The sequence below is a fragment of the Salvia hispanica genome, chromosome 1 (assembly GCF_023119035.1).
Source record: "Salvia hispanica cultivar TCC Black 2014 chromosome 1, UniMelb_Shisp_WGS_1.0, whole genome shotgun sequence".
In the NCBI taxonomy this organism is placed as follows: domain Eukaryota; kingdom Viridiplantae; phylum Streptophyta; class Magnoliopsida; order Lamiales; family Lamiaceae; genus Salvia; species Salvia hispanica.
The window spans coordinates 43,402,529-43,465,332 of record NC_062965.1 but is presented as its reverse complement, the minus strand read 5'-3'; the positions used below and the strand labels follow the sequence as shown (position 1 = coordinate 43,465,332).

General features: G+C 36.9%; 5 protein-coding genes across 10 annotated transcripts; 3 read left to right on the top strand and 2 right to left on the bottom strand.

The window, feature by feature from the left end:
* The first annotated feature begins 14,494 nt into the window (after nt 1-14,494).
* LOC125197553 (transcriptional regulator SUPERMAN-like) lies at nt 14,495-15,132 on the top strand. The gene has a single exon (XM_048096323.1). The coding sequence runs from the start codon at nt 14,495-14,497 to the stop codon at nt 15,059-15,061; it is 567 nt and encodes a 188-aa protein (XP_047952280.1). The 3' UTR covers nt 15,062-15,132.
* A 9,055-nt stretch (nt 15,133-24,187) lies between these two features.
* LOC125221450 (zinc finger protein 5-like) lies at nt 24,188-24,810 on the top strand. Its single transcript, XM_048123600.1, has one exon. The coding sequence runs from the start codon at nt 24,341-24,343 to the stop codon at nt 24,743-24,745; it is 405 nt and encodes a 134-aa protein (XP_047979557.1). The 5' UTR covers nt 24,188-24,340; the 3' UTR covers nt 24,746-24,810.
* A 2,471-nt stretch (nt 24,811-27,281) lies between these two features.
* LOC125202793 lies at nt 27,282-31,894 on the bottom strand. 3 transcript variants are annotated; one of them, XM_048101264.1, is made up of 9 exons: nt 31,772-31,894; nt 31,535-31,680; nt 30,846-30,964; nt 30,531-30,598; nt 29,500-29,572; nt 28,718-28,830; nt 28,535-28,636; nt 27,949-28,048; nt 27,282-27,576 (listed from the first exon to the last, which is right to left on the bottom strand). In XM_048101264.1, the coding sequence occupies exons 3-9, from the start codon at nt 30,927-30,929 to the stop codon at nt 27,400-27,402; spliced, it is 717 nt and encodes a 238-aa protein (XP_047957221.1). In that variant the 5' UTR covers nt 30,930-30,964; nt 31,535-31,680; nt 31,772-31,894; the 3' UTR covers nt 27,282-27,399. The 3 variants fall into 3 exon arrangements, with proteins under 3 accessions (XP_047957221.1, XP_047957220.1, XP_047957222.1); XM_048101263.1 differs by lacking the exon at nt 31,535-31,680 and having other exon boundaries at nt 31,772-31,883; XM_048101265.1 differs by lacking the exon at nt 31,535-31,680 and having other exon boundaries at nt 31,776-31,874.
* A 3,682-nt stretch (nt 31,895-35,576) lies between these two features.
* LOC125216653 (11S globulin seed storage protein 2-like) lies at nt 35,577-37,480 on the bottom strand. Its single transcript, XM_048118442.1, has 3 exons — nt 37,137-37,480; nt 36,788-37,050; nt 35,577-36,484 (listed from the first exon to the last, which is right to left on the bottom strand). The coding sequence occupies exons 1-3, from the start codon at nt 37,453-37,455 to the stop codon at nt 35,681-35,683; spliced, it is 1,386 nt and encodes a 461-aa protein (XP_047974399.1). The 5' UTR covers nt 37,456-37,480; the 3' UTR covers nt 35,577-35,680.
* Nucleotides 37,481-40,579: 3,099 nt separating this feature from the next.
* LOC125200602 (ethylene receptor-like) lies at nt 40,580-45,391 on the top strand. Of its 4 annotated transcripts, XM_048098268.1 has the most exons (8): nt 40,580-40,724; nt 41,339-42,285; nt 42,827-43,195; nt 43,300-43,566; nt 43,660-43,787; nt 43,888-44,085; nt 44,729-44,984; nt 45,058-45,391. In XM_048098268.1, the coding sequence occupies exons 2-8, from the start codon at nt 41,383-41,385 to the stop codon at nt 45,130-45,132; spliced, it is 2,196 nt and encodes a 731-aa protein (XP_047954225.1). In that variant the 5' UTR covers nt 40,580-40,724; nt 41,339-41,382; the 3' UTR covers nt 45,133-45,391. The 4 variants fall into 4 exon arrangements, with proteins under 4 accessions (XP_047954225.1, XP_047954226.1, XP_047954224.1 ...); XM_048098269.1 differs by having other exon boundaries at nt 43,726-43,787; nt 44,729-45,391; XM_048098267.1 differs by having other exon boundaries at nt 44,729-45,391.
* Nucleotides 45,392-62,804: the final 17,413 nt, after the last annotated feature.

The window sequence follows — 62,804 nt, the reverse complement described above, 5'->3', positions numbered from 1 at the left end:
TACGAATTGTTGACATTCGATATTCTCGCTATTGATATGTGAATTGTAAGTGTTATTTGTTAGTTGTTGACATTTTAATACGAGTTGTTGACATTCGATATTCTCGTTATTGATATGTGAATTGTAAGTGTTATTTTTTAGTTGTTGACATTTTAATACGAGTTGTTGACATTCGATATTCTCGGTATTGATATGTGAATTTTAAGTGTTATTTGTTAGTTGTTGACATTTTAATACGAGTTGTTGACATTCGATATTCGCGCTATTGATATGTGAATTGTAAGTGTTATTTTTTAGTTATTGACATTTTAATACGAGTTGTTGACATTCAATATTCTCGGTATTGATATGTGAATAGTAAGTGTTATTTTTAGTTGTTGACATTTTAATACGAGTTGTTGACATTCGATATTCTCGGTATTGATATGTGAATTGTAAGTGTTATTTGTTAGTTGTTGACATTCGATATTCTCGGTATTGATATGTGAATTGTAAGTGTTATTTGTTAGTTGTTGACATTTTCATACGAGTTGTTGACATTCGATATTCTCGGTATTGATATGTGAATAGTAAGTGTTATTTGTTAGTTGTTGACATTTTCATACGAGTTGTTGACATTCGATATTCTCGGTATTGATATGTGAATTGTAAGTGTTATTTGTTAGTTGTTGACATTTTAATAAGTGTTATTTTATTGAATGTTGAAGATTTGAATATTTGAAGATTTGAATATATGAAGATTTGAAGAATGCTGAAGATTTGAAGATTTGAATGTTGAAGAGATTTGAAGATTCGAAGATTTGAAGATTTGAAGAATGTTGAAGATTTGAAGATTTGAAGATATGAATGTTGAAGATTTGAAGATTTAAATGTTGAAGAGATTTGAAGAATGTTGAAGATTTGAAGATTTGAATGTTGAAGATTTGAAGATTTGAAGATTTGAAGATATGAATGTTGAAGATTTGAAGATTTGAAGACTTTGTAGCTAGAGTTTTAGAGAGAATTTTAGAAAATGATTTCAAACACAATTTAATGAAAAGACAATTATACCCCCTTGTTGACATAATGTGGTATTTGTTGACATTTTGTTAATCTTGTGGATTAGTGGCTCATATTGCATCTCATTTCTCAATTTAGCTAAATAATCTCAACCTAACAAGACCCTATATATATATATATATATATATATGTAAATTGCATTTTATAGTGTTAAGTTTTGCATTTTCACATAAATTGCATTTTTTATTGTTAAGTTTTGCATTTTCACATATAAAAATGCAATCCGTCTATATATAAAATGCAATTTAAACAGTCAATATCTAAAATGCAAAACTTAACAATAAAAAATGCAATCTGCATATAACAAAAATGCAATCTGCCGAAATTCATTTATAGCTTCTACAAATGCGTATTGCATTTTTCTGTATACAATATTGCATTTTTCGTGCCATGTGGCAGCACGTGGTTGGATGTACGTTGTAACTTTAAAATTAGTTGTTATACTAGTACACCCCTATATATATATATATATCCCTATATATATATATATATATCTATATAAGAGTACCATTATTCACAAATCCACTCTTAAAGACCGAATCACCGAACCCTACCAAATTAGGGCTTTTAGATCTAGTTTTTTATGGATAAGATACATAAATTTATAAATTATTTTCGCCTTCATCACGAGCCTATTTTAATTCATCCGAAAGTAAATAAGTCATACTAACATGTTACGAAGATTTAACTTCGTTCCAGAATATATTACTTCATTCTAGTAGGTTTTTACTTCATTCTAGTAGGTTTTTACCTCATTCCAGTAGGTTTTTACTTCATTCCAGTACGTAAATGTGGTTTCGCCGTCGCGTGCCGTTCTTTCTCTCTACAATATCTATCACCACCGCCATGGCGCTAATATTGGTTTAATAAACACATGGAATAATGTAATAAATTATTGGAATGAAGTATGTGTAGAAGCATTTGAAGTCCTACTGGAATGAAGTAAAAATCTTATCCAATGAAGTAATAACGTTTCTGAATGAAGTAATAAACTCACTTGAATAAATTGCATTTTTAAATGTCAATCAAGCAAAAACCCACGTCAATAAATTTGAATGAAGCATATGTTGAATCATTTCAAAACCTATTGGAAGCAAGTAAAAACATGTTGTAGTTTCAAGGTATGACGTACATAATGAAGTAATAAACCTATATAATGAAGTAAAATGGGCTTGTAATGAAGCCGAAATTTTTTTCACAACAACACATCTCATCAAAAAAACTAGATCTAATGGCCCAGATTTGGTCTCTAGTTCGGTCTTTAAAATTGGTTCGACATTGATCACAACTCTATCTATATAATATATATATATATATAGGAGTGATCAATGTTTAACTAATTTTAAGTGTATAACTAGAGAACAAATCTCAACCACACATCTTAATACTCCAAATTAATCCTATGGCTTGACTATTTTTACATATTTTAATTAAAAAGTAATTAACAAGGGCATTTTTGGAAACCATATTCTATGAGAGATTCACGCTAAATCCAGATCTTGCTGCAACAAAATCATCCAGATTTTTGGCGACGCCGTCCTCCGCTCCGCCACCGATAAACCTCCATGCTCGCGCCTCACCTTCTTGTTCTCATCTTCCATCTCCTACAACTTCATCTCCATCTACGCCATCACTAGCGTCTTGCGCAACAACAAGAGAATCATCTTCTTCCTTGACGGAGTCCATCGCTTCAATATGATGCAACAAAACTTATGCAGATTTGCTACAATCTCCATCGCTCACGCTCATGTTCAACAATCACATCTTGCAAAATATTCATCTCAAGAGCTAATTTCCTCATCTTAATTGTTGATTTCACGAACTGCTATATCAATTTTCTCGCAAGAGCTGATTTCTCCATCGTCAATTGTTAATTTCACGATCTGCTATATCAATTTTCATCGCAAAGCTGATTTCTCCATCGCTAATAGTCGATTTCATGATATGCTAATTCAGGATTCCATCGCAAGAGTTGATTTTTCTATCTCATGAATTTGTGAGACGATCAAAGATGGTGCAATGTAAGACAAAATTGGTTCACTTTACCTTCATTACAGTTCGCTCGTATAAACGCATATGAAGCATATGTTGGTGTTAGTATTTAATGAAAAATGTTTTGAGTGCTTAAACATGTAATCACAATATACTATACTATAAAGACAATACACTTCACTCTAAAGGCAGTATACTTCACTATAAAACTCATACAAAATTGTACACACAATATAATTCACTATAAAGTGAAAACAGTTCACTATAAATACGGTATACTACTTCACTATAAACATGCATCACAAACACTTCACTCTAACCATGGAATGCCTCACTCTAAGCACATTTTACTTCACTAAAATGATAAAATAGTGCACTATAAGCATGGATCACAAACACTTCACTCTAGCCATTGAATACTTCATTGTAGTCATTTCAGCAGAGTATATTGAGCATATAGTGATATATATTGTGCATATAGTAAAGTATGTTCAACATGCCTTATAGTGTACTGATTTTCCACTTTAGTGAAGTATATTGAGCATATAGTGAAGTATATTCTGCATGTGTTTTAGTGTATTTTTTTTTCATTTTAGTGAAGTATACTGAGCATATAGTGATGTATATTGAGCATATAGTAAAATATGTTCCGCATGCCTTATAGTGTATTGTTTTTCCATTTTAGTGAAGTATTTTCTGCATTCCTTATACTATAAACAAAATATTAATGTAAAATATGAACAGACTATTTAATGTAAATGAACTGAATACATTTTACAGTGAACAAAATAGATATATATTATGAATTATATCACTTTGTACAATTGTTCATGAAATTTGTTGAAGTTCTCAATCATTTTTTCCACATCTATGTCCATATGTCTCTACAATCTTCAATCATAGATGTCAAAGTTTCATTCATGATCTGCTTCCGATGTTCTATGTCTTTCTCTCCGTCTTTCATTAAGTATACCTGCAATTTTCGAAAATGTTAATAACAACATTCATTATAAAGGCAAAACAATTCATTACAATATATACATCACTATTAGCATAAAACACTTCACTACAAACACAGTATACTTGACTCAAATGCCAAAATGGTAAACTCAATATACTTCACTCTAACACAAGAATACTTCATTCTAAGCATGTTTTAATTCACTGAAATAAAAAAAACAAAGCACTTTAAGCATGAATGACAAACACTTCACTCTAACACTAGAATACTTCACTCTATGCATGTTTTAATTCACTGAAATGGAAAAACAAAGAACTTTAAGCATGAATGACAAACACTTCACTGTAAGCAAGTTTTACTTCACTGAAATGGAAAAACAAAGCACTTTAAGCATGGATGACAAACACTTCACTCTAACCATGAAATACTTCACTCTAAGCAAGTTTTACTTCACTGAAATGGAAAAATAAATCACTTTGGTGGTGTTCGGTTGGAAAGATAAAATAGTATTAAGATTCAATATAGGATAAGGTAAGATGGCCTTGTCTTGGACTAAATTAGTAAGTACTACTATTTATATTGATGTTTGGTTGAAGAGACTACGTCCAAGACACAATATTAGTTAAAAGTTTGATTGATAAAATTAATACAAAGATTATCACTAACTAAGTTTATTTATTATAAAATATACAAAATAATATAAATCTATTCATTATCTGATACAATAAATAAATATTAATTAAATATATATTCCAACAAAATATTAATAAAAAAACTTATTTAATTATTATATGAAGTAGGGGTACTACATAGTCGGACAATACAACCCAGTAAATCTCATTCATGAAGAGTGATAATATCCATAAATCATTATAACCTCATTGAAAAAAAAAACAATTGTTGAAATTAAAAAAAATAACAATCATTTAACATAAAAAATTGCCAAAAAAAGCAACCGCGAGTGATAGAAGAGAGAGAAAGGGGGTGTATTACTGTAGAGACAAAATAGTCGGAGGGTGAAGGGTGAGATGGATAGTACGGGATTAAAGCCATACTTTTCTCTCTTGATATGGGCTTTGTCGGGCCGTGACTCTGAGTTGCGGGCCGAATTTTGATGGATATTGAGCAACCGAACAGCAGATTCTATGCAATCCTAGCCTTAGTTCGGTTAACCGAACGGCGCCTTTAAGTATTGATCACAAACACTTCACTCTAACCATGAAATACTTCACTCTAAGCAAGTTTTACTTCACTGAAATGGAAAAACGAAACACTTTAAGCATGGATCACAAACACTTCACTCTAACCATGAAATACTTCACTCTATGCATGTTTTACTTCACTGAAATGGAAAATCAAAACACTTTAAGCATGTATGACAAACACTTCACTCTAACACTGGAATACATCACGCTAATCATGTTTTACATCACTGAAATGGAAAAAAAAACACTATAAGCATGGATGACAAACACTTCACTCTAATAATGGAATACTTCACGCTAATCATGTTTTACTTCACTGAAATGGAAAAACAAAGCACCATAAGCCTGGATGACAAACACTTCACTCTAACCATGGAATACTTCACACTAAGGTCATTTTACTTCACTGGAATGAAAAAGCAGAGCAATATAAGCATTGATCACAAACACTTCACTCTAACTATGGAATACTTCACTCTAAGCACGTTTTACTTCACTGAAATGAAAAAATAATGCACTATAAGCATGGATCACAAACACTTCACTCTAATGGAATACTTCACTCTAAACAAAATATACTTCACTCTACGCAAAATTTACATCACTCAACTGCAAAAACAGTATACTAATGCGTGAATATACTAGTACACTATAAACATAATATACTTCACTCAAATCTCAAATCAGTACACTCACATGCTAGTATACTAGTTCACTATAAACACAATATACATAACTCAAATGCCAAAATACTACACTCACATTCCATATACAAGTTCACTATAAACAAAATATACTTCACTATAAACCTTATATACATCGCTCAAATGAAAAAAAACAGTAAACTCCCATAGCAATATACTAGTTCACCATACATACAATATATTTCACTATAATCACAATATACATTGCTCAAAGTTCAATGTAAATACAATATACAAACCAAAAATAAATTTCACTGTAAATCCGTATAAGTTTACAGATATCTCACACAAATTCCTTGAATTGCAACATTTGCACACCGTTTTCTTCTTCTCCAATATAAATCATGTTCCGGCAACAAAATTCCACATCTCCAGCTTCATTTTTCTCCTATGTCGCTCTCTGCATTACCAGTTTGAAGCCATTGGTCGGAAGAAACGAATGAAGAAACACGTCGAGGAATGGAGGACGCAGCGCCGGAAATTGATGGAGGAAAGCACGGTGATGAACTATGCGACGATGAGGAATGGAGGAAATGCCGGCTGGAATGGAGGAAACATGACGAAGAATAGAGGTCACGGTGGCGGAACCCTATGTATTCGACGGAGAGAGAATGGCATTTGGAGAAGAAACATACGGAAGTGAAATGTTCAAATGAGGGAAAGAGAAGACCCACCTCATTTTAATTCAGCAAAATGACCAATATACCCCCGAGTGAACTAAACTATTCATATAGTGAATTAAAACCTAAATATAATACTCCCTCCGTCCCAAGGTATTAGACCAACTTTCCTTTTTGGGATGTCCCAACATATTAGACTCATTTCCTTTTTTAGCAAAAAGCATCTATCTTATTTTATTCCCCACCTACTTTTTTCTCTCTTCTCTCTCCTACTTTTTCCCTCTCTCATACTTTACTCTCTCCACTTTAACTATTTAAATATCAATTCCTTAAATCATGTGCCCAAAAGAAGTGAGTCTAATACTGCGGGACGGAGGGAGTACTAGAATTCTAAAAGGAATCTTGGCCCTTGATTTCTTGATCTTGTGGCTACGATTTGTTCTCTAGTTATATGCTTAAGGGGTATTTGCCCTATATCACTACTATATATATGGATGTATTCAGGTCAGAACGCTAAGTATAAGGGGTGTGTTAGGGTCCTTACAGCATCTTAGTGTAAAACACAGCACTAATCACAGCCCTTGGATCATTAGATTGGATGGTTGTGATTAGTTACATTATCATACTAAAAATCTACATTATTAGCCGAGGTACATTATTAGACTAGAAATGTACATTGTAAGACTAAAACTGTACATTATTAAACTAAAATGCTACATTATTATCCGAGCTACATTATTAGTCTAAAATTCTACATCATTAGATGACACGTGACATTAATCTAACCGTTAGATCATAAGATCCAATGGACTGCAAGTGTTTTGAGTTTTACTTATACTTAGCGTTCTGACCTGAATACATCCCTATATATATATATATATAGGGGAGCATTAGGGTCCTATTGCCCCCTTAGAGTCTATTTCCTTCTTAATATCAACCATTAGATTAGTATGATGGACGGATTAGATGAAGCCTCACAAAATCATCCCGTGTTGCATTATTAGATTGTTTCTGTGCATTATATGGGTAAAATTGTAAAACAACCATGAATTAAAACGGAAGGAGCGAGATTTCAGTGGGATTTTCATAGACCTTCCATCTACTCACTCTCTCTCTTTCATTCCAACCGTCTCACTCCTCAAACCCACGACTCAATCTCGTCTCCCCCAATTCCCACCCATTTCCAAACCCTAGCCGCCACTTCCTCCCACCAAAATCAATCCATAAGACGATTTTCACCATTTATTCAACCCTCCGACGCCGTTTCACTGTCGAAAATGCACTCACCGTCGATTTTCGTTGTGAAGAGCACCGTGGATCGACGATTCACAACTACAAAGTTTCGGTTTTATTTTGAGCGTGCCGCCGGTCGTCGATTAAAGAGGAACTAACGAAAACGGTATGCTTCAAAAATCCCTTTCAACACTCCTAATCGTCGATTGTCTACTTTTAGGAGACAATGTAGTAGGCGATTCACAGTTTTTAGCGTCCATTGAACTTCGATTTCAAATAATGCACAAAAGTTGTGGTTGTTTTCTTTTGGAAAATATGAGATTGTGAGCATTTGATTTAGGGTTCTTCTCATTATTGAAGTGTGTAGTTGATTTCTGAGTTATTTTTTTGCTTCGTCGATTTTAGGGTTCAAACATTTACTGATTTGGTCGTTTTTGTTTTCGATTCTGTAAAATTGCATCGTTTTCGGTAGCTTTCTGGGTTTGTAGTGGATTTGGATTCAAGAATGAAACTGATGTCGATTTTGTGTCTTACAGAGAACAAATGACGAAGAGAGACAGAACATACACAAGCCAACCAACAGATGATGAAGGTTACATACTTGGTGCCCCTGTTTTGATGCATTATTTGTTGGTTTTGTGAATTACACATTGGACATTACTGCATTAGTAGTCTGATTTATTGCATTATAAAATGAGAAGCATGACTTACTGTTTATATGTCTGATTCATTGCATTATATTAGCATCGGCTGTGCATCGTGTGATCTGTAGAGTCTATGGGTTGGTTTGCATAACTGGAGAAGCTCAATGCTCCTGAGTTCATTCTTTGATTAATTTTGAGAATCAATAAGCAATCGGTATTTGGTTCAGTGAATGTTATATGATTGCATGAATTATTTGAAGGTTACATACTTGGTGCCCCTGTTTTGATGCATTATTTGTTGGTTTTGTGAATTATGTAGGCTAATCTGTGCATTATGATTGGTATTAATTTCAGTTAGGCATTATTAGTTTGGTATGTTGCATTACACATTGGACATTACTGCATTAGTAGTCTGATTTATTGCATTATAAAATGAAAAGCATGACTTACTGTTAGTTACATTATATGTCTGATTTATTGCATTATATTAGCATCGACTGTGCATCGTGTGATTTGTAGATTCTATGGGTTGGTTTGCATAACTGGTGTTTGTTGTAGTGAATGTCATTTAATTTCGTGCATTATGTGCTGGAATGTGAGCATTACTCTATTAGGTTTTTGGCATTATGTTTTCACTGACCATTGGTTTATGCATTACACAAAACACAAACTTATACATCTCTGTTTGCTATTCTGTACTACAACATCTAAGCAATGACGAACTGCTTTTGACCAAGCGATTGATGATTTGATTCCAATCGCCTTAGCCCAGAAGGTGCTAAGGCGACTTGGAAATGTTCAGAATTAAGGTTGCTACTGCGCTGCTGACTTCCGCACATAACTCCAAAGGTGCAAACAACCATAGATATGCCACCGAGTTTTGGAAGGAGAGGCCGCCTAAGTTCGTCTTCGAGAAGTGGATCGAAGAGTACGGGCTGAATTGATTGGAGTAGCAGTCATTGAAACACTATTTACATTATTTTGAACAATGTAGTTTTTTTTGGATAATGCATTTTAGAAGGTAGAAAAGACGACTTATTTGTTGGCCAGTTTTGAACAATACATAGCTCTTGATAACTAAAGCATATATAATGTATGTAATGATCCAAGTAATGCCAATGTACTGATTAATAATGTGAAAAAGGCTAACAAGTTAACTGGATTTTGATGAACACTTGCTAGGCTTGTTAAGGATTAATTGGAGAAATAAATCGAATAATGAACATAATGTGCTTATTGATGACCTGATCCAGAAATGGAATCTACAACAAGTTTATTCGTTGCTTGCAATAATGTATATATTCGTGAATGATAATGTACGGTAAAAGGTTAATAATGCAAGGCTAATACAATTTTTTGTAATATAAAGTTAAACGCTACAACTAAATAATGAAAACATCTGTAATTGTAATGCACATTAACGGTCTTAAAATGCAAATTTACTATGCATAAAACGTTTAAAGTGATAAGTTAACAGCTAGAAAAAAATAATGAACAATTTCTTCACTTATAATGAACATTAACGTCCAAAAAATGCAGATTTATTATGCATAAACTGTTGGTTTTAATAAGAATAGACCGAAAATGAAAACTAACAATGTTAGTAGGTACAAAAAACATCAAGATTTCCTCTTTCCCTTGCAAAGCTCTTTCTCCTTCGCCATCTCTTTAAGCATTGGACAGTTTCTAGAGTCGTGATGGCCCATCTCATAGCACGCCTTACACTGTCTAAGAGGTCTTTTCGCCTTCTTTATAGCCTTTTCTCTCTTTGAAATCAGGCGGCTCGCAGAGCTGCTAGCATGACCCTCGCTCGACATCTTGCTGTCCTCCCTATTGCATACGACAGAGTACCAAGTAGTAACACCGTCTGTCTTCCTCATGCCTTGTTTGCGCGTATCAAAACCAACAGCGCGGGCATATACATCGTAGAACGCGAAACCAAAATCAAGCGATTGGAACTTCTGACCAACCACATGCTTCAAATCTGGAGAACATTTAGGTACAACCAACACTGTATAAAACGAGAGAAAAAACGACTTAACAAACATATGCATTTCGTATCATAAATCGTTCATTACAGAGTCTAATATACGCATTACATAATGCTACATGTCCAGCATGTGTATATGTTAAAAGAACTCCCTAACCCAACCGAATTGAAAACCCTAGAGGATACACTGAAACTCATTCACTTTGAAGATAAGACGGGGTACTTACTACATACTACACCCTAGCCCCCAAGGATTGCTAAACCCTTGGGGAATAAATGAAACTTGCGCCAAACATACAACACTATATAAAACGAGAGGAAAAACGCCTCAGCAAACATATGCATTACATATCATAAATCGTTCATTACAGAGTCTATTATAGGCATTATATAATGCTACATGTCCATTACGTGTATAGGTAAAAAGAACTACCTAACCCAGCGGAGAAGAGAAGACGTGGTAATTACTACGTACTACACCATAGCCCCCAAGCATTGCTAAACCCTTGGGGAATAAATGAAACTTGCGCCAAATATACAAACACGTACAGACTACGAAAACGATCATAAAAACTTATTGTATCGATCACAAAAAATTATTTGCAATGAACCATTACTCCAACTAATCGGTATTCAAGTGAGCCAATCGGTTTTATAATCGTACAATGGAGAAATTTAATTACCTTCTTCCATTTTGTAGAAAACGAAATCAATCAACGATTGCTCCCAAAAACGGTTTTCGACGACAAACCAAAAATAATAGTTTACGGATAATGTTTCAACAACGCTTGTCTTCAACGTTGGAATGTCTTCAACAGAGAAAAAGGGAGAAAGATTCGAGAAAGAAAAAGAGTGTATCGTTTATTTCTGTAAAAAAAACCGCTGGGATCATGATATGGAGAAAATCAAGGACTTACCATAACCAACTCCATTATGTATTACTAATCAGCCCTTGTCGTGAATTTTAAGGATTAAAAGTAAATAAATCAGCCTTTATTTTGGGCCATTAGATCTCTAAAATGGAAGACCAAGATTAAAAAGAACAATAGAACATAATATTAGAAAAGGATTTGAATACATCCCTATATATATATATATATATATATATATATATATATATATATCGACGGAGAGTGATTAATTGCTAACTAATTAGCAATCTAAAATTAAGACTAAATCTTAGCCATTAGATTAGAGCATCTGCAGCGGCATGCTCGTTCGTCCGTGCCGACACGCGATTGGCCAACGGCAATTTCGGTTTTTTTTTGTAATTTTTTTAAAAAAATTCGAATTTAATTTAAAAAAAATATTTTCCCACTTCTCAATAAATTATATCCGTTTTCTACACACTTTTAATTTATTTTCATTTTTCCCCCAAAATTCACATTTTAATTATGTATTCTTATTTTTTAGGATTTTAATTATGTAATTTATATTTTTTAAGATTTAATTATGTAATTTTTATATTTTAATATATTATTATATTTTAGAAAAGTTTCTAATAATTGAAGTATTTAAATTAAATAATAGAATAGTGAGACCCTTGAGCTTGTCCTTGCGGAAGAGCACGGATGTGGGTGTTGTGCTCTTGCCTAAGGACAAGGAGTAAAAGTGGGTCTGGGCCCACCTCCGTGCTCTTATTTAAGAGCACGGATGAGGATGCTCTTAGAAGATCTAGTGGTTGAAATAATGCCACACGGATTATATTTTTAATTAAGAAAATTAATAAATAAAATTAGAGGGTATTAATGTCAATTCTCTCATTAAAATCATTTTAAAACTTTAAATTTACGTAACTCTCTCGATTTAAATTATTTTTACGCAAAAAATATATCAAATTAAAGATAATTTTATAAGAATTCCAACGAGATCTCAATTGCATATGTTCCGATGACGTTCGGATGATGAAATTTGATATTTTTTATTTTAGTTTTCGTAAATGTTGATAACCAGATTTTTATCAACGAATACATCAAAAAATCTCAATAAAACCATGTAAAAATCTCAATAAATATGTGTTGATATTTTCTTGTACTAGTGTTGATATTCTTATGTCATATTGTTGATATTTGTAATACACTATGTTGATATAAAAAAACATTCATGAAAATTATCATATGATAACATAATGACGATATTACCCTTTTGTTGATATTTTGTCTACTATTTATTGAGATTCGTAAGATTTAATCTCATCCACTTATTTTAAAATTTAAGAGTGGAAATTTGGTCTTGATTTTGGATTAGGGTGCTATAAGCATTAGAATATAATCCTATCGGTACAAGTAAGATTCATTTAATAACAAAAATATGGAGTAATTTGATGAATGGATTAGTATAACATTTTCTATTTATATTAACTAATAAAATATTCCACGCGGATTGTTTGATACCATTTAGGGGTGGCGAAACGGGTTACCCGCGGGTATCCGCACCCGACAAGTCGGGTACCCGTACCCGATTTTAGCTAAATTGGTTGTCCCAATACCCGCCCCGTGATATACCGGGATTATCCGATACCCGTGTCGGGTATCCCGTACCCGGCATTGCGGGTACCCGTACCCGACCCGAAATTCGAATAAAAAATTTGAAAACCATAATAATCGTCAATGTTCCCTAATTTACTTAATTAATATTGATGGTAAACTTTGAATAGATTAAGAATAAAAGTAAGGGGACTCTATAGCTAGTTACGATAAGTTTTCAATTGTATGTTCGTCGGAATATAAAAATGTTTCAAAAGAACTCTTAGAAACATTTCATTTTCTTCACTCATTTTGGAAAAATAATAATATAAATACTCTTCTCTACATTATTATCTCTCTTACTTTATTTTTTCTCCATTCTAACTATTTATTTTTAATTTTTCAAAATGAATGTGTATATGGCTATTATTATTTAACTATTTATTTTTTTCTCTAATTTAAGTTATTTAACTATTTGAAACGCCTCTATTAATATGGAATGGAGGGAGTATTAAAAATGATATATGGCTCTAATATTAATAATAACGGGTATTAACGGGACTAACGGGTATACCCGTACGGGTAGTGGGTATACCCGCTACCCGCAAAACTCTAAAACACACTACCCGATCCCGCCCAATTTCCCGTTATCGTCGGGTATCGAGTACCCGATAGCCGGCGGGTAGCGGGTCGAGATGGGAATTACCCATTACCCGCTACCCATTTTGCCACCCCTAATACCATTAGATTAATAAATCCAATAGAGATTATTAGTTTTTTGAATTATTTTGTATAAAATACTAAAAAAGTAATCGTACAACATGTTTTGGCATCATCTAAATGTTAGTAATTTTATGAGCTGTTATTTAGTACTGACAATTTACATTATTCAACTAGAACATGGATCGTCCACTTTTTACTATGTTTCAATTTTTTTTCATTAAAATATAGTGTTCATACACATGATATAATTGCATTTGCTAAAAATAACGAGCAAATTAAATTTATGTCATGCAAAAGGTACAATACGGAGCATCAACTTTTGAAGTGAATTAATTAGGTAAACACTATACCTAATTCATTTATAAAAAATAATTCTATGTCCATGCACCTCTCTCTACACACACACACACATCATCATCATCATCAATAACAATATCATTCTTTTGAATGTGTCATGTCCATGCACCTCTCTACACACACACACTCTATATATATATAAAGTATATAGTCAATTCCATTGAAAATCTTGATGACTTTCATTGTGTGAGTTTGTGCAGTGATCTGCCAGAAATGATAGGACTAAATATTATTATTCCTTGAGGTTCTAAGAATCTTCTAACAATCACATATATAATCAATGTGAAGGGTGGTAAAACACCCACTAGATTTCACCTCCATTTAGCAAAAAAATAACCCCACTGCCACCCCTAAAGCTCATTTCACTCAATTTTTAAGTAATCCCCATTTTTGGCAATAGACAGTTTCCAGATGAACTACAACTATAGACACTACTACAAAACTTAAACCCCAAATCATTCTTACTCCATCTTCTTTCTTTTTTCATTCCCCCCTCTCTCCTTTCAATTTCTCTCTTGTTCCTTTGCAATTTTCTTCATCTATGGAGAGATATTCCAAGTGGGCTTATGATCAAAGGCTGAGAGATGGAACCAATCTGAGCTTCGAGAGAGACCGGGCCCATGGCTTCTCGTGGCCTCAGAGGAACTATAGCTGCAGCTTTTGCAGCAAGGAGTTCAAATCTGCTCAAGCTCTTGGAGGCCACATGAATGTGCATAGGAGAGATAGGGCAAGAATGAGGCTTTCCCCAAACCCTAACCCTAACCCTAACCCTAATTTGTTTTCGTCGTCGTCTCCAATCCCCTCCACGGTTAAGTTCTTGCCTTGTGATGTGGAATTTGTCTCTGTGATCAACTCAGCATTTCCACCTCCTCTGCAAGAAGATGAGTTTGCAGCCATTGACCGTTCCTCGACGACGAAAACGACCCTTTGTAAAGAGGATCTTGGGAAATACAAGAATGGTGATGAGGCGATGCTTGATTTCACTAGCGTTGGAAGAAGAAATGATGTTATTAGATTGGATTTGAGCTTGGGTTTGATGCAAGATGCAAAGGAGGATCTAGATTCGGATTCTGAATTGGATTTAGAGCTTCGACTTGGTTATTCCTAGAGATGGAAACATCATCAAAAATGTAATGTGGTATGTCCAAATATGATTTTTCATTAATTTGGACTTTTAATTTTCTACCTCTTTTTTGCTTCCTCTTATAATTCCGATTATTTCCACGGATAAAAGGAAGTATATATGTATAATTTGGAACTATTTTCACTCTTTCAGTGAGGGAAAAGAAAACAAACAACATAAAAAAAATTGAATTGCATCACCTTAATTCTTTTCTTCTTGCTTATGTATGTATGTGTGTATGCATTTAATTTCATTTGTTTTATGTAAATGTAATGACATATATTTCTTTTATTTCTGTATAAATTTATTTTCTTTCCTAAATTTTATTTGTGCCAATTAATGTTTGACGATGATGCATCAAATATGGGAGAAAATAATCCCATTATAACTTAGGTATAAACTAATTAACTTCTACTTTCTATTAACCACACTGTCCCATTCATTTGAATTTTATTTAGCACATTCAGAAATTAAATAATTTCATCATTTTGTCTCCGTATATATGTAAGGCATGTCGTGTTACCAGATTTATCCAAAATGAGATGTATGGGCCTAACCCCTCCAAATTTCACAAATCAAAACACTCAATCCAGATTTAAAAAAATATGCATTTTTTACAGTAGCAACTCATGATTCCGATTCCAAACTAAATTCTTTATTCAACAAAAGTTACATTAAATTCCTTTCAATAGAAAAGGAAATTTAAAAAATAGAGAATGTAAATGCATGAATTGGATGATTAATTTGAAAATGAGTAGAGTGATGGTAATGGCACTGTAGTTTGTACCAGGAATGGTGGAGAGAGTACAAGCAGAGCAGGGCAAGGTACAAACATAATAAAAGATGGAAGAGGATATTGCATTTTCCAACATCTGGTCTTGTGCATGTTCCCAACAAATGCTTGGGTGTCAGCAAGCAGCATCATCACCTTTCTCTTTTAAGAAACCAAACATTTTCTCCCTTCTCTAACCAAATTAACATCAATTCCTACCTATCACTTTCCCATGCCTGCAACCATACATTCCTCCCTTATTCATCAATTTCTAATCAACATATATGTTTCATTATCAAAACCATACTCCAGACCTCTGAAACAAAAATTACAAAGTAATTCCTAGATAATTGTGTCATATTTTTTAAAATATTTCAGAGTATGTATTTCAGTCATTTCATTTTCTAGTAAAAAAAATTATTTTTCTTTTATTTTATTCTCACCCTTTCTCTAACTTACAACACCAAAAAACCGCAATTTTAGTTTTCTTGGGCTTTTTAAAAAAATTCTTAGGGTTTTCTAGTCACTTATAAATAGCGATTCTCTTTTTTAAACGCAGCTATGATTAGTCACATATTCCTTTTTAGTCTGTACCACAAAAGATGTCGTATTTCCTTTTTGAAAAAAAATTCTCTCCACGTTAATATACAAACATATAAATTTCTTTCTCCACTTAACACAGAAAACAACATCTCCTAATAGTTTATGCGTGTCATCACCCAAGTGTGACATCTATTATGGGACAGAGGTTGTATGAATAAGTTTTTTTATTATCTCTCATACTTTATTCTTTTTCCACTTTAATCTTTAAATTATGTGTTTAAAAGAAACGACTCAACTATCTTGAAACGGAGAAAATAATGAATAAAAGAAAGTTCAAGGAGACCAACTCTAAAACAAATAACAACATATAGGAAAATTTAAATAGACCCTGAAAAGTATATAGTACTACATGTTTTGACCCAGTGACCTATGTATCGTGACAGGCCCCTCTGAATTTGAATTAACAAAAAACTATTGACATATTTGGATATATAATGAGTGCAGGTGTTGAGAAATATCATCTGTCGTGTATGTAAGAATCCCAATAGATATAAAAAGAAACAATATTCACGGCTATAATAAAGATTAGAAAGATAAAAACACCATATTGTATATGTGAAAATGTATTACTAAAGAGTTAAAAAAGAGGGAGAGAGAATGAAGGGTTCCACCACAGGTGAAAAATGATAGACAAAAGTGGTAGTACTTGAGGGGAAGATGTAAAAGGGAGAGGGGGGTCTGTTTTTAGTGACAAGCTCATCAGGTATGGAATAAAGAAGAGAGGTAGAGTTAGTTCAGTGTTGAGCAGTGGGTAGATGTCACCACCATTTACTCATTCTATCTTTGTCCTTTTCCATTCACTCATTTTGTACAACACTATTTTCACTCTTACACAAATTCATCATCCACAAAATAGCATCCTATTCCTCTACCTCCTCTTTGTCATGCTAGGGTGAATTTTGAACACCAAACTTATTCATTGGTAAAAATTCTAGCTAGGAGTAACAATCACATGTTCAATAATGTTTTGCAACTAATTATAGTACTACAATTTGGATAATGTATTTATATAAAGTTATATACTCCATTTGTCCCAACTAAGTTGAGTTGTATTCAGTTTTGGGATGTTCCAATTAGATTGGGTCAATTTTTTACAGAAACAAAATATTCAATCACTCTTAATTTATTTCATCACCTATTTTACTCTCTCTTTATCTTTCATAGTTTATTCCTGTTTCTTACTTTCAACGCAATTTTTTAACACTGGCGATTTATTTCATCACCTATTTTTTAAATGTAGCAGACTCGTGGATCTACCATGTCACTTGTCGACCATTCCGGTGGACCGCTTGGTTCGCTCTTGCAAACTCAACGAATTGCTCACTTTTCAACACTGGCGCTTTCGACTTCAAACTCGATATTTTCTCTTCTTAACCTCTTTTAAGCGATTTTTACAATCAAAACTCAATAAATTCGTTTAACAACCAATTTATAAGAATGTACACAAAATCATAGTACATAAATCTGAAACAAGCCAAGTGTAATCACTACTTCCCTATATACGTATGAAAATTAGTTATTATCAGTTTTGTAGACGTAGATCGATCTTGATTGAACCATGTAAATGTCAGTGTTCTTACATTGCTCAATATAAAAATCAATTATTATCAGTTTTCTGGACGTGGATAGATCTCGATTGAAACATGTAAAGTCATATTCATACATTGTTCCATTCTTTCGTCTTGACTCTTTTAACAATTTTTTAGCATATGAAGTACAAATATTGACCACACATGCTGACGAGGAATAAAAAAATTAAGAATAGGTGCTCTAATTAATTATCCATCAAAAATTGAATTAATAGATGAATATTGGAAAAGTAGCCAATGGAAACATGGGAAATAAAAAATTATCGTGTATGTATCTTTGAGATCTAAAGATTCAAGTTTTAGTTATATAGTACTCCCTCCTCCGTCCCACAAAATATGTCCCACTTGTGGGACGGCACAGGATTTTAGGAGGTTTTGTTTTGTGTGTTAAATGCAGAGAGAATATATAATTTTTATATTCATGTGAGAGTGAACTTTTTCCGAAAAGGGAAATGTGACATCTTTTGTGGGACAGACTAAAAAGGAAAGTGTGACATCTTTTGTGGGACGGAGGGAGTAGTTTTTTAGAAGGAAAAATTATAGTAGTAAGATAATAAGGTTCTCTTTTTAGAAAATAAATGAATAAATGTAACTTGCTTCTAATCATAATGTTATAAATTGACCCACTTTCCGATCAAATTGGGCCACTGTGTGTAGCCCACTAAAACCTCGAGGAAAGGTCTGGCCCACGCAGCTACGGTAATGTTTAATAAAATTCATAATAAATTGTAAGCTTAGCTAAATTTGGTATATATAAAAATAATAAAAAAGAATTCGATACATATATCATGAAAAAATATTTAACATGCATGAACAATAGTACTTACAACTTACAAGTAGTAAATAAAGTTATACTCCCTCTGTGTTAAAAAGTTTATCACATTTTATTTTTATTATAAAATTAATATATAAATATAAGATATACATTTCAATAATTTTTTAATCAAAATTTTTTGTTACATTTTTAAAAATCTGTGTCGAGTCCTATGCCGGGTCAAAATGTGACAAACTTTGCGGGGCAGATAGAGTAGATCCTGATTCCAAATATCGATATGATTGGAATGCATAGATCCAAATTTGAGTGATAATTATAACAGCAAAATATGGCAAATTATATTTGAAATTATTTTTTGATATACATAGCCATAGATATCAATCAATATTAAATTTAACTGGAAAAAAAAAACAAATATGTTTACATAACTATGGAGCAAAACATAACAAAAATACTAGAATATAATAAAACATTAAATAAATTTAAACCATTTAAAATTATTTTTACTATACTTCATCTATAAATTTACATTTCAATCCATATAAACTATTACTATATCATATCAATATTATATTATTAATAAAACGATATATATTAGTTAGCATGGGACGAAATTTTTAGGAAAAATTAAGATCAGTCATGTTGTTTTCTATCAATTGCAATCTTTTCTTCGTCCTAGCGAACGAGTAATGAGCCAACTGTGCCCCAACAAAATTACAAATGTAAATTATTAATAAGACCATGTCAACTTTCTCATATATAACAAATTTATTTACATAAGAAAGCACTAAATAATGTCCCATGTATCGACGCATATATTTTACCAAATAAAGTGGTTTTTGTCATTAAATGCATCACTAGTTGCTAACTTTCTCAAACACAATTTGTCTTCCCTCAACCAAGGAAACCTTGTTCGAGTACTACATAATTCAACCAGATGCTCACTTTGAGAGATACAATGAATTAGCGAATTTTGTACTTGTTTTGCTATCTTATGTTGGAATCTAAGCCCGACCAATGTTGGAATCTAAGTCTGATTAACACAGTTTGACTAGTTGTATATGTGACATAATATTTAAGTTTGTTGAATTAAATAATATAAAATTGATCTACGTTTTAAGTAGATAACTTTGATATATTCATTTTTTAAAATCAATTATTGGTGAATAAGAAATAATAGATTCAAGTTGATCACAATGATATAAAATTATGATATTTATTAATCACATTGAAAAAGAGTCTTCATTAAACTTTTATTAATTATAGTAATATGTACTAGTTAAAGTGCGCTAGAGATGGATTGTAAAGCACACACGCGCGCCGCCCACGTGCCTCGCCGAGGCCGGAGCCACGTGCGAGAGTTGTGGGCCTTGGATCTTAGCAATTGATATTTGGACTGTTCTTTGGGCCTGATTGTTGGAATTGGAGGCTTGGGCTTTATCCGAGCCCAACTTAATCTTTTTGGACCATTGAAAGCGATCAAATTAAATTTGTTCAATCTTGCATTGTACACGTAGCCCAACACAACATAGCAAATAAGCATGTATGGCATAACACTTAGTTATCCATGCATGCACATTGAAATGGCCGTTCAGGTAGGTTCCTTGAATGGACAGTAATGTGAGATGTGTTTAGATACATCCATCCAAGTTCATGCTTTGAGCGTGTCAACGCTAGAAGACTACCAGGGTTTATCTCGTCTTGCAAATAAATGACTCTGTTGGAATCATGACCGGTTAAAGGGTTTTGACCGAGTTGTTTATGTGACGGAACATTTAATTTGTGAAATTAAATGATATAAGATCAATCTATGTTCGGAGTAAATGACACATGGTATATTAATTTTCTCTAAATCGATTTATGGTTAATGAGACATAATGGATTAAAGTTGGTCACTGAAACAAGACTATAAAGGAGCTATAAGAAAAACCAAAAGATTAATTAATAGTAAGTGTTAATTATCACACATTGGTGAGAACCTCATAAAACATATACTCCCTCCAATCTACGGTAGTTGAGTCATTTCTTTTTCTGCACTCATTTTAGAAAAATGATAGTAAATAGTTAAATTGGAGAAAAAATAAAGTAGGAGAGAGAATAATATAAATAAGACCCTTATCTACCTTATTTTGTCACTTATTTTATTCTCTTCTCATTTTAACTACCGCAGAACGGAGGTAGTATTCAATAGACTAAATTATTAAATGTACAATAATTATAGTCAACTAAGAAGGCAATAAAGCCACACACGCGCGCCGCCGCCCCACCTCGCCTCACCGAGGCCGAGGTTGCAGTTGCGCGCCGCGTATCGTGTGTCTGGTGCCATGACCATGTGTTGTGTGTCCCATGTGACGTGGTCGTGCACCGTGTCCCACATGCCCGTTGTGCCGTGGGTCTTGGATTTGGATCTTGGCGATTGGTCTTTGGAATGTTCTTTGGGCTTGGCGCTTGGCTTTATCTGAGCCCAACCTTATTCTTTTAGACTACATCACTCATCCAAGTCAACGAGCCACATCGCAATATGACGCAGCGAAACAAATATAGCTGACACGTAATGATGTCCACATTGTGATCAAATCCAAGCGTGAGGCGTGTTCAAATACGTCCCATCCAAGATCAGCCTCCAACTCTCGTAACGGTTTGTAACTCCTGACGATTACATTCTCCTGCAGGTGGACTAGGCCTATAAATAGGCTAGTCATTCCATGCATTCGATTTAGTATGCGCGAGTCATTTCTTTTTACTTGCCAACGGCTTAGTAGGAGCATATCATCCGCTATCGTTTAACAATAAATACTTGCCAACGGCTTAGAGTCAGAATTGATCAAATTCAAATTCCATTACATCATTTTTTATGCGATTTACTACATAGTGGCGAATCGAATTTATATAGAAGGGTCGAGTTATTAAAAAAAGATATTTCGGAAAAAAACATCACGGCCCGATTTCTATTAAAATTTAATAATAATGCTAGATTGTTACAAACTCGTAAAGTTGGAATTGTTAGATTTTAGCAGTAACCCCTTTGCTATTCTATTCAAACTATACACCATAACCCAACACGATCTTGAATTACGCCTAATTAAAAACGCAACTCCACGAGCTATGCAAACTCTAAAATATTTGTACTGATCAGATACATATTTTATTAAAAAAAATAAAGTCTTAAGTAAAAATTAATAACACAAGTGTATATTTAATTTAATGCCAGGTTCATCAGCTTACGGCGTGATGTAGCCTATTTTTAATTTGGAGTTAATTAATTGATTTAACCTTGTGTAGTGGGTGAAAGGGGCTTTTCAGCAAACTGTTGCCATAATCTATCCGACAGCCATGATAAAATAAATTGGATTGATTTTGATGCATCTGAGATCATGACTTACTTGATCATATATGGACGATTCATAATCTATATATTTGATATGTTTCTTATTTTATTTTATTTAGCAAAAAAGGCCGCCGCTCACGACTGCAATAATTAATATACTCCTAGTCCTATGTACCTAGAAAAAAATATTTACACGATGATAATGATTATATATTAAAGTGATGATGGTGATTGTGATGATTATGAAGAGGATGAATACAGAGACTAAAACTGATCATGCAAATTATAATTGAGGTTATTTAAGTTAAGCTACAAATATTGAATCATAGTTCTTTTGTATTCATTTCAATTTTTTTTTTTCAAATCGATGATTATTTTGTAATATCATCACGTTCCTTTCAAAATATAATCAAGTTAATTTTGTAAGTACATAATTCAATAGGGAAGGGTTTCGATTAATTTTTTTTTAAAATGAGAACGTTGAAAACTGAAATCATATCAGTTTTACGATATATTACATGACAAAACATATCAATTATTAATATTGAGTCAAAAAATTATATAAAGTCAGAAATTCACGAATCAACATACTGATATTTTTAGTAAAGAACTGATATGTTTTGTGATGGCAGCTGATATCAATGTATTTGCCAATTAATATAGTTATGAGTTTTGACTAGAAGAAAAGTTCTATCATGCAGATCCATTTTCTAAATCGATATTTTTTATTTCTAGCATTAAAATGATCTTATTTTGATGATAAAACAACATTTTTCAAGAATAAATTTTGTCAAAATAAATTTGAAGTTTCAATTTTTTCACCAATTGAATGGGAAATCATTCAATGTTACAGATCAAAAGATGAAAGGTGTATACGAATATATATATTAGCTTGTGTGAGTATCACTCTTGTTTCATCCACACTAAGCATTTTATAGAGAGAGATATTATGCTATATGTTTTATATAAATATTACTATGAGCGCTATTTTTGTTTAGTTCACATTAGTATTTTATTTTACACATTTATTTAGATTATAATATTTTGAAAATTATTATTTTTGGAAGTATAGATATTAGAGAATCTTCACAAATGAGCTATGTAATCTATCGAATTAATAAATTTAATAATAATTTTTTAGACTATAAAATAATACTGATGCAGAGTAAATAGGAGTGATGCTCACAAATGATGCTAATATAAGATCTATAATTATCATATCAAATTTTCTTTCTCTAGCATATCAATTTTATGTTCGAACACAAAATCATGAAAGGTTACATATGTGCAAAACGTACATAGTGTTTATTTTAAGTGAAGTTTTATATGATCCCCTATTTTTACAAAAGGCAATATCACTACACTCCAATATCCTCTATCAAGTACCTAATTCTAAACAAAGGGGAAAATATTATTAAGAGCATACCACAACAAAAAAGAAGGTACGTACTAAATATGAAAACGGTGACAGTTAATTTAAATTGTTTATATATGCACCGTGATTATCGGTGTGACACGAACTTGGAAGATTGTATATCGACTTGAGAGATGGAAGAAAGCACACATATTATATACTATGTGACATTAATTTACAAGTTATACAACTTAAGAAAATGATCACAAATAAATAAAGTATATAGTAAGTGTGTTCGGTTGCCATAACTAATTAATTATCATATGATCATTCATCTAGGATTGACTTATGAGATTATTTTAATTAAAGGGCTGTGACAATTACTAATTATCACATCACATGATTGTCCATTTGAGATTACGTTGTGATATTTAATCTTGGGATATAATTGTACAAACTGAACAACCCCTGCTGTTTGATATAGTAATAGTTATAATTGTGAACTCAGCCTTTACAAAACGTTGGAATACTTAAACTAAAAGAGAAAGATTGGAATGAATAGAAAATATGAATGAATAGAAAATATGATTGATTAATGAATGTAGTAAATTAAGTAGATAGACGGCCGGCCTTATTATTCCCTTAAGAAAGAAGAGTCAAATGAAAACATTAGACCGTGTCCAACTTAAACCCTAATATTGTCTTATTCATTCAATCACCATTTTTTCCTCTCTTATTTTCTTCCTACACACACATAAATATATATCCATCTACCTCCGATCCATCCTCTTCTCTCCCCCTCTCTCTCTCTCTCTCGATCACGATCAATATCTATAGACGATTATGGATCGGGAAGAATCGACAAACTCAAGCGAAGAAGTGTTGTTAGATGAAGAAAGCAAGGAATTGGGCGTTGGGAGATCGTACGAGTGCGTGTTCTGCAAGAGGGGCTTCAACACTGCACAAGCCCTAGGTGGCCACATGAACATCCATAGAAAAGATAGACTCAGGAACAAACCTAATTCCACCAAACAGCCTCAAAGATTCTACCCATCATCCGCGAGCACTCCTCGTCCTTACTTCCCCACTGCTGATTTAAGTAATTCAACTTTGTACGAGAGGAACCAGCAGCCAGCGGCCGATTGGAGGATGAGGATGAGCTTGGACTTCACACCGGTCATCGATCATCGGGGCATGGAGCAGGACAAGGAGTTGGATTTGGAGCTTCGACTTGGCTATGATTCTTGATTTAGTATGTACTAGCTAGGAATCTTGATGAGCTTTCTAATAAAGGAATATTGTAATTTGGAGTCTCAAGATTTCTTCACATCTTCACTTTGTTGGTAAGATCCTAATGTTTTTTTTTTTTTTTTTTGATATTATATCTAATCCAATTGGGTATATAATTAGGGTTTTCGTATTACTTACTCTTTTATTTTTTAATACTACTATATATTTAGTAATTTTGTGTGTGTAGCTTGTCCTTGAAGCCGGCTACTGGCTTGGATCACTATTGATTATAATTGCTCTTATATTGATTTATTAGAAGGACTAGTTATAAATGAAACTAAAGCTCTCTAAATACTATTTCAAATTTTTTTGTGTGCGGAATGTTTTTCAATTTTAAGACATGTACTAATGCGCTATTTTTAACTTAATTTGGGTAAATAATCAACAATTTAGCACTATGATGAAGACCACAGTAATTAGCTTAGTTTCTTAATTATTAGTATCAAAGAGGTATAGGGTCTCTATTTCATCTGAACTTTTGGTCACGTTAATTTTCTTGAACATTTATAGGTAAACTTGATCGGATTTACTTTCTTTATCTTTCTTGGAACAAAGACAATAATGGTGCAATGTCTATGAAAAGTTAATTATGCAGATATATAATATATTTGAGGAAATGAATATTAGGGAGGCCATCGACGCATGGAGGCAATTCTACTGTCGTGAATGATATACACTTTTTTTTATTCTTAATTGTTTTTTTTTTTTTTTTTAATTTTTGCTTAACGATATGCCACATCTAGGATTTTTGTACGTAGTTATTTATTTCTTTTCTGAATTCTTTTTTCAAGTTAATAAACTACTATAAGTCTATACTTTTTCTAGTTGTTCTCAATATTCTCTCCATGTATTCATACGTCGAAATATGCATTAACAAAAGGCATAAATAACCAATTTAGGGCTTTTTTAGGCGTACACCATAATAATTTTGACCATGTTTTCACTTGAGAAAAAAATGTTGTTTGGCGCCTCGGTATGTGAACTCGTGGTTGGTGTCACGATTTTCCCTTCTCCCCCGGACAAATTCTTGATAATTTGAAGGAAGTCCGGAAGTGGGCAGGTTCGTGTCAACCTGAGGCTAGGTGGTAAGCTTTCCATGGCTTTCTTGATAGTGGGTTTTTGGTACCTTATGCTTGCCGTAGTTTTTCTTTTCTCTATTTGGGGAGGAGCTTGTTGCTCTTTGTCCTACTGGTTGACGTTGTTTTGTTTCTGTTTATACTCCACAGTTCGCCTCTCTTGGCTCGAGCATTTTGATTAATAAAAAAAAAAATCAGTGTAATATTTACCTCTTATGGTGTTGAATTGGGGTTTTGAATAATTACTAATTACAGTACTCCTGTAATTTTTTTTGAAAGCATTAATAATTTATCCAAGCTCAAGTATAAATAAGGATAATAATTTAATATGTATAACTAAGAATTTAGTAAATCCTTATACAGCCACATAGCCATAGGGCATAGGCCACAAAGTTCAGCACAAGAATATATACGAAAAATGTTTTTGTGAGAATTGAACCACCATTTTGACCGAAAGTTTGATCGATGGGATAATCGATAAGTATTGAATATTCACAATTTCAATTTTTAGTACTAACAAATACATATACTATAAAGTACTAAATCAATTTCAATTAGCACCAGTGGTCTAGTGGTAGAATAGTACCCTGCCACGGAACAGACCCGGGTTCGATTCCAGGCTGGTGCATTTTTTAGTGATTTTTTGTTTAATTTTACTTTTCATATTAAAATCCAAAGTTTACGTTTTCGATTTCTTAAATCTGAAAATAGTGTTATATTTATTGATCTTTGAAGTTGTAACAGTTAGTGGTTGTCGTTTTTGTGTTTGTAGGTTAGTGGAGATGGCAGAGTCGTTGGAGAAGTCCAGTCTTCTTCCATTTTTAATTTTATTCCATCTTTGGGGACATGAAAGTGACTCCATTTTCACATTAAATTATTTCAATCATAAAGCACATTGACAAACACATACTCCAAACGGCAAACAACCTCATTCTTCTAATCATAAGCAAACTTTACTTTCCTCTACAAATGCATCTTTTCATTTGTACATCTCTAAAGTATTTGAATCTTGCACAACTTTGCAAATTAAGGGAAATTAAGTTTTTGATATATGACATTAAAAATATTAACGATTTTGTTTGTCTCTTAGTTAGATGCATGAGATTTTTAACAAATAACGATTTCATCTCTCTTTTCGGTAATATTTTGGCTAAACAATAACCGATTCCTCGTCTAAAGTTGATGTGCATTGTCAGGGGTTTAAATGCCACACAGAAAAGGAACATAAAATCTCAAAACTTAAATTGAAGGATAACTTGGGATTATAACTAAATCTCATCTACCACCGTCTTTGAAAAATAGAAAATTACTATAAAATAATACGAGTTTTAATGTATAATTAGTAAACTAAGAGAGATTATAAAAAAAAAAAGTGATTTAAGTATTAGTATTAGTGAAAAATGAGTCTTACCAACACAAGACCGAAATCCAGATTCATATTCACATGATTTTGAAAAAGTTTTAAAATACAGCATCAGTTGTTTTTAAAGAACATCAGTTATATTCTACAGCTGGGCCTAAAGGTATTCCTTAATCCTAAGTAACACGAATAAGTAGCACAACCATGACGAATATGCACGTCATGGCAAAGATCAGCAGCCATGTAAAGCATGTCGTTTTCAGACTTTGCGAATAAACCTCCATTGCCCGAGTGTTTGCGTGCCCGGTGCTCGCCAAGCTCTGCTCAACCGCTTTCTCAGTTGAGTCGAGTACCTACACAGACAAGATCCCAGTAGTTAGATGTTGACTGTGTTCCTCTGTGTGTACTTGTATTTTACACTACTAACACGCCACATGTCTTAACATAGGACACGGCAATCAGCAGAAGAAATAAAAGTACTACTACAACACCATAATAATCGAAATGCAACACTGTCTCTAGTTTTAGAAGCAATTGCAAGTGAAATTTCATGATCAAATACTAGTATATTGAAAAGATTGATCACAGCTTGGTCTTAAAATAACACACTGATGAAGTTATGTGTAAACGAACATTATGTGGCCACAATCATGTAAATAAGGTGCATGATATTGGTCCCATGAACCAACTCCAATTTGTTAATGAACAATCAAAATATCACTCACCTTCTCAGTATTTTTTATGGACTGGCTCATCATAAGGCTACTCTCTTTGAGTTGTCGTGCCAAACCAACCATTTCATCTGTTAAATCTTCTTGTAGTTGTCTGTAGAGAAAAATACAAAATCATAAACATGGAGGTCGAAAGGTAAAAAAGATCATGTATTCAATTCAGACAGATGATAAAAAATCCTGATTATACCATCCATCTCAAGACATGATAACCAGGCTACCCTTTTGTATGAGATAAGTACCAATTTACACTTGTGTCAATAACACAGACCCAATGGTTTTTCTCTTGTAAGTACCAATTTACACTTGTGTCAATAACACAGACCCAATGGTTTTCTGTTGTTTTCTTTTTACTTAAGTAGGTTTAGGTTACATTATATTCTGCCAGAAAACTACATGTGATAAAGTGCTATTGGCTTTTAAGCAATGTAAATTATCAAATATAAGCTCATTCAAGTGAAAGATACATGCAGTACAATAATCATCAAGTGACTGGGTCAAGATGAGTTTCTTTTTCAAGTTATTCCCTTGGAAAAAAAACCTATCATCAACTAACTCAGAAATAGTAAAATTATGCTACCTGTGTTTCTCAATATGAGCATGTGCTGCAGCATCCAGTTTAACAGATTTCGCATTATTACTGTCTTCGATGCTACTGGGGGATCTATCTCCCGATGGGGGTCTGTATCAACTAAAAGTCAGTTTGAAAAAAATTAAGTAATAAAGTAATGTAATTAGACACTATGACCATCAGTTCACATACAAAAATCTCCTTCTCAGCCCTCTGGGAGACTGAATACTTTCTCCGTCGGATGTGGTAGGGGAGTCTCTGGCCTTGGTTTCAAAGGAAGGCTCCTGATTAACTTGAGTACTGGACTGGAATTTGTCAAGGAAAGGGATCATTTTAGAGATGAATCCTAATAGCTTGAAAAGTTGAAACTTAATTAGAGTGATCAGTCTACACATGGAGAAGACCTCTATTTCCTACCTTATTCAATGAGGCAATCATACAGCTTACATAAGCGGAAAAGATTAGTGCATTCTTAGCATTGTTGAAGCTAGAGAAAATAGCCCCAAAGAGGGCAGAATCACTAAGAAATAGAGCCAAATTCAAATCTCTGATTATTGCCATGTTTTTGTAAATGGCAATCAAACTTCAAATTACCATTTGTAAGAAATGAAGGACAAACTAAATAACTTGAAAGGGTCAGGAGAAACACGCAAATATATAACACACAAAAATGTTATTTTTTTGTCTTAGTGTGAGTTATCTTTGATCGGAACATTGTTGATATACAATAGCATTGATTTTATAGAATTAATTAATTCGAAATGCGATTGATTTAAGTATTTACTGTGTTCGTTTCATTGACTTATATAAAATGGTTAAAACCACAATGAAGAGGAGTGCACTATTTATTATCAATCCGGCCATCTTTGCACTTTAGATGCATCTTTACGGTAACTAAAAGTTCAAGAAACCATATGGAAAATGCTACACAGAACTATTAAGTGAACTTGTATTCAATAATAGCTCAAACCCACCTCAGCCACATCTAACTTAGCTGCTAAAGCTTCTATTTTCTCAGAATAGTCATTCAACTGAGCTTTTGATACCCTGGAAAAAAGTGGCACAATCAACTAGAAAACATGTAAGAGTTCCTGGATAGCATTTATAGATATTAATCAATTCAAGGTACAAAAGGAAAAGCAATACAAAGCTTACAAAAGAAATTGTCCGCAGAGTTAACAAGAAAGTGATTTTGAGAAAACCAACTTGATTTATCAAATCATGTATGAGCTCTTATAACAATGAGTACATTTATATGAAGGATTTAATTTTAAACTGTTAATACAACAGCGAATGGTTTGGATTTATTCAAATGATGGAAGCAAAATAATTAAAAATACAAATTTCGAAGTTGCTTGTGAGGCATGGGGAGGCAAATTAGAAATCAATAGTTTTGCCTTTTTGGGAACAAAAATATAAATTTTAGGTGTGAAAGGAAAAGCAAGAAGGTAGCACACAGAAGCATCAAACTTAAAATGTAATGTTTAGCAAACCACCTTATTAATGTTTAGCAGTCTACGACGAGAATGAACTTTAGATGTAGTCCAACAGTGAATGGGTTTTGTTCAACCTAACAGTCATAAATTAGTTGAAAGGTATGGCTTTGTTATGTCTAATAGAATTCAATCAATCGAGAGACCTTTATTCTCGAGTTGCTTGTGAGGCATGATGGGCTAAGTAAAAGAGACAGTTTCATGAAAGAACTCCACATATAACCTCCTTCGTAAGGCATAATATGACATTGTTATAACTCACAAGTAACCTATCAATCAAATAACCCCATTTGATTCCCACATAACAAACTATGAATGCTTATAAGTAAGCAGGTAGGGCATAATGGGAACATCACCACTAATGACGCTACATAGAAATGCTACATTGCAATTTCACTACGTTCTTCATCTTACTCATTTTTCTTCATATATGAAGAACCAAAAGAGTAATCAGAAAATGACCTTGTATCAAGTTCGCCAAATTGAAAGTCACATGCATGAATTAGACAAACCTTGGCAAACCTTCAGGAGTCCTCTCTTCAGCCAATTGCTCCAGTTGCTCTCTTAAAGTGCCCACATACTAAATATTATCATCACAAACAAAAGAATGTCCTTACTTTCCAATAAAAAACAAAAAAAAACTCAAAAAGAAATCCAAATCCAAATAACAACACAAGATGGTCAAAAGTAGCCTGAAGAATCAAAAAACATGTCTTCACTAAATTGTCCCCAAATTAATAAACAAAAATATCAACTATGCTTGACTAAAAATGATGAACATAATGTAAAAATGTATGATCAGAGAATTATGAAGACCAAGTGCATACATGTACAAGCTTTCCCTGATTCTGTTGTTGTGGTGCTGCTGCAAGTAATCTTCTCAAATTCACTTCAGTTTTGCTGAAGCCCATCCCAGAGTCCAAAGCATGTATAGTTAAAAGGCCAACTGAGATAAACAGCAGGATAATAGATGATTACAAAAAGGTTATTACTAACTTCAGTAAGTAGATACAGAATTATTATGGTAAATGGACATCCACCACAGATTGGTCATTAACTTTAACATCAAGTCATCAGTTCACGCATGCACTGGTAAAATCGAACCAGGGACAGAATACGTAATGATGTAAACATCAAATTCCACTAATTCAGATTTTGTTTATACATGATTTACTCAAGTCCAGTGTTAATACACATGGATAAGAAAATTCACCACAAGCAATGCACTTCAGAATTCCATAAATAAGTTTTAAGTAATCAAATGATATCCAAGAGTATAAATTCGATTTTAATCAGGAATTTATTTTTTTAAAAAGTAAATAGCATCGAGCAAAATCAACTGCGGGTTGGGTACCCTACCACAAAAAAAAAATTGCCGACTAATTTTACCAGAAAAAAACACACTAATAAACTAATCTGCATACACATTCAATATCCTCTGTAGCCAAGAGATGGATTGACTAATTTCAAGAGAGATTGATGGATCAGAAAATCAATCATTAAATATAGTGCGTACTTAGGAGACTGAAGAAGGCGTTTGCGATTGTAGATTGTGGAGTGTCATCGCGATCGAACAAGGAAACGAATCTTACGGTTCCCGCGAATCCGGCAACGGATGCGAGGCCGATTGCTTAACCGTTACGATCTAAGACGGTTCGCAATCTAAAGGTCCATTTCAAAATTCTGATATTATTTGTGCTCAATCTATCACCACAAAATTAATCGATTGATGCAATCCTAATTAGAGACTTACATACTGTATAGGCGGACTGCGGCGACGGCGGCAGAGAGTCGGCGGTGGAGCAGAGCGAGAGAAATTCGAGAGAGAAGCGAAAAAGAAAGTGGTTTTCTGAGACTAAAAATCTGATAATGATTCTAGGCAAAAATTAAAAAAGAGAATAAAAATTATTCGACATCATTAATTAGTAAAATATTGAAAAGTTGGTTTCTTAAAAAAAATTAAGTTTTAAAATTCTAAGTATAATCTAATTAATTAAGATATTTAATATGAATTTAATTAATAGTTTATTTTATATTATTAATAAAATATTTTAAAAAATTATTAATTACTATATAATTTATTGACATGAATTTATTTAAAATTTTACATATTTTTAATGTTAAAACAATAACAATAATGGTTTATATATAATATTTGTACATATATGAAAGGAGAATTTTCAGATAATAACAAAAACGTCATTTGAATATTTTATTAAAGTTATAAATTAAAAAGGTTTTTGTTGTTCTTATAATAATTGAGGAAAGAGGAAGTGGGAAAGTCTTACAAAATAAATTAATACACGTCTATGTATTTGAGATGTTGTGAAAATAAAAAGATTGTTTTTATTCTTGTGATTAATGGGAGAAGTGAAAATATTTTAGAAGATGAGGAAGTGAGAGGTTTTGGAAGAACTATAAGTATTAGATTGTTGCTTTATTTTCAAGTGGCGATTCACTATTTCTATGAATTTATTCATTTTACAAGTTAGATTATATAATTATTGCTTAGATAGTTTCTCTCTGTTCAACAAGGTTTATAAACGATTTAAATGGTAGTATAAAAATGATAGGAATTCTTAGTGACACTCCTATACAAATAGTTTCAAATGAGTGGATGCCTCATTTGCACTCACAGCGGTGTTTTTACGGACGGACGTCGTTCGTGCCAACGGCACGGCACGCAGCTGTCCGCCACTACGCTCTCGCCGCTGGTACGGCGCTGCTCAATGCATCGAACACGTCCGTGCTGCTGAGCAGGCTGACGTGGCGGCACGCGATTGGCCAACGGCATAGCCGTTGGCAATTTCTTTTTCTTTTTTTTTAAAGAATTCGAATTTAAATTAAAAAAAATATTTTCCTACTTCTAAATAAAATATATATATTTTTTACCCACTTTTAATTTATTTTTCAATTTTTTTTCCCCAAACTTCACATTTTCATCTATAAATACCCCAACTTCCACAAAAAAAAATTTCCCACCACACTACACAATTCTCATCTAAATTCTCTCATCAATTCTCAATCTTTCACTCTTACAAAAAAAATGTCCGGCTCCGGCGATCACCCCTTCCATTCCCGCGGTTGGAACCACGAATGGTTCGGCTCACAACCATTCCTTAGTCCGGAAACGCAATTCTCGGCCCCTCCTCAAACCCAAGGTTCTCAAGTGCTGGGTAGCTACCGGCCTTACCCGGTGGACGACCAAGATGCCCCCGATGGGCGAAACGGGTGGGCACCCGAACCCGGCTCGGGAGGGAGCGGCGGCTCTACTCCTACTCCTACTCCTCCTACTCGTGGTGTCCGCACCCCGTACACTCCGCTGGAGATGGATCAGTTATTCAGAGCCTACTTGGCAATATCCGAAGATCCGAACGTTGGCACGAACCGAAGCGGGGATAGGTTTTGGTGGCGTGTCACTCTTCGGTACAATGAAAACCGGCCGGATGGAACTATCTATCGCAATGATAGTATGGTGCGCAATGCCATATTCAGAGCCAACTACGAAATCCGAAAGGTCCAGGGGTATTACCTCCAGGAAAAGCGAGTGGCAAGAGCGAGCTCGACATCATCACTGCCACCTTGGCGACCTACCAATCCATAAATTACAAACCGTACAAGTACCTCAGCTATTGGCAGGAGGTGCGCCAACATCAGAAGTATAAGGGTGGCGTAATATCCTCCTCCAGCAAATGGTCGAGGTCGGTATCCCTATCCGACGCCTGCGAGGATGAGGTGGCTAGCCAGCTTGCCACACCTAACTTGGGTAGCCCCGACGCCGGCCCGAGCAGTTCCCAACGCCGGCCACAAGGAAGGAAGAAGGCGACGACTATCCGCCGTCGTGCCGCGACTCCATCCGCCCTGCTCCTGCTCCCTTTGTGCCACCTCAACCCCCCACGAACTCGTTGTGGACCCTCTTGGCTCAACTCAATATGGCTGATAGGTCTCGGATGACTCCCGATGCTCTTGATTCACATGTTGCAATGATACGGGGTCTCTGAAAAACATTAGAGATAGAGGACTAGTCTTCCACGAGGGTATTTTTTAGCCTTTAATTATGTAATTTTTAATTTGTAGGATTTTAATTATGTGTTTTTTTATTTTTTAGGATTTTAATTATGTATTTTTATTTTTTAGGATTTTAATTATATAATTTTTATTTTTTAGGATTTTAATTATGTAATTTTTATATTTTAATGTGTTTTTATTGTAGAAATATTTTTAGTAATTGAAGTATTTAAATTAAATAATGGGATGGTGGGACCTTGAGCTTATCCTTGCGGAAGAGCATGAATGTGAGTGTTATGCTCTTGCCTAAAAGCAGAGAGTAAAAAATGAATAAAAGTTGGTCCGGGCCCACATCTGTGCTCCTGCCAAAGAGCACGGATGTGGATGCTGTTAGGAGCTCATCGAAGAACATGAGTTTATGCGGCACTCAACAAGCATGTCCTGGTAGTGCACGCAACATGCATCAGATCCAACCATGCTGGGAGTGGACCGGAGCTAGCTCGAGGAGGAGTGTTGCTTGCTTTCTGAGGAGGCGAGCTACGTGCAGCTGGACGAGGGACTGGGCGTGGAAAAAAAAGACTAGTTTTACCATTTTGAGTTGTCCACCAAAACTAGACTAATTTTAAATAAGGAAAGTTAAACAGCATAAACCATATGCATCATTTTCGTACAACTTATGCCATTAGAATAAAAACAAACATAATTACACACTACTAATAATATAGTTCCCACGATCCACTAATACTATTTCCACCATTTTTTTCTCTCATCTCTCTCGTACTTTAGCAATTGCGCATTAAAATTCGTGTCATTTACAATTTGGTAGTATATTTTTTGTGGATGGAGGGAGGGTATATATCATTATAGTTATCTACTATAAAATAGTTTCCAAATTTTATAATACTCCCTTCGTCCCATACAAATAGAGATTTTTGGAATGACACGAGTTTTAATGCACAATTGATAAAGTAAGAGAGAGGTAGAAAAAAAGAGTAATTGGAGTATTGTTAGCGCTCCCGGCTCATCAGAGAAACCGAAGTTACCAAAAATAAAATTGGACTATTTTTATACGACGAACCAAAATGTAAATAGTTATATGAGATGATTGGAGTATGTTATTATAATGAAATTTGCTAATTTTAAAAAAATTATGTATATACTTAAATTAATGTGTAGTACAAGATAATTTGTATTGTGTATTCTCCTATCATTAGTATACCTACATGCCAATATCGAAAATGTATATGTATTCTTCCAATATCAAAATTGTACTTGAATCCAAGACTTTCCTAAGACTTCAAATTGAAGTGTATTCTTCCAATATAAAAATTGTACTTGCATCCAAGATTTACCTAAGACTTCAAATTGAAGGCAATGAAAAAGTCGTCGATAAGAATATGGTTATTGATCTAAATGTTGATTTAAATATTCTCAGTTAATGTTCTCTATACATTGGGCGTCAAATTAAACTCTACATTAGATTTGAAAATTCCCATTTGATTCATTATTTTGTTACTAGTTGCTAATTTTTAATCTAGTTAAAGCAAATGTAAGACTAAGATAAGAAAATTTTATTGAAGTGAGCCGTAGAACATTATTACATCCGGTCCTGAAAAACTAGGGTTTTTCTTCTTCCACGAATAAAACAAAGCATCTAAAAGTGCTTGCCGGAGCGGTGAGCAGGAGAGAGCAAGAAGGTCTGGCTGCCGCGGTTAGTCTTGATGGACTGAGCCTCAGCGGGCGACATCTGGTAGGCGTTGGTGAGCACCTGCAGCGGCATTCCCCTCAGCGCGGAGGTGTATCCGGCCATGTCGTTGCGCATGGGGTACCCGCTGGTCTTGAACGCTACCCACTCGAATCCCATGTTCCCGGCCTGGGCTGTGTTCGTGTAGAATTGTGGCACCACAAACATGTCTCCCTGGCTCACCCTGTCGTTCATCATCGTCTGTCCGCTGTGGTCCACGATCTCAACCTTGGCCTCCCCCTTTGTCACGTACACGACCGTGTGCCCGTCCTTGGCCCAGTGGGGGCTCAGCATTGAGTTCGGGAAGAGAGTGCCTTTCTCGGCGCTCATGTCAATGAAGCTGAGGATGGGGAGCCTGTGCATGTCGACGACTTTGAGTTTACCGGCTTCCCTTGAGTAGATGTCGGCGTCTCTTTGGTTTTCGACGTTGGTGCGGATCTTCATCGTGCAGAAGGTCTCCTCGAATCCGTTGTCGTTGTGGGGGGATTCTCTGCGGCGGAAGGATGTGTCTTCGTCGGGGTGGATGTACTTCATGCTCTCCCGAGCCATCACGCTTAGCCCTCTCTCCTCCTCTGTTGACTGCATCCGCCTGATAAGGTCGGGGGAGACGTTGAACGCCTCTGCCATCAGCTCTGCGTCGAATGATTGGAATATGTTGTGGAACGTCTCCTCTCCCTTGCTTCCTTGTGGGGCTGACCCCGCCAAGTAGAACGACTGCCATATTTTATACAATCATGTTAGAGAAATCAAACTTGAACTGAAAAACATACTCCCTCTATCTCATTAAATATTAAACGTTTGCTTTTCAGCGCGAATTTTATATAGTGCAGTTTTATGAGTTAACGATGAGAGGAGAAAAGTAGAGGTTTACTTTTCAGCGCAAATTTTATGTAGTGCAGTTTTATGAGTTAATGATGAGAGGAGAAAAGTAGAGATTGTGATATTTTCATTTTAGAAAACATTTCCGTTTTAATAGGACAGATAAAGAGAGAATTTTTTTTAAAATTAATTAATTACTCTGAATTTCTCGTCGAGCTGGTTGCTTTGGTGGTTGAGATCGTTGACGGAGATGGCGATCAAGTCTTCACTCCCATCGTTGTGGCACCAGTGGACTGCACCGGGTGGGAGGGCGATGACGTCTCCACGGCGGATGCGGTGCACCTTCTGGTGCAAGTCTCTCTTTTGGCCTTGTTGCTCGCTTTCCGATGAGAACTGTTCGCCACCGTGGGATTGGTACGTCTCGGCGCAGCCAGGGAAGATGACGCCGATGTATCCCTCACCTGCATTGCATAAATTAGTGTTACAAAAATAAATATTACAGTATCACACATCGTGTAAAAAGAGAGCTGAAACTACTTTATGGTACCCTGCTCGATGTAAATGAGGCGGGGGTTAGGGTGGTAGTTGGGCAGGGAGAGGGCGTTGGGGCGGAGAGTGTTCCTCATGGGGGCAACGCCGGCGCATTGGAACTGAGACTCCATCTCGTCCCACATCTCGGTGAGGCCGCCCTCGGACTGGATCTGGTTGCGGGGCTGCACGGCGGAGATGCGCTGGATGCGGCATTGCTGGGGACGGGTGAGCTGAATGCGCTGCCCTCTCATCTTTTCCAGCGGCACATATCGATTTCCGAATGCGGTGGAAACAAGGAGGGAGAGGGAGAGAGCGAGGAGAAACTTGGACGCCATTGTTAGTTGGGAGAGAGAGATGAGTTTTGGGGAGGAATGTGGGTTGGAATTTATAAGGGCGTCTGGATTTTGCATGTTTGCAGTTGGAGACACATTGCTAGTTGAATTTTTGTGACGTGGTGAATTGCATGTTTTTCTTTTCGAATGCATTTGCATGCTGGCTAACACTTGGCCATTTCCATTTCTTTCAAGTAGAGTACAAGATGCATAAGCCACTTAATTGAATTAGTAGTAGTATTTGTTTTTTGTGCTGCTTAATTTGGATTTCACGTTGCATTAATAATGAATAAGCTTGTGTTCATTTCAAAATGAAGATACAAATTCCATTTTCACAACAACGTTGTTTAATTCAAGAATTGATGTGATTGTTTTATGATTGTCTGTGCTTCCATGATTTAATTTATAGTAGCACTCCAACATTTAATCTAATTCAACGGAGTAGTAATTATTTTTTTACTTTAAGATTTGATACTTCAACATTTTGTTTTATATATTTGTGGAATGTCTTTTGATTTTCTATTTCAAATTCAAAGTTTTTCTCTTCATTCCACTCTAGTGTTTTTACACCCAACAACTACTAAGAAACTTATTGACATAAAAAGTAGACACTGTGTGAACCATAGTACTTCCAGTTTTTAATATGAGATCAAGTATTTTGATTAAAAAACAGAAGTAATTTTTATCACAAGAATGGCTATCAAGAAAATTTACATATACACTAGCTAGTACTCTCTATTCTGCCTTAATAGTGACGTTTCATTTTCTGCACTTGTTTTGACCCGACTAGACCGAAGATTTAAAGTTCTGCACTTGCTCTTCCCTGTGAAGTGCTTCTACCAAATTTTTATCATCTAACATCAGGCACATGAGGTCTCCAAGCTGCTGGCCTCTTCTCTTCATCTTGTGCAGGAAGTTCAATGTCCTATGTCAATTTTCATAAGATCTGCTTCAGCTTTAGTTGATTGGACAGTAGCTATTTTTAATTGGACACTCCTCAACCTTAGCCTCATCAACTCTCAGATCATCTTGAACATTCACTAACCCCATCTTTCTTATGTTGATTGTCAAATTTCTCCAACTTCTTAAGCTGATGCTCTTTCAAATATTTGTTTCTGGCTGCATCACAGCCATTCCACCGGCCTAGCTTCCGTGCCTCATTCAATTCCAGCTGCTTTCTCCGGTCCACTGCACATCCACAAACACATGGTTTAAAACTTTAATCGAATACCCAACAAACGCATCAGAAGCAAGACAATATGAGAAACGAAAAAGATCGAACACAAGGTTTACGTGGATCAAGATGGATGTTTGTATTGATTTCTCTCTTTTACAAAGTGTATTGTTCTCCCTAAGTTGAGCTCTCAAACTAATCACAAGATGAGATTCTCTCCAACTCACACAAACAAACAAACTGCTCAAGAATCTTTATACAATTCAAGAATATAACCGCTTGACAACTCAAAAGGTGGTTATAACCGCTATTTCCAACGGTCATTTCTTGGAATAGCTTTGGAAAGGAATTAATATTTCACCCTCCAACGTTCATCTATACAAACCTTCGGCTTCATATTTCTATTAAATAATTTTATTTTAATTTCAACAGAATCATTTTATTAGTGTAATTAAAAGTTTTAAATTAAACAGAATTCAAATTTCATTAGTCAATAACTTGTGAATTCAGGTACTAAGGCCTCTTGAAAGATAGTATTATTTTGAAGGATATGTCAAAAGGAGGGGAGTAGAGTATACTGCGAGAACAGAATTTTGAATTTATAGCACACCCTTTAAAATGGCTCGAGAAAGGAAAATATGAACAATATGCATCAATTTATCAATTTAGCTTTTATTCATGGGACAATTGTAATGGACGTGGACCACTAATAAGAGATTAATTATCAATTCTAACGGCATTTATTATTAAATTAGTCTATAAAATTTTAATTATTATTTTTCAAAGATAATGGAGGGTACGTAACTATGATTTTCGATGGAAAATAATAAAAACAGAAAATTTCAAAATAGAAAAAACAATACTCCCTCCTTCGTTTAAAAATATAAACTTTGAAAAAAAAATATAAATTTTATTGCACAATTGATAAAATAAGATATATATAGATAGGAAAAATAGTATTACAATATTACTATTAGTGAAGAATGAAATCTTTTTATTAGAAAGAAAATTATTTTCTAAAATAAAAAGTTCGTAAGGGACGAATTCAAATGAAAATAATTCATATTTTTAAAGATTGCAGGGATAGTTTAATAGTTTCATAAAAATTTGATTAGTTATGAAAAGTTATAACCTAATTCTACAAAGTCAGTAATCATATTAGGCCGCATGGTATAAAATGTAAAAGCAAATTTTACAATTTTTGATATACTTATTTCTCTTATTATTCCTTATCCAAAAGACTTCTCATCTTTATGATTTGATTTATCAATTTCAAACTTTTGCAAGTGAGTAAGAAAAGAGACACATTTTTATACAAAGTTTCAATTCATAGGCTACATATCTCCGTGATGTAGTGGAGCATGTAAAGATAGTTTATATCTATTGTGATGAGTAATTGACTAACCGACGAACAGAAACATAAAGAAACACATATTTACGTGGTTCACTAATGTTGTGTTGGCTATGTTCACGGGCAAGAATGGAAAACATATTGCATAATAATTCGATTACAGATTACACAGTTTTGTGCTCTATTTAAATAGACACACAAGATGGGCTAGGCCTAACATGTGGAATAGGATCCAAAATAGTAACATAGCATTTGGCTAGTGGCAACAACCATGATATTCGCAACACACAATTTGATCACGTCAGTGAAACGATGAGGATTAGAATCAGAACACAATAATAACACTCTTTATTACGTCTAACATCACAAGTTTTATTTTCTGAATTGGCACCGTGTATATTGAGAATGAAATTGAGAATGAAAGATTATCATTAATTTAATCTTGGATAAGAAGTGGTGTTGCTAGTATTTATGTGCTGCGGTGCAATAGGATTGGATGATGTAATGAGTAGAAAAGTTATTATTTATCTTAATTTTCTAATAAATTGTGGGACATATATAGAAATAAAAAAATTGGCGCAAAACTCGACTGGATACAGCCCCCTTTCTAAATACAGAAAGTCATCTTCATCTCTCCCTCTCTTCCCATCTTCTGCCTCCTCCAACTCCGGACTTCGTCTTCGCAACGCCTCCGCGCTCGGTTCTTCTGCAACATCTCAACTCCAACTTGCAAAAACGCCTGCTTATGTGAGCTCTGATTTCTGATCTAACTTCCATCTTTCTCTCCGAACTCAATTCAATTCTCACTACACGCATCAATTTCAGATCATTTTGCTTCTCATTTCGTAATTCAGTTCACGCTACAACCTCAAACATTTATCTTCTATTGCTTCTGCTTTCTGAACATTACAAGCTCTGCTTTGAATCACAGTATTGCTTATGATTTGCGATTTCAATTCACAGTGCACGCTCAAATCTAAATTCTAGTATTACTTTTTGTTTCAATATCTTCTATGCTGTATTGTTGTGAAAAATAAAAAAGATATTCACGTTGAGGGTTTAGTATTCTTCCGTATGTGCTATATTGATATGAATTGGATTATTAAAAAATGTTGCTGTAGCTTTTCAACAGTTAGGCAAAATCTTTTGATAATTTACTGAAAATATAGTTCATACTAGTAAAAAAAGTGTATTTGAAAATATAAACCCTTACCCCTAAAAGAAGTAGTGAATTCTATCAGTTTTAAATAGATCACCGAATCAAACTTCAACTTTCCAGGTAGCAGTCTTTTCCTAGTATAACGCTGATTGCAGACTTTATCTTGCTTATATCCATTTGTGCTTTCCTTGTGTTGCTTCAGTTGCATTGAGAGAGGTGTAATAAGGTTTCAGTGGCTACTGCAAAATGGAGTATTGTAACTGCTTTGAGTCACCATGGCCTGCTGATGAATTGCTAATGAAGTATCAGTATATATCGGATTTCTTCATAGCATTGGCGTATTTCTCAATCCCTTTGGAGATAATATATTTTGTCAAGAAATCTGCTGTATTTCCTTATAGATGGGTTCTCGTGCAGTTTGGTGCTTTTATTGTTCTTTGTGGAGCAACACACCTGATAAATTTGTGGACATTTACTATGCATACGAGGACTGTGGCAGTTGTGATGACTACAGCCAAAGTTTTAACAGCTGTTGTGTCTTGTGCAACAGCACTTTTGCTAGTACATATCATCCCTGATCTATTAAGTGTCAAAACAAGGGAACTATTTTTGAAAAATAAGGCTGCAGAACTAGACAGAGAAATGGGCTTGATCCGTACACAGGAAGAAACTGGTAGGCATGTAAGGATGCTAACTCATGAAATCAGAAGCACTCTTGATAGGCATACCATACTGAAGACTACTCTTGTTGAGCTTGGAAGAACATTGGGTTTGGAAGAGTGTGCATTATGGATGCCAACACGGACTGGGCTAGAGCTCAATCTTTCCTACACTCTCCGCCACCAAAACCCGGTTGGTTTGACCGTGCCCATACAACTACCTGTAATCAATCAAGTATTCAAAACTAGTCGTGCTGTAAAAATCTCTCCAATCTCCCCTGTTGCCCGGCTTCGACCTGCTGGACAATACATGCCAGGAGAGGTGGTTGCTGTGCGCGTCCCTCTCTTGCATCTGTCCAATTTTCAGATCCATGATTGGCCTGAACTGTCAACTAAAAGATATGCTTTGATGGTTTTAATGCTCCCTTCAGACAGTGCTAGGCAGTGGCATGGGCATGAATTGGAGCTTGTTGAGGTGGTAGCAGATCAGGTTCGATTATGCCTAGTCTCTTCCTTTTCACATGTTGATTGTTGACATTGTAACTATATCTGTTAAAAGTATATATTGTGCATATGCCTCTTGATTAGGAATTATGCAAAGCTAATCATAGTGAATGCAGGTAGGGCACTTGCTATTTAATGTTTTCATATTCAGGGTTTAAAACACTCTTCTAGTAGCCGGTCATTTGGATATTATATGTAGTTCTCATTTTCTTGTTAAGGATGATAATGGTTATAATATCTCTAGTGTCCTAAATAGGTTAACTTGCGGGTCCAGTTATATTTATAGTGTCTAGAGCGCATATATAATCTTAGTTAAAGTCACCAGAACATTGATGAAGGATATTCTTGGTATAAATCAGTCATGCCTACATGGTTAAGCAGATAGCAAAGGTGCAATGGCTTGGTGCCCAAAATCTTTCATCACTTCTTGACTTAGGTTTTATACTTGTTAGTGCCTATCAATTCAGAAGTTCAGCTTGAGATAATTTATGAATGATTCACTATGTTTTGACTTCTCCATGTATCAGGTCGCTGTTGCTCTCTCCCATGCTGCAATTTTAGAAGAATCAATGAGGGCAAGAGATCTTCTTATGGAACAGAATGTTGCCCTAGATCTGGCAAGACGAGAAGCAGAGACGGCTGTGCGTGCTCGTAATGATTTCTTGGCTGTCATGAATCATGAGATGGGAACTCCTATTCATGCAACAATTGCTTTGTCTTCCTTACTACAAGAAACTGAGCTGTCGACTGAGCAACGTCTAATGGTTGAAACAATCCTGAAGAGTAGTAACCTGTTGGCTACCCTTATTAACGACGTATTGGATCTTTCGAGGCTTGAAGATGGTAGCCTTCAACTTGAGATAGAAACTTTCAATCTTCATTCACTTTTCAGGGAGGTTGGAGCACTCATCTCTTTGTTTTTATTTCTAGATGGTGAAGAAATCATAATTCTTTTTCATGCTTATTCTAGGCTTGCTGAGGTATCTACTTCTTGTTGTAGGTACTTAATTTGATAAAACCTATTGCAGCTGTGAAGAAGTTATATGTTATGTTGAATTTGTCCCCTGATTTGATTGAACATGCTGTGGGTGATGAAAAAAGACTGATGCAAGTTCTACTGAATGTTGTTGGAAATGCTATTAAGTTTACAAAAGAGGGAGGCATCTCGGTATTAGCTTCTGTTGCAAAGCCCGACTCTCTAAGAGATCCTCGAGCCCCTGATTTTTTTCCTACACATAGTGATAATCACTTCTATTTGCGTGTAGAGGTTTGTTTCCAATTGCCAATGGAAGTAAATTCTTGAGAAATTACTTGTGTTGATTCTTATGAGTTTCTAGTAACTTCTTGCCCTAATTTTTAGGTAAAAGATACTGGCTCAGGAATTAACCCACAAGAGATTCCTAAGCTATTCATGAAATTTGTGCAGAGCCAACCACTTGCCGTGAAAAATTCTGGTGGTAGTGGCCTTGGCCTAGCAATTTGTAAGAGGTAGGATCTTATTTATTTTCAATCCAGTCCATGGAACTTTGTCACATTCTCTGCCTTTGCATTTAATTTTCTCCTTCAAATATGGTTTTTATGCGATCAGATTTGTCAATCTCATGGAGGGGCACATTTGGATTGAGAGTGAAGGTCTTGGCAGGGGTTCTACTGTGATCTTCATTGTTAAACTTGGAATTCCCGCTCGCTTAAATGAGTCCAAGCTTCCATTTTTGCACAAAGGCCCTGGAAATCAAGTAAAGTTGATTTTTTCTGGGCTTAAAGTTGTTGTGATGGATGATAACAGGTTAGTAATGCGTACACCCTTTAAATACTTGTCCTTTTGCTTATCATTGTTTTTTGTTCTTGCGTCGGTTTTGTCTCTTTTGCTAACTTTTATTTCTTGCCAGTTGCCACTAAAACTCATTCGGTTGATTTGGTTTTAGGATGTTGTTATGATCATAATTGGTACTTGACTCGAGATAGTTCTTCCTCTTAAGATAATTTTAACCCGTTATTACTTATTTAGTTTGGTTAAAGTTCATGCTGATTTTCAATCTTCTGAGAAAGACGTGATATTGGAGCAGAAACATGGTCTTATATTCGCTGGTTTACATACGCCTGAAGACGCTGCCAAGTGAAATATTTCACTAGAGAATATCTGATGAGAATATGATGCACTTCTCTAATTATAACGAGGGCTAATTCTAAGTTGTGACCAAATCCTAATAAGCTGAATCTTAAATTGACTAAAACTTCTTCAAGCCATGGCCTCTATATCTAATCCATATCTGACTCCACAACACTTCACTAAGTGAAAAAACTAATAATGCAAGTAACATCAATATCACCATTTTTGTCTAAACATCAGCATTTCTAACTTTACAAGTATTTAATTGCAATGTTCCTCTCCATGTTATTGACTTTAACGTTGTACATTGAATAAACAGTGTTGGTCGTACGGTAACCAAGGGCCTCCTTGTGCACCTAGGATGTGATGTGTTGGCTGTTTCATCCGGAGATGAGTGTGTTAGAGCTGTAAGTTACGAACACAAGGCTGTTTTCCTTGACGTGAGCATGGCAGCTGTTGATAGTTTTGAAGTTGCTGTACGGATCAGGGAGAAGTTCTCTAAACGTTCAGATAGACCTTTTATCGTTGCACTAACTGGAAATACTGACAGAATGATAAAAGAGAACTGTCGAAAGGTAGGCATGGATGGAGTCATACTGAAGCCTGTGTTGGTAGATAAAATGAGAAGTGTTCTGTCTGATCTCTTAGAACACGGATATCTTGTCGAATCTCAATAACGTTGGGAGTGGAAGTGCTAAGCTACCAAGTTCTTGCGCCTCTTGATGGATGGTTGCAGTGTCCGAATGGGGGTGCCGGTGATTGATATATGACAAGAATGATGATCACGGCGGAGTTGTGAAGATGACTTGTTCTGACTTCTGAGGTAATCTTAAGTTGCCTGCTTATAGATGATGAGCTTAATTTATTTTTCTTCTAACTTAGTTTCAACTGTAAAGTTATGTGCATTTTTATTGATATGTAGGACAGTCCATCTGTGATAAATTAATTAAAATAATAAAAAGTTATGAGTCTGATTTTTCAAGTTGAATGGCTTCTGTAATTGCAGAGTCATATAATTGATGATAAAATTAGTCATAATGTTATAATTAGAATATTGAAAATTATGAGTTTCTTATGTTATGTAAATATTATGTCAATTAAATAAAGATAAACTCATTTTATAGTTGTTAAGCCAATGATCAAGAGATCTAAATTAATAGTAATACATTTTCGATCTAGTGACCATTATTAGTCTTAACAAAATTTCTAGATATATCATAAATTTGGCTAATTTTCTGGTACATATTAATGTATAAATTTTTGGTACTATCATCTTTGCATACTATCATGTATAGAGAAATGATACTCCCTACGTTTTTTAAAATTAGAAACATTTGAAATGATATGGGTTTTAATACACAATTTGGTAAGTAAGAGAGAGGGGGAGAAAAATTGGTAAAGTAAGACAGAACAAGAGAAAAAATGAAATTAATGTTAGTGGATTATGAGGCTCACTTTATCAGTGGTATAGTTGGTAAATGAATTAATGTATAGGGTGTGTAAAGATTTCCTAAAATAGAAAGTTTGACAATTGATATTTTTAAAAAACGGACTAAAATGAAAAGAGTTGCAATTTAAAAAAAACGGAGGGAGTATGTTACATAGCTTACGTGATCACCTTATATAAGCATCATGCTCGTTTGATGCAAGTTTAATCATGTTTGTTTTGTTTTATATAATTAATTTGATTATAATACATGAAAAAGTGTTATTAACATTTTAAATTTTACAAAATTCATAAAAAGGTAGCTTGATTTGTCATTTTTTCTATAACTTCAAATAAATGGATAAATAACGAAAACAAACAAATCAAGTTTTAATTTTATGAATTTTGTAAAATTTAAAATATCAATAATATTTTTTAAATATATTAGATCAAAGCTAAATATATAAACTGAAACGAAATAAAAAATGATAAATGTGCATGCACAACTATATGATTGTGGTCATGTAAAGTGCTCACATAAAGTACTACTATGTCGCTTACCATTTTTCATAAATTTATAATTACATCAAAACATTAAGTATTAAAAAATAACCAGTCATATTTTTTGAATAAAAAAACCGATATACTACTCAATGCTAAGAATTATAATTAAAATTCATTGAACATAAAGTAATTATGTCACTATACCATCCTATATACTCTCTCCGTCTCCAAAGAGTATGAACTTTCGGATCGACGTGGGTTTTAATGTATTATTGGTAAAGTAAGAGAGAGAGAGATTGTGAAAGTTTTTTTAAGTTTTGTTAGTGGAGAATGAATCCCACCTTGTTAGACAGAAGAGAGTTTCCAAAATTGAAATGTTCATATTCTTTGGAGACAGACGAAAAAAAAAAATAGTGCATACTTTTTCAGAAACAGAGGGAGCAATATATAAAAGGTTATATAAACACAATATAATACTCCACCTTATAATAAGAGATTTTTATAGATAAACGTTACAATTATTGCAAAAGATAAATGTTTTATACCTCTATCAAGTTCAATGTGAAATATATATTTGTAAAACTTAGAATGGTTTCTCAGCAATAGGAAATTGGCCAAATGATTTATTCCGTTCATACAAGTAGAGACTGAATTTCCAATCTCATGCTTAATTAAGAACAATGTCAAACCACTATATCAACTATATTACATTTTTGATTCCACATTTTAGTTATTCCAAATTGTAATTATTCTCTTTAAACTATTTGGCAAACCACTATGGATCATAAATACATTTTATATGATATGGACATGAAAGATATTCTTGTAATGTATGCTGTGACAGTAACAAGGACTTTTGAAATTAATACTTGTCAAAATCTGACATTTACTAAGCACAACTATGTGTCATCATGTGTATTGGCAAAGTGGATTTCCAATTCTCATATACTATTTCCTTCTTAATTAATAATATCATTTCCTAAAAGATATATTTGGATGTGTTTAAAACGTGAATTCAGAACTCATTCCATCATTATCGTGAACTCATCATGTATTTTCTCTTTTGTATTTACATTTGTTAATATAAAGTTGGAGGGAGACAGACAGCGATGGTTATCGGTAGCACTACTACTATTACTTTATAATTATATATTTCAAATTAAATGATTACTTGAAAGTTGAAATCTACATAGTAATAAAGGAATTGCAATTATTATTATTATTATTATTATTATTATTATTATTATTATTATTATTATTATTATTATTATTATTATTATTTATGTCAAAAGGCTTAAAACTTACAAAGAAGGTGAGTAGGAGTACAAGAGAACACATCAACAATATTTTGCAATTAAAAAAAATCATATATAAACACTTTGTACTCGACAAGAATTTAATAGAGATTAAAGATGAGAACAAGAATTAATCTGAAACGTAAATTCTGAAACAAAAAAAAAAGAGAAGAAATTAACACTCAAACATCAACAAATTATTAAAGCGAAAATAATTCTTTTAAATGAAAATAAGCAATAAGCGTGATTAATCGGTATTAAAGAAAATCATGATGATAATGAGAGCTTATGTCGAAGAGAAATTATAATAGGTTTGATTAATTAATATAGGATCCGTCAGTAAATTCCATTTAACAAGTCATCGCAAAATCGGTCTGATCATATTTCTGTAGTGGCTAATATATATAAAGGGTTTATTTTCTAAGCAAGCAAAATATAACGGTGCTATATGTATGTTAAACTATTTTTTTTTTTCTAATAATAACTTTTCAAGTTTACTACGGTGATGCAGATTTAAGGGCATCCTTAACTCCATCCCGAATTTGGGCCGCAAGTTCCCTCCACGTCATCATTTCCCAAAATTTGGGGTTTCAGGACATAACTCCATTAATCCCTGAAAGGAGACCGAGTATGGTCGGTAAACACGCTGCGCGCACAGAAAGAATATAACAGGTTCCCTTGGTCCAGCAAATCCACTAGATCACGCGGTCTAGGAACTTGTTGGTCGTCGGACACACAGAGCACTGTTTCAAAAACCATCAACCACTTTACTAAACCTAGCATAGGGAAGTAGGGATCGATCCCACAGAGATGGATGCGTAATAATCATGTTCAAGGATTTGGACTTATTTTTGGGGTTGGCTGCTGCCACACATTTTTCTTGGGTTGAGGAAAATAAACTTAACTTGGGAATTTAAACTGCTACGCTAACAGCTAGACCTAGGCGAAACAGCAAAAGCATGCACGAAAATTAACCGAACAATCACTAGATCTAAGAAACTACTCTAATTACCTAGACCTGAGAAACAAACTGACTGTGGGGACCATGACTGAAAAAGCGAGTACGGACGAAAAGCTGGCAAAACGACTAACTCTGGTACTAACTAACAGCAACATCCTCTTCTTCAACCAATTTGTGTAAAAACTGGAAGAAAAACAACATGAACGAAATCGGAACAGAGCAAACTGAATCTAAACCATTTTAAAGAGTAATAACAAAGAACTAAACAGATCTACAGATGCTAGACGAAGCAAAACAGAAAGCAAGCGGAAAACTCAAAATCCATGCACAACTCAATCTCCTCACTTCGGATCCAACCTCAGACGCTAAATCCACTCCGGATCCAAGCATCCGACACAAACTCCAACCAAAAGAAACATTTCATAACTTCAGATTTAAACAACAACCTCCAATCAATCAACAAACCACAGATCTATCACCAAATTCCCATATCAAGTACCACAGCAGCAAAAACAGAGATCGACATATAACTTGTCAAAATAAACTCTCAACAGCAGGATCTACGTAAATCAATTTGAAAAAATCATAGATAAACGCAAACTAACAGAAGTGAATAGATAATCAGTAGCATCAACAACCGCATCGACTCCCAAAAGTGAAGTTCGACCGTAAAAATGCAAAACAAACTGAAAATTAATGAGAGTTCCTCCTTTTCCTGGGTCAGGCTATTATTGTTCCTGCCCTTTAGACAACTCCCCCTGGACTTCGTCCAGCTTATTCCTCCTTATATATATATTATTTTTATTTTCCCTTCCCTTTTTTCCATTTTTTTTCTCTGGACTTTGTCCAGCTTATTCCTCCATTTCCCCCTCTCTTCTGGACTTCGTCCAGCTTATAACACCTTACCCTGGACTTCGTCCAGCTTATACCTTCATAACCCAATTTCCCTATTTTTTTCTCCTTCACAACTCTTCTCCCTAAGCATTCAGTGGCGGCCCTTAAACATGTGTTAGCTCAAAGTTATAAGGTCGCTATTATAGTAGGGCTTCACAACTAAGTAAGTAAAGGCATCCTCCATCGTTCTCGCTTCACTCAGATTGACTTGGTTTATTAAAGGAAAAAGCTTCTAAGTTGAAACGCCTCCTATTTTCAATTACTTTCACTAAGGGGATCATGCCGTATTATATTCACTGGCTCATGCGACACAACAAAACTTAGACCTAAAGACTCTTAACATGCAGACAAATTCATGCATTGACTCCTCTCCCCCTCCCACTTCACTCAAGCTTGTCCCCAAGCCATCGTTGTGAAGGGGAAACAGAGAAATCAATGCAGCACCAACAACAATTCATATAAAAACAAAAAATTCTCACACTTAGTCCAAGCATTGGGCTAAGTGGGAGGAAAACACAACAAAACAGAAAATACAAACTTCTCACACTTAGACCACGCAGTGGGCTTGCGTGGTCTAAGTGGGAGAAGACATAGACAAATACAAAACACAAATAGTCAACAAAAACAAACACAGATAACTGAAAGTAAGAAAAGTAAAAGTTACTTGGTCATGGGGTGGTGATTCACTTCTGGGGCTGGCTCCCTCGAGAGCCAGACTGGGGTGGGATTCCGGGTCGGGTCACTTTCACTTTCTTCTTTGCTGGCTGCTCCAGCTCTTCCTCTTCCTGTTCTGGCTGGTCGGGTACTGGCTTCTTCACTAGAGACTTTGATTTAGGTGGGGCTGGAACTTGTTTGGGAACGGGTGGGGAGATCAACTGCTTGAGCGATTGCTGCGGTCGCTTGACGGAGGGACTGCTCTGGATGGGCTGCTTGACCTCACTGCTGGACCCAGGAGTTACCTTCGACTGGGTCAAGGGGAGTGTCTGTTGCAACCACTTCAACATCTTCATTGAAAGCTCCACCGCTTCCGTCATTCGCTCATTTTGTTTGGCGCACTTCACCGCCAAATCTGCAATGTTGCCCCTCAGGGTCTTCACTTCCTCCCGATTCCCGTTCAATTCCTTTCTGATCCCACCAAGTTCCTTTATCATTTCCTTCCTCATCAACTGCATCTCCTTCCTCACATCCTGGACTTCCTTACGTAGCTCTTCAACCTCTTCACTTGGCATGGCTTCCTCGGCTTCCTCAGGCTCTGCTTTTACCTTGTCTCCTAACGAGTAGAAGAGGGTCTTGGCGCCATGAGTCTGCAGCAACCCCTTGTTGAAAAAATAATCAACACTGAACACCTCCGGGGGGTCGCACATGACTACCAAAGGAGCGGCCTTGGCAATCTTCATTTCTATGTTTCGTTGGAGGTAGGCGCCGAGGAGGTGGCAGGTATACATATGACGCGCAGGGTTGCTCGTCATTTGGTGGCATGCCTGAGCCAGCCAATAACCTAGGTGCACCTTCACGCCTTTCGCCATGCACCATGTGAAGTAAAGGTCGGTAGTTGTAAGAGCTGAATTAGCGGTTCCCATCAAGTTGTAGCTGATAAACGTCTGAGCAAAGCGGAGGATCCGGTCTTCGATGTGAGAGGCTTTGGAGTAGCTGGACTTAAACGTTCCCGCCTTGGGGTGAGTGATCAGTTCCCATGCCGTTTGCACCTTGAAACCCGGCGTGTTCTTCGGCACACCGATCATCCTTTCATTCCATGCCCCCTCCTCATCCTCAGCTTGGGTAAACAATCCCATTCGCAGAGACCATTCCCGGATGCTCATCTCATATTCATCATTAAAAAGCCTGAACGTTATTGAATCCGCGTCAAGGTCAGTGGTGTTTTTTAATCGAAAGGTGGAGAAAAACTCCCTTGCTAGATCCACCGGCACCCTCTCCTGGCTGTGCTGTAGTAACCACTCAAATCCTATCGAATAGATACAAGCGCGGAATTCCTTGTCACATGCAATCATTTTAAGCTCCCTTGAGCTGTACTGCTTCCCAGACTTGGCCATCTTCCCGGCGCTACATCTTTCCTTGTACACTGCGGTCCTCTTCTGATCGTCGAACTGCCTCATCTCCTCTAGCAGCTCTTTAGTCAACCAGACCTCTGGACGTCCTGGAATAGGCTCTTCTTCAGCTTCTTCAGATTCATAGTCGGGCTCAGGGATAGGCTCGTCTTGTTCCTCGACAGAGGGATCCTCGGTCATAGGGGAAAGGGTCTCCTCGACCTCCTTGACGGAGGGAGCTTTCCTTGACCGAGTAGATGAGGTCGCCGCCGCCTTCCCTTTTCTCGCCCTTTCCTTGGCCAGGCGGCGTTCCTCTGCCTCCGCAGCATCAGGAACTAAGTCATCGACTTCATCGAGGAGACTCCTCCTGGTGCGCCTCCTTTCTGCCCTCTCGTCTATCTTGGGTTCATCTTCCTCCTGGTCACCCACCAGGTCCACAATCAAATTCAGCCCTCCCTCGGGCTCCGGTACTCCAGTCGCAAGTAGATCTGCTTCTTCCAACAACTTTTCCGGGGTTTCCCCCTCATGTTCCACTATCGGGGTCGCCCCCTCAATATAAATGGGGTTCTCCCCCCAGACACCACTTGGGGTCGCCCCCTCTTCCATGAGTTCAGGGGTCGCACCCCTGAAATCAGTTGGGGTCTCATCCCCAGTTTCCATAGGGGTTTCCCCCTCAGCAACATCCTTCACAATAGGGGTTTCCCCCTCAATCGTACTGTCCACAATAGGGGTTTCCCCCTCCACAACTTCATCTAAAACAGGGGTTTCCCCCTCACCAACTTCCTTACCTTCAAAATTAGGGTTCTCGTCGCCTTGCTTCTCTGTCTCCACCATTGTCCCGCCGTTCGTCGGTCCATCATCCCCTGGCCGTTCGTGCACCGCCTCCTCTTTCTCCGCCTCCTGTGAAGCGGTTTCTGCATGTTGAGATCCAGAATCTTGCGGCCTTTCTTCACGAAGATTCGCCGGTTGTGCAGCCGAGTCTGCCGGAATCGTCAGTGGTGGTATGACCGGCGCGGACGTCATTAGGCTAGCGGAGAACAGGGCATAGACTTCTTTTGCTTTCTCGACGCTCCCCAATTTCTGCGTCAATTCTGCCAACAGGGTTGGGTCGTACACGGTCTGCTGCGAACTTCCGGTGAGTTTGGTTGACTCCATCACTGCAGATCTGAAATTAGATAAAAACTGGGTCGAATTTTGGTTAGGGTTTGTATTTTAGAGAGAGAACGAAAGTAGAGAGAAGGGAGAGTAAATCAGATTTTCGTCGATTCGGGATTATTGGAGAGAGAGAAGCGACGGTTGCTTTTCTGATGAAAGGATGGTGCAGTTGCAGGCATGATGTAAGCAACCGTACAACTCCCATAATTATCGGCAGATTTTGAAATTCAAATTATCTCCGTCCCTCCTTGACCTCTTCCTCCAAGCCTTCCTTGACTTCTTCCTTCAAGCTTTCCTTAACTTCTTCCTTCAGATTCTTCTCTAGCTGATTCCCTTGATCATGACCCTATACTTATATAAAAAAAAAAATTGAAGGTTCCAGACTCCCAGGTCAAGGTTAGAGTATAAAGTATCGGTTTCCTTCGGAGTCTGGTGCTTCGAAAATATTTTTGGATTTTCTTTAGTTTGAAAAATAATTAAACTATTTACACACTTCTTTAGAGTATTCCCGAGATTCCCTGGTTCAGTTCGTATTTTCAAAATTGTTAACCTACTACTTGACCCAGGAATTCATCGAGAATACCTCCTCGTCCGTCTAGGAGATAGTAGGGAGTGCGTGTAGTGGAACTTCATCCACCACACACAACTCGGAATTATCCCTATAGACTTTCACTCTATGACCATTGACAAGGAAAGGGACAGAGTTAGAAGCACTTCCCTGGATCTCCACTGCTCCGTTTGCGCGGATGCCGACGATTGTATATGGGCCGATCCATTTAGACTTCAATTTCCCTGGCATTAGCTTGAGTCGGGATTGGAAAAGGAGCACCTTCTGTCCCACATGAAGTTCCTTGACCCGGAGATTCTTATCATGCCATAACTTCGTCCTTTCTTTGTACCACATGGCAGACTCAAATGACTTCAGCCGAAGTTCCTCCAATTCTTGCAATTGTAACTTCCTCTCTTCTTCGCAAGCTATCGGCTTCATGTTCAACTCTTTCACTGCCCAGTACGCCTTGTGCTCAATACCAACAGGTAAGTGACACATCTTGCCAAACACAAGCCTGTAAGGCGACATTCCAATAGGCGTTTTAAAAGCAGTTCTGTAGGCCCACAATGCGTCTCCGAGCCTCTTGCTCCAGTCCTTCCTTGACGGATTAACTGTTTTCTCCAATATCGCCTTGATCTCGCGATTAGAAATCTTTGCTTGGCCATTAGACTGGGGATGGTACGGAGTCGACACTCTATGGTGAACACCATATTTCTTCATCAGAGCCTCGATGGTGCGATTACAGAAATGAGTTCCTTGATCTGAGACGATGGCCCGGGGAACTCCATATCTGTTGAAAATATTGGCCTTCAAAAATTTTGCCACCTCCTTCGATTCGCATGTTGTGGTGGCCTTAGCTTCTATCCACTTGGACACATAGTCTACTGCAACCAATATATACGTGTTCCCACAAGATGATGGGAACGGTCCCATAAAGTCCATTCCCCACACATCAAAAATTTCACACACGATCACCGGGACCTGAGGCATCTCGTCCCTCCTTGAAATTCCCCCCGTCTGTTGGCACCTCTCGCAACATTGGCAGAACTCAAAGGCATCCCTATTTAGCGTCGGCCAATAAAAACCGTTGTCCAAAACTTTCCTCGCTGTCTTCCTTGGTCCAAAGTGACCTCCACATGCCAAAGTGTGGCAATGAATTAACACATCTTTTTGTTCCCATTCGGGAATGCAGCGTCTAATCACTTGATCTGAGCACATTTTCCACAGGTAAGGGTCGTCCCAAAAGTAATATTTGGCTTCGCTTTTAATTTTCATCCTCTGGGCCCGGGAAACTTCATCCGAACTTGGCACTTCTCCCGTGACCAAGTAGTTGGCTAAGTCAGCAAACCACGGTTCTGCGTTCAGTGTGCGCTTCCCTTTATCCGATTCCCCTAGACCGGTTAAAGCTAAAACTGCTTCCCAGTTGAGTGGTCTAGGAAATTTCTCAAGAAAGTACAAATGCTCCTTGGGAAAGGCATCGGGTATGGCCTCTTCTGTTTCCCCTTGATATATTCTGCTCAAGTGATCGGCTACTCTATTCTCCGTTCCTCTTTTGTCTCTTACTTCCCAATCAAACTCCTGCAAGAGTAACACCCAACGGATTAATCTCGGCTTAGACTCCTTCTTAGCCAGTAAGTACTTTATCGCCGCGTGATCCGTGAAGACTATAACCCTTGACCCAAGGAGGTAGGGTCGGAATTTTTCAAACGAGTATACGACAGCCAACATTTCCTTCTCCGTGGTGTCATAATTCTTCTGAGCCTGATTCAGCGTTTTGGAAGCATAGAAGATCACATAGCTTTTTCCATCAATTTTCTGCCCTAGGACAGCTCCCACAGCAAAATCACTCGCGTCACACATTATCTCGAAAAGATGGTTCCAGTCTGGCGCCCTGATAATTGGTGCTGACACTAACCTGTCCTTAAGCAACTGAAATGCCTTTTTGCATCCTTCGTCAAAGACGAATTCCACATCATTGTGTAACAGACGAGTGAGTGGTTGTGCGATTTTTGCGAAATCCTTGATAAACCTCCTATAAAACCCTGCATGACCTAGGAAGCCTCTCACCTCTTTTTGGTTCGTAGGGTATGGTAACTTTGATATCACATCTACCTTTGCTTTGTCCACTTGTATCCCTCTCTCCGAAACCACGTGACCCAGGACAATGCCTTCAGTCACCATGAAATGGCATTTCTCGAAATTTAATACTAAATGCTTCTCTTGGCATCTCTGTAACACTAGATCAAGGCTGGCTAAACAAGTATCAAATGAGTTCCCATATACGGTGAAATCGTCCATGAATATCTCAATGCATACTTCCAGCAAATCCGAAAAAATGCTCATCATACACCGCTGGAAGGTTCCCGGTGCATTACACAATCCAAACGGCATTCTTCGGTATGCATAGGTACCAAAGGGGCACGTGAACGTGGTTTTCCCTTGGTCCTCTGGATTAACGTAAATTTGGAAGTAACCACTGTATCCATCAAGGAAACAAAAGTACTGCTTGCCAGCCAGTCTTTCTAGCATCTGATCAATGAAAGGTAGAGGGAAATGATCCTTCTTCGTGGCTTCGTTCAACTTCCTGTAGTCGATGCACATCCTCCACCCTGTCACTAGTCTGGTGGGCACCAGCTCATTCTTTTCATTCTTAACAACCTGTATTCCAGACTTTTTTGGCACCATATGGACAGGACTGACCCACTCACTGTCCGGAATGGAGTAGATGATCCCTAGGGCAAGCAATTTTAACACTTCCTTTAGGACCTCCTCTCGCATGTTCGGATTCAGTTTCCGTTGTGCATCTCGATGAGCCTTCGCACCTTCTTCTAGCCGAATGTGGTGCATACAAAGATCCGGACTTATTCCTACCAAATCCGAGAGAGTCCACCCTATTGCTTTCTTGTTTCTTTTGATGACTTCCAATAACCCCTTCTCTTGCTCCTTGGTCAGGTTACTGTTGACTATTACCGGAAATGTCTCATTCTCCTCCAAGTAAGCGTACTTGAGGCCTGGTGGAAGCGTCTTCAGCTCCTTCTTTGTTCCATTCATCTCCTGGGGCAAGGGATTTTTTTCCGCAATTTCTGGCAATGCCTCCTTCTCAGACCCAGGAGATTTCTCCAGACTAGCCACGTGAGCCGATCCCTTAGATTTGGCTGACTCGGGGCTTCTACAAAACTCCATGATGGCCTCTGTGAGTTCCTCATCTGTCAATCCTGTTGTGTTCATTGCTGCACACCATCCTACAACTTCTCTGTCAATTGAATGGCTCAACTCCGAGTTGTCAATTTGTCCCTGCATTAATTCCGTCTCAAGATATTCTTGGACCAGGGGGTTAATTACATCAATAGCATAGAGGTTCTCAACATCTAAAGGCCTTTTCATCCCCTCGTCTATGCTAAAAGTATATTTTTCCCCATTATAATCCAAGCAAATCGTTCCATCGAAGACATCGATAATGGTCTTAGCGGTACGCAAAAATGGTCTCCCTAAAAGTACACCACTAGACTCAGCAGACTCATTATCATTCATCTTGATCACATAAAAATCAGCAGGATATAGAAAATCATGCACCTTGACTATAACATTTTCCAACACACCTTCAGGACAAATGCAAGTTCTATCTGCTAACTGGATCACTACCTTGGTAGCAACCATCCTTACTCCAGTCAATTTCTTATAGATCGAAAGCGGTAAAACATTAATGGACGCCCCTAGATCACACATAGCATGCTCGACCTTGATGTCCCCTAGAGAGATGGGTAATGTGAACATACTTGGGTTAGTGCATTTTGAAGGCATCCTCTTCTTTTGTATCACAGCAGACACATTCTCCCCGATCACAATTTTTCCGTCTGGCTTGGTCTTCCCTGCAATGAATTCTTTGATGAACTTGCTGAAAGCAGGCATTTTTAGGGCTTGCAAGAATGGCAGGTTGATTTCCAACTTGCTAAAAATCTCCATGAGATCCTCTGCATCATCCTTTTTTTTCTTTGCTTCCCCTCGGTATGGAAATGGCTTTGGTCGCTTTACTGCATTGGTGGAAGTCCCAGCCTGGGTTTCATCAGCTCCCTGTTTCCTTCCTTGCTCACTTCTTCAGGTTCTGGGTCTAGGAAGAATGGGTCTCTTGGTCGAGGTAGGGATCCCCCTAAATCTCCCTTCTGGAGGTCATCCTGAACAAGGATTTCCCTGGGTCTAGAGCTATCCTCTTGATGCATCTGACTCTTTTTTCCTTCACTAGCCTGCATAGGCACCTCCTCGTCAATTTCTAGCATCGGTCCTTCATAACCCCACCCAGATCTCAAGGTGATTTGACTAATGTTTGCTCGGTCTGGCGGTTTGACGGTGGCAGGAAGTTTCCCTTCATTTCCCCGCATCTCATTCAAGGAAGACTGCGATCTGGGACAGTTGCTTTGCCATCATATCCATGGCGGCTTTATGTTCGGACTGAGCGTCTTGTAACTTGTGCACCACGTCATTGTTGGAGTGCAGGTTACTCTGCATGAACTGCTGTGAATTCACTAGGTCGTGGACCATGTCATCCAAACTCCTCTGTGGTCTGGAGTTGAACTGATTAGAATTTGGCCCTTGACCTTGGTTCTGACGATAATTCCCTTGATGATTGTTGTATTGGTTACTAGACCCTTGATTCCCCTGATGGTTGTTGTACTGGTTACCAGACCCTTGATTCCCTTGATGATTTGGTTGGAAATTCTGGTAGTTCCCTTGGTTGTTTCTCTGATGAGGTGGCACATAGGAGCTCCCTGGATTGTTCTGATTCCTATTTCCCCAATTAGTATGGTCCTGATTCCTGTACCCCAGTTGCAATTGCCCCTCTTGACCTTTCCCTGACCAGTTGGATTGCCTCTCCGGAGGGTGTGCATAGTTCGTGAGCTGAAGTGGGGGTGGCTGGCCTTGATCATGATCCGTCCACCTAAAGTTTGGGTGAGTCCTCCATGGAGCATCCCTCTGTCTTCCTTGGTTCCAACTTCCGTTGGGATTCCAACTTCCCATCGAGTTTGCCTGAGCTTGGCACTCCCCTTCACAGGGCTGACTGTAATACGGCTGAAGTTGCCTTTCCTCTGGACCAGGGGGTTTCTCGATTTCCACTGGAGCATGCGGATTGTATTTCTCAATTGCATTCAGCAAGGCTTTCTCCAGTTTATCGATCCTATCTTCCACCTTCTTGTCATCTTGTTCCATTACTGCATTGGCTGACCCTCTCCTCAATATACTTCGCGGGTTATCATAGGCCTTCTTCGCCTCGATCAGCCTTCCCAAAGTTTCCCTAACTTCACTTGCTTTATTCTTAGTAAAATTTCCCCCGCTCGAGGAATTCATCAAGTCCTTCGATTCAGGATTTGCACCTTCGTAGAACAGATAGTAGGTCTCCGCTTCTATCATCCTGTGGTTCGGACAAGCATCCAGCAGCCCCTTGAACCGGGACCAATAAGAACTCAGAGACTCATCGTATTCCTGCTTGCACTCCTGAATCTCCTTCTTCAAGGCATTCGTCTTGTTGGACGGAAAAAAGTAATCCAAAAACTCTAGTTTAAAGTCCTTCCATGTGTTGATCGAGTCCGGTGAGAGCCTTAGCAGCCAAGTATTCGCCTCTCCTTTGAGAGCAAACGGGATTGCTCGAAGACGGTAGTCCTCCTCTGTGGCCTCGTTGGGTCGCTTTTGAATGCTGCATAGTTTACTGAACTCGTTCAAAAATTCATAAGGGCATTCGTTCCTTCGCCCAGAGAACGTGGGTAGAACTCCGAGTACATTCGTTTTGATATCGATCGACCTCCGGCGTGGGTTCGAGACTATAGCATGGGCGGGTTCACCGTCGAGATGTGCGGTGAGCGACCCTATTTCCGGATCGGGATTTAGCAGATGAGCCATATTCGGGTCCTCCTCCTCCTCGGTCTCGGAATGCTCTGTTTCTGTTGACGACTCCGGGTTCTCCTCTGTCGACGAATTCCACTCCTTTTCACTTTCTGACTCAAACGGGAATGGATCCTCAGTCCTCAATCTCCTCACTTCGGATCCAACCTCAGACGCTAAATCCACTCCGGATCCAAGCATCCGACACAAACTCCAACCAAAAGAAACATTTCATAACTTCAGATTTAAACAACAACCTCCAATCAATCAACAAACCACAGATCTATCACCAAATTCCCAGATCAAGTACCACGGCAGCAAAAACAGAGATCGACATATAACTTGTCAAAATAAACTCTCAACAGCAGGATCTACGTAAATCAACTTGAAAAATCACAGATAAACGCAAACTAACAGAAGTGAATAGATAATCAGTAGCATCAACAACCGCATCGACTCCCAAAAGTGAAGTTCGACCGTAAAAATGCAAAACAAACTGAAAATTAAAGAGATTGTATCTTCGCCCTCACGCGGACGGTGTTGCGACTGAAATTTCCGAAGAAAAAAAAAACCTTCGGAACCGAACTACCCCAGATCTCCCATTCCCAAGTGTGTGTTGTGTGTGTGAGCTAAGAGTGAGCGAAAAAAAAAAAGTTTTTTCTTGTGTGTTGCATGCTCTTCTATTTATAGGCGTTGGAGTGGGGCCCAGCGAGGTATAGATAGACTTTGTTGCCCTCAGCTACTGACTCCCTCCTTCACGCCTTCTTTTTCCTTAGATTCTGCTCATTTTTACTTCATTCATTCGCTAGATTGTTTCCTTCAGCACCTCCTTGATCTAGCGATTCTGTCACACACATGGCTTATAAACCGTGTTAGACCCAGCAAAATGTAACGCTTTTCACCATATAACCGATGCATGAAATTAGCCTTATCAAACTGCTCACACTTAAACCATACTTGTCCTCAAGTATAAAGACAAGAAAAAAAAAGAATAAGGCGAATTTCAAGCAAGGTTATCCCCTGACCGACTCTTTAGACTCTAGACAGACTCCTAGACCTAGACACAATATAAAGAAAACATACAAACACATAAACACATATGCATGAGCTAGCTTCAACTTTTAGGCAACCGTCCCCACAAGATTAAGGTCAATCCAACAGGCTGCACTCCTCCAAATAGGCCCTTTCCCTTCCTCTACCTAGCCAATCTGTCAGCTCGTCAAGATAGCCTTTTACTTACCCAATTGTTGGATTCACTCGATCACTCATTCCTCACCAGGGATGTTAGGATCGATTCTCTCTTAAGTTATTGCCACACCACTGAAGCGTCGGGTTATGAGAGTTCCTCCTTTTCCTGGGTCAGGCTATTATTGTTCCTGCCCTTTAGACAACTCCCCCTGGACTTCGTCCAGCTTATTCCTCCTTATATATATATATTTTTATTTTCTCTTCCCTTTTTTCCATGACATTGGTTGGGAGGAACACCTTGCGCACGTCGGGAGCAACACCTTGCACGGGCGGGTCGGTGACAGTGTAGTGATAAGGCTAATTTCATGCATCGGTTATATGATGAAAAGCGTTATAATTTGCTGGGTCTAACACGTTTCCTAAGCCAGGTGTGTGAAAAAAATCGCTAGATCGAGGAAATGCTGAAGGAGATGGTCTAGCAAAGGAATGAAGTGAAGTGAGCAGAATTCAAAAGAAAAGAAGGCGTGACGGAGGGAGTCAGTAGCTGGCAACAAAGTCTATCTATACCTCGCTGGGCCCCACTGCAACGCACATCATATCACTTTTTCACTCTCTTTTAGCTCACACACATAACACACACTTGAGAATGGGAGATCTGGGGTAGTTTGGGGTTACGAAGGGTTCATTTCTTTAGAAGTTCTCAGTTGCAACACCGTCCGCGTGTGGACGAAGATACAATCTCTTTTAATTTCAGTTGTTTTGCACTTTTGCGGTCGAACTTCACTTTTGGGAGTCGACTTGGCTGTTGATGATACTCGTTATCTTTTCGCTTTTGTTGATTTGCGTTTAGTTGTGATATTTTGAGTTGATTTACGTAGATCTCGCTGCTGAGAGTTTATTTTAACAAGTATTATGTCGATCTCTGTTTTATTTTGATGTTGTGGTACTCGATCTGGGAATTCGGTGATAGATCTGTGGTTTATTGACTGATTGGAGGTTGTTGTTCAAATCTGAAGTGATGAAGTGTTTCTGTTGGTTGGAGTTTGTGTCGGACGCTTGGATCCGGAGTGGATTTAGCGTCTGAGGTTGGATCCGAAGTGAGAAAAGGAAGTTGTTAGATGGATTTGAGTTTTCTGCTTGTTTCCTGTTTTACTTCGTCTAGCATCTGTAGATCTGTTTAGTTCTTCGTTGTTATGCATCAATTTGATTTAGATTTAGTTTGCTCTGCTTTGATTTCGTTCATGTTGATTTTCTTATGAGTTTTTACGCAATTTGGTTGAAGAAGATGATGTCGCTGTTAGTTAGTACTCGAGTTAGTTATTCTGCCAGCTTTTCGTCCGTACTCTGCTTTTTCAGTCATGGTCCCCACAGTCAGTTTATTTCCTAGGTCTAGGTAATTAGAGTAGTTTTCTTAGATCTGGTGATTGAGCAGTTAATTTTCTTGCAACGTTCTCTTGTTATTTCGCCTAGGTCTAGCTATTAGCGTAGGAGTTTTAAGATTCCCAAGTCAAGTTTAATTTGTTTTCCTCAACCCAAGAAAAATGCGTGGCAGCAGCCAACACCAAAAACAAATCCAAATCCTTGAACATGAGTATTACGCATCCTTCTCTGTGGGATCGATCCCTACTTCCCTATACTAGGTTTAGTAAAGTGGTTGAGGGTTTTTGAAAGAAGTGCTCTGTGTGTCCGACGACCAGGATTTCCTACGACCAACGAGTTCCTAGACCGCGTGATCTAGTGGATTTGCTGGACCGAGGGAACCTGTTTATTTCCTTCTGTGCGCACCGTGAACACACAAACAACAAGTACTTTCAAATGGCGCCGTTGCCGGGGAAGGATGGCGTTTATTGTTATTTCGTTTAAGGATCTGGTGTAAATATTTTAATTTCTGTTATTTTCTTTCTCCTTGACAGTTTATGAACGCAGGCTTCCATTCTGGAAGTTGGGCAAGCTCATCTGGGTCAGGGAGTGGCCAATACAAGTGGCGAGTCAAGGAATCTACATCTACCATCACCACCAGATCAGGATTGAGGACGGAGGATCCATTCCCGTTCGAGTCAGAAAGTGAAAAGGAGTGGAATTCGTCGACAGAGGAGAACCCGGAGTCGTCAACAGAACCAGAGCATTCCGAGACCGAGGAGGAGGAGGACCCGAATATGGCTCATCTGCTAGATCCCGATCCGGAAATAGGGTCGCTCACCGCACATCTCGACGGTGAACCCGCTCATGCTATAGTCTCGAACCCACGACGGAGGTCGATCGATATCAAGACAAATGTACTCGGAGTTCTACCCACTTTCTCTGGGCGGAGGAACGAATGCCCCTATGAATTTTTGAACGAGTTCAGTAAACTATGCAGCATTCAAAAGCGACCCAACGAGGCAACAGAGGAGGACTACCATCTTCGAGCAATTCCGTTTGCTCTCAAAGGGGAGGCGAACACTTGGCTGCTAAGGCTCTCACCGGACTCGATCAACACGTGGAAGGATTTTAAACTAGAGTTTCT

Excerpts from the sequence above, each read along its gene's own strand:
- LOC125197553 (XM_048096323.1), top strand. The coding sequence starts at position 14,495 with ATGGAGAGATATTCCAAGTGGGCTTATGATCAAAGGCTGAGAGATGGA.
- LOC125221450 (XM_048123600.1), top strand. The coding sequence starts at position 24,341 with ATGGATCGGGAAGAATCGACAAACTCAAGCGAAGAAGTGTTGTTAGAT.
- LOC125202793 (XM_048101264.1), bottom strand. The coding sequence starts at position 30,929 with ATGGGCTTCAGCAAAACTGAAGTGAATTTGAGAAGATTACTTGCAGCA. Across the intron at positions 29,573-30,530 it reads ACTCCTGAAGGTTTGCCAAG|GGTATCAAAAGCTCAGTTGA; the intron begins GTTTGTCTAATT and ends ACTTTTTTCCAG. Across the intron at positions 28,637-28,717 it reads GGGCTGAGAAGGAGATTTTT|ACCCCCATCGGGAGATAGAT; the intron begins GTATGTGAACTG and ends TAGTTGATACAG.
- LOC125216653 (XM_048118442.1), bottom strand. The coding sequence starts at position 37,455 with ATGGCGTCCAAGTTTCTCCTCGCTCTCTCCCTCTCCCTCCTTGTTTCC. Across the intron at positions 37,051-37,136 it reads CCTCATTTACATCGAGCAGG|GTGAGGGATACATCGGCGTC; the intron begins GTACCATAAAGT and ends TATGCAATGCAG. Across the intron at positions 36,485-36,787 it reads AGCTCGACGAGAAATTCAGA|TCGTTCTACTTGGCGGGGTC; the intron begins GTAATTAATTAA and ends AAAATATGGCAG.
- LOC125200602 (XM_048098267.1), top strand. The coding sequence starts at position 41,383 with ATGGAGTATTGTAACTGCTTTGAGTCACCATGGCCTGCTGATGAATTG. Across the intron at positions 43,196-43,299 it reads TTCATTCACTTTTCAGGGAG|GTACTTAATTTGATAAAACC; the intron begins GTTGGAGCACTC and ends TTCTTGTTGTAG. Across the intron at positions 44,086-44,728 it reads GTTGTGATGGATGATAACAG|TGTTGGTCGTACGGTAACCA; the intron begins GTTAGTAATGCG and ends TTGAATAAACAG.